This window comes from Zingiber officinale, chromosome 1B, assembly GCF_018446385.1.
Source record: "Zingiber officinale cultivar Zhangliang chromosome 1B, Zo_v1.1, whole genome shotgun sequence".
Classification (NCBI taxonomy): Eukaryota; Viridiplantae; Streptophyta; class Magnoliopsida; order Zingiberales; family Zingiberaceae; genus Zingiber; species Zingiber officinale.
This window is the reverse complement of record NC_055986.1, coordinates 100,698,088-100,769,713: the sequence shown is the minus strand read 5'-3', so window position 1 is coordinate 100,769,713 and position 71,626 is coordinate 100,698,088. Positions and strand designations below refer to the sequence as shown.

At 35.3% G+C, this 71,626-nt stretch overlaps 7 protein-coding genes across 10 annotated transcripts; 2 read left to right on the top strand and 5 right to left on the bottom strand.

Moving 5' to 3' along the window:
• Nucleotides 1–15,853: 15,853 nt before the first annotated feature.
• LOC121970380 (AP-2 complex subunit mu-like) lies at nt 15,854–34,666 on the bottom strand. The gene is made up of 13 exons (XM_042521076.1): nt 34,315–34,666; nt 33,785–33,962; nt 31,858–31,948; nt 29,769–29,863; nt 24,575–24,664; nt 24,454–24,502; nt 24,235–24,373; nt 22,053–22,169; nt 19,232–19,322; nt 19,022–19,164; nt 17,050–17,164; nt 16,320–16,364; nt 15,854–16,234 (listed from the first exon to the last, which is right to left on the bottom strand). The coding sequence occupies exons 1-13, from the start codon at nt 34,395–34,397 to the stop codon at nt 16,154–16,156; spliced, it is 1,317 nt and encodes a 438-aa protein (XP_042377010.1). The 5' UTR covers nt 34,398–34,666; the 3' UTR covers nt 15,854–16,153.
• A 2,656-nt stretch (nt 34,667–37,322) lies between these two features.
• On the bottom strand, nt 37,323–40,190 carry LOC121970372 (AP-2 complex subunit mu-like). The gene is made up of 3 exons (XM_042521066.1): nt 39,837–40,190; nt 39,307–39,484; nt 37,323–37,474 (listed from the first exon to the last, which is right to left on the bottom strand). Exons 1-3 carry the CDS (start codon nt 39,917–39,919, stop codon nt 37,355–37,357), a joined length of 381 nt encoding a protein of 126 aa, XP_042377000.1. The 5' UTR covers nt 39,920–40,190; the 3' UTR covers nt 37,323–37,354.
• A 633-nt stretch (nt 40,191–40,823) lies between these two features.
• LOC121970361 (poly(U)-specific endoribonuclease-like) lies at nt 40,824–44,697 on the bottom strand. 2 transcript variants are annotated; one of them, XM_042521045.1, is made up of 6 exons: nt 44,430–44,697; nt 44,285–44,356; nt 44,076–44,165; nt 42,324–42,941; nt 41,460–41,531; nt 40,824–41,241 (listed from the first exon to the last, which is right to left on the bottom strand). In XM_042521045.1, exons 1-6 carry the CDS (start codon nt 44,661–44,663, stop codon nt 41,005–41,007), a joined length of 1,323 nt encoding a protein of 440 aa, XP_042376979.1. In that variant the 5' UTR covers nt 44,664–44,697; the 3' UTR covers nt 40,824–41,004. The 2 variants fall into 2 exon arrangements, with proteins under 2 accessions (XP_042376979.1, XP_042376987.1); XM_042521053.1 differs by having other exon boundaries at nt 42,324–42,932.
• LOC122040481 (uclacyanin-3-like) lies at nt 44,695–46,232 on the top strand. Its single transcript, XM_042599810.1, has 2 exons — nt 44,695–44,731; nt 45,844–46,232. Exons 1-2 carry the CDS (start codon nt 44,695–44,697, stop codon nt 46,230–46,232), a joined length of 426 nt encoding a protein of 141 aa, XP_042455744.1.
• A 7,727-nt stretch (nt 46,233–53,959) lies between these two features.
• Nucleotides 53,960–55,858, top strand: LOC121970343 (RING-H2 finger protein ATL5-like). The gene has a single exon (XM_042520999.1). The coding sequence runs from the start codon at nt 54,083–54,085 to the stop codon at nt 55,145–55,147; it is 1,065 nt and encodes a 354-aa protein (XP_042376933.1). The 5' UTR covers nt 53,960–54,082; the 3' UTR covers nt 55,148–55,858.
• Nucleotides 55,667–58,049, bottom strand: LOC121970352 (uncharacterized protein At2g39795, mitochondrial-like). Of its 3 annotated transcripts, none has more exons than XM_042521021.1 (4): nt 57,845–58,049; nt 56,636–56,913; nt 56,137–56,495; nt 55,667–56,061 (listed from the first exon to the last, which is right to left on the bottom strand). In XM_042521021.1, the coding sequence occupies exons 2-4, from the start codon at nt 56,900–56,902 to the stop codon at nt 55,902–55,904; spliced, it is 786 nt and encodes a 261-aa protein (XP_042376955.1). In that variant the 5' UTR covers nt 56,903–56,913; nt 57,845–58,049; the 3' UTR covers nt 55,667–55,901. The 3 variants fall into 3 exon arrangements, with proteins under 3 accessions (XP_042376955.1, XP_042376945.1, XP_042376965.1); XM_042521011.1 differs by having other exon boundaries at nt 57,890–58,049; XM_042521031.1 differs by lacking the exon at nt 57,845–58,049 and having other exon boundaries at nt 56,636–56,933.
• A 7,021-nt stretch (nt 58,050–65,070) lies between these two features.
• Nucleotides 65,071–70,149, bottom strand: LOC121970339 (nuclear intron maturase 2, mitochondrial-like). Its single transcript, XM_042520987.1, has one exon. It carries the CDS (start codon nt 70,074–70,076, stop codon nt 67,857–67,859), a length of 2,220 nt encoding a protein of 739 aa, XP_042376921.1. The 5' UTR covers nt 70,077–70,149; the 3' UTR covers nt 65,071–67,856.
• Between the last annotated feature and the right edge of the window lie 1,477 nt (nt 70,150–71,626).

The following is a 71,626-nucleotide window of genomic DNA, read 5'->3' as shown; positions in this document are numbered from 1 at the left end:
AAATTTAATCTTTAAATATCAACCGAATAAAATTTTTAATTACAAATTAACAACCAATAATTAATATAATTTCTTTCAATCATTAATTAACATAAAATAGCAAATTACAAATATAATAGATTATATTATAATCATTTATTATTTCAATCATTAATTTTAACTGATTTTCTATTTTTTTTTATTATATTAATATAATTTTGTTTTGTAATTTATTGACATAAGTTTAATATGGTGTGTAATTTTTTTACCTATAAAAATTAGATTTGGTATGTAATATTTAATTTGTTTACTAACCAAAATTTGATTTGGCTAGTAATATTTTTTTTTTTACTAGCCAAATATATTTGACCAATAATGTGTAATTTTTACCGGTAATAGTTAAATTTATATGGTAATATTTAATTTTTTTGTCGAAAAAATTACAGTAAAAATTTAGTTGATAATTATTATAATATAATTAAAGTTTTAATCAACGCATGATCAATCGTAATTATTTAATTGTTAATCAATAATTAAAATTAATTTATAATCTGTTTGTTTTATTGTAATCCAGTCGTACTTAATGTTTTTTAAATTTTCTTTATATAATTTTCTTTCTTTTTTTTATTCTCCTTATGTTTCTTTTCCCAAACCTCGTCAACGCATAACCCATCTCACGCGACCTTTCCTCTCCTCTATTCCCGTTGAAAAACCCTTCTTCTTCCTCTACTCACACCGAGAAGTTCTAAATCTCCGTTAATCCTTCGTTCGAACAAGGTATAGTCATTCCTTGCAATTATCACTCGCTCCGTTCTTTGGTTTTTGAATGTCCCTTTTAATTTGATGAATATCCTTTTGTCTTTGCACCTTCTGTGCACTTATTTGAATGAACAACAAAAAGTTCCTTGGTTGGAATCCTAAGGTTTAGGGTTCTGGAAGGCTTAGCGTAATAATCTATATTTTTTTTAATATGCAACTCCTCTCTAAACAACTGTGAGTTGAAACCGCTACAAGAAGCAACGATATCGAGAAACCCCAAGAATCTAGAGTTTCTTCTTCCTCTTTACATCGAAGAAAATTGTAAGCGCAGGGATCATTTCGTTTATATTATATATTAGTATATTACTTTGTTGTATCTGATTTCATGTGAGTTTTTTTTTTCATAGACGAAATAAATGTAATAGAAACAATAGTGAAATTATAAGATGATGTATTCAGCCTTAATGGACCTTAATTGATACTAGATAAAGCTCAAATTGAATACTTATCTAGTTAAAATTTAAAATAAGAATGTCAATTAAGGTAAGCAAGAATAAATTTAATGCTTATGAACTCAAATAACACTTGCCAATTTATACTTATACGAAATGAAAGTAATCTATGAACAACTTATTATGGCTTCTTTAAATTAGGACTAGCAAGTAAATTTTTTATTTATCTATTTATTGTATATCTTGACCAAGAATAACAACCGTAGTTGAATCTTGAATTAATGTATTTTGATGATTTGAAGAGTAAAGATTATGAGATTTATTGTTTTACTAGTTACCATGAATTGATCTTTTGTACCTAGATACATGCACCAAATTTTGTATTTTTGTTTTTATCTCATGTTTTTCAGTTATTAGTGATTGTAGGTGAAATTGTATTATCTTATCTGAAAAAAAATGAAAATAAATGCTCCCATTTCTAACAAATATTTGATTTTAGAGATAGTTTTATAGGAAGAAAATTTTGTTACCTTGCATGTTTTAGTTTAAGAAACGAAGACACTAACATGAGATCTATGGTAGTTGTTCTTGTAATCGAACATGAAATTCATAATGTAGATAAATATAGTTTTTTGAGTTATAGTTTAGATTATTTAGTTGTTGCTGAAATTATTTGTTATTTTTTTAATTCTTTTAATTTAAAAATATTTGAAGAGGATTGCATAATGCCGAAAGCATGGATGGAATGCCACTGTGATAGTCTTGAGTACTGAGTGGGAGTACTACATTTTTTACGTTTCGCATTTGCTGATACAACTCATGGAGGCATAAAACCATGTCCTTGTTACAAATGTATAAACTCATTGAATCATGATCGCGAAACAATACATGAAGATTTGATTATAAATGGTATACTACGAGATTATCATATTTGGGATTATCATGGAGAAAAACCACCTGTTACGACATCTCACGAAAGCATGGACAGTGGGCTTCAGACTTCGTTGGAACATGTTCCTAGGATGACTAACCATATACCCATGGCACAAGAAACATTAGTTGAAGCATTTGGGATGCATGAAGGTTTATTTACAAGTAATGAAAATTACTCTGGTGCATCGACAAGTCATATGCCAATGACGTCAAATGTAGAAGATTTTTATCGATTAATAGATGAAGGGAAACAACCTCTATATGTCGGATGCTCTGAGTTTTCTAAATTGACATTTCTTGTTGAGTTATTTCAGTTAAAAGTGAGTGGGAAATGGAGTGATAAATCCTTCACAACATTATTGGATTTTCTTCGACGAGTGCTACCACCTGAAGCACAAGTGCCTAATTCTTTTTATGAGGCAAAGAAAATGATTTCTAAATTAGGATTTCATTATGAAAAAATACATGCATTTCCAAATGATTGCATGATTTATTGGGGGGAAAATGAGAAGGAACAGACTTAGCTTGTAAAGTGTGTAACCTTTCAAGATGGAAAAACTTACAGAAACAACCCAAGAGATCACGTACTGGTGGAAAAAAGCATCTTTTAGTGAAAACTCTAGCCAAGGTGTTTTGGTATTTTCCATTAAAACCAAGATTGTAGCAACTATTCATGTCATCTAAGATGTCTGAAGTATGCAATGTCATTTTAAGGGGCGAGTTGAGGATGGGAATCTAAGACATCCAATCGATTCACCAGCATGGAAGGCATTTGATGAACGACATCATGTTGGTATTTAACCCCTGTGTCTAAGTGTGCAGGAACTTAGGAGCATAGAAAGTCGGGTGAAAGACGTAGCTAGCAAGAAGAACGACACGAGAGAGAGAGAGACAGAGAGAGAGTCGATGAGTTTGATGCGTCCAAGGGACGAGGTACTGTGAAAGAGTATGCGGACGGACGAGAAGGAGACATGCAACATTTCTGAAGGACGAGAACCTAGAGCGGAAGATTGCTCAAAGGTTGGAAGTTGGATTCGGGTGAGTCTCATTTCGAATGGTCGAGATCACACAAGCGAGCGGAAGACCCAGACCAATGCGAGCAGAAACAGAGCAGAAGATCAGGATCGAAAATTAACAAAAAGTTGATTTTTCGGTCCGGGGCACCCCGACCAAGTCCGGGGTGCCTGGACCTGTCCAGGGTGGCCAGACCAAAAAATTTAGCTAAACGTGACATGGCGCGTGGTGTTGCGATGGGGATAAAGTTTTATCCCTCTAGAGGCACTTGGAACCCTTCCAGGCGCCCCGACCAGGACTATAAATACAGCCCTGGTCCCAGAAGGTCAGAACAACACTTATGATTGACTTCATTTCAATTTGGTTCTGTAATTGAGTGTTTTAATTGCTGTAAAGAGGCTTCTCCGCCTGAAGGAGAGTTTAGTGCGCTTTTATCTTCCTTGAATTAAGAATCTCTCCAGTTATAACCAAGTAAATCCGTTGTGCCTCTTATTTCTAGTTTCTTATTTATTTTATGATAGTGTTGATTCTTATTAAGATATAAAGTTCGAGAAAGATTCATTTTTTTGCAAGGCTATTCACCTCCTCTAGCTAACCGTCAAGGGACGGACAAGTGGTATCAGAGCGGATTCGCTTCAGGAGGACTAACCGACGAATGAAGCATACGAGATGGCCGGACCGAGCATCAACCCACCAAAGTTCAAGGGGAAATTTGTGAGCTGGAAGAAAAAGATGGAGGTATTTTTTAAAATGGATTTTGAATTATTAACAATTATAAAATACGGTTTTGTAGCTCCGAAAGATAAAGAAAAATATCAATGGACGAAGAAGGAGCAAGTCGACTTCATCGCAAACAACAAAGTAGAGTTTCATTTGCTGAGCATTTTACTGCCACAAGAAGTCAACCAGATCAGAGCCCCACTACAAGAAAAAAGCTAATAGACAATGCTTTTAAAGCGTTGTCTTTGGGCCTGAAAAAGCGTTGTTAAAGACACTGTTGTTAAAAGTCTGCTCAACGACAACGCTTTTAAAGAATTGTCATTTGTAGCAAAGACAACGCTTTAAAAGCATTGTGTATTTTTTGCAAAAACATCATTATTGCAACGCTTTAAAAGCGTTGTTGTTTTTGGCAAAGACAACACTTGTGCAACGCTTTAAAAGCGTTGTCTTTTTAAAAAAAAAATTAAAAAAATCTATTTACAAAATCATTTTTTATATTTACAAAACTATTAATTTTTTTTTACCATGTCCAGATTCGAATTTGACATATAAAATAACATTAATAATATTAAAGTTTTCGAAATTATTTTACTAGTCTATAAGAAGTTGCTTAATTTGTCAAAAATAAGTTGTTAAAATAAAATAAGTATCTACTAGTAATTAAATAGAAAACCTATATATTTTTGGAAAAAAACATACTTAAATAAACATATTTTCCGGCCATTTAAATAAGTATTTATTGAAATCATTTATTTAAATTATTTTAGCACATTTAAATTCTTCATGCATGTAGTTTACGTGGACTTTTATTTTAAAAAAATTTTGCAGGGTGTTACAATTCTACCCCCTTAAAATTAATTTTGTTCTCGAAATTCACCTAGTCTTGATAATTGAAAATCTTAGACTCACTTATTCACTTCATACTTAATCAAATTGACTAAAATTTTGCACTCTATCACGCTTTCGCTGGGTACATGTCTCCTAGTTTCTTAAGCAGATTTCTTCATCATATTTCAGATTAAAATTCCCATCAAGATTCTATGTCAGAAGACATCTTCCATTAGTCCACTAGTGTTGATTGTCGATTTTTGGAGATTGTCACTTTCCCTGGTATGGGTTCATCTAAGGTAATTCACTATGATGGTATTCTCAATGGCAATTTCTTCACTGCTAGATTGTTGGTATCAATTACAGTGCATCAACATTTTCTCAGATGACAAGTCTCTCAAAATATATTAAGTCTGTGTTATTATTGTTTCATATAGGTAATTCTACTACCGCACAAAGCGATTACTAGATAAACACAAATTCTAAATTTCAGAGACTCTAAGCATGGTTGGTATTATCTCTGTGCAAACCAACATCTCATCCTATTCATGTCACTCTAGCAGAAAGGTCACTTTGATGAGTATATTGGTCGGAAAACTCCTACATAGATAATTTTTCAATTTACTATCTGTGATTACTATCTGTAATTATTTAAACACCGACCCTAGCAACATTAAGGATCCTAGTCTTACGTCTAGGGCTACTCCTAGGAAGTGCTACTTTTCTGGCAACATCACTAGTTCTGAATCTAACTTCTTTTAATTTTGACCACAACATTGCATGTTGAAGGAACTCCACAAGTGCAGTACTTCACATCCTCTTAATAGATATATCTCATATCCTTATCCCTCATCTATTTTTTTTCTTCATTTCTTCTTTAGCTTCATATTCTATCCCTAAGATAGTTTTTAGACACTCTATTTAGTCCAACATAAATATAGGCTATGACTGATAAGATGACATCTTTTTAATCTAATGGTACTTGAGCGCCAGCTCCTCTTTGGCAAATACATAGTTGGTTGTGAGTGGGTATTCAATTTCAAACCTCAAATACATTGTCTATGACGACTAAGATTACTTCTGTTTGTCATTTTTTTACATTGACAACTATATCCTAGTGGTCATTACATTAACTAAACATTAAAAATGTTTTCTCTCACACTAATCTATATGAGGATTATATATCCAACAAATATCTTAGTTTGTTACTCAGGAAAGATAGCTGTCGTGTGTAATCTAAATAAATCACTCCTTAGGGCATAATAAACTCAGCTTTGTTCTACAGTTTGAGATGTTTAAAAGTATATAAAAAAATCATAATATTTCATTAGACCTATCACGCTAGGGCACATGTCATTTTTATTGTTGATTTAGATGATATCATCATTGCCAATGATGATTCTCTAAGAATCACAGAACCAAAAGCATACCTTCATCGTCAACTTCAAAGATCTTGGCAACCTGTCATACTTTCATAACAAAAAGATTGCTCAATTTGGCGGAAAGATCTATGTATCTCAATGTCTTAATGGAAGTATATACTTGACTTGCTCAAGGAGGCAGGTATGTGAAGAGTAAAGCTAATTGATATTCCCATAGATTTAATGTTATATACTGGGATAAAAAGAGTTATTATCAAGTTCCAAAAAATATAAGAGAACAATTAGATGCTAAACAACCTCACCTTCATTAGGCTTAAAATTTTATTTATTGTATGTCTAATTGGTGAATTTTTGAAGCTTCATATCATGATCATAGAGAAGCATCCTCAAGAATTCTATGACATTTCAGAAATGCTTTAAGAAGGGTCTTTTAGACTATGATGATGGTCATTTACAAACTATAAGTATATCAATGTAGATCGGGCAAACTCTTCATAGTTTACATCAATATTATGCTCTTCTTGGGGATAACTTAATATTTTGAAGAGCAAGAATAAAATTGTTTTGGCTAGGATAAGTATAAAAGCATAGTATGAAGCTATTACTCTTGTTACATCTAAGATTATCTTGTTCAATAATAAATTCAATATGTAAAGCTCTTACTATTTCTTTGCTTTTACTAATTGTCCGCCAACCTTTGGAATTTCATCTTCATTTATCCCCTATACCTAATTCCAGTTTTTAAAAAAAAACTAAGGATCAATGGCATGTAGTCCTATTGTAGTAACCACATTAATGGAATAATAAACTCTAGGCTTGAGGGAATCGGTCAAAACATTGCACCTGACTAATGTAATATGACTAGTTACTTTTTCTTTCTTTCTCCTACTTATTGATCCAAGAAAACCGATCCTTAATGGCTTAAAATAAACATTTAAGAACTATTATAAATTTAATTATTTACTAACTAACATTGTACTTTAAGGAAAATTTAATGAACTTAGTGACTATTTATAAAAAAAAAAACTATTTTTAAGTTATGACATGGTTTAACTAAAATTACAATTTAAGGGAATTTTTATCGATCTCTTTTTTAGTAGTTCTAATGATTTGATAATTCAGTAATAATCAATTTTTATTTTATTTTTTCTTATATATGCCTATTTAAAAAAATCACTTTGCTAAAAAAATCATGGTCAACATTAATGAGAGTTTAAATCATTCAATATAACTTAACTTAACTTTCAAAAACCTCAAAAATAACAACAAAATATTTAACCTTTTAACTTAATATTTATAAAAGTAAATTTACAGACTTGAGGCTTGACTCCTTAAGCTTCTCGGAATCGACAGTAAGTACAACCCTTATAAGATCTTTGCTTTGATACCACTGGAATGACCCTAACTTCCACTTTACTTAAATTATTTTAAGAAAAATTATAGCTAATAAATATTATATATATAATATAATATTTAAAAGCTAATTTATTATCATTTTTAAAAATAAATCTCAACTACAATAAAAATCTAAATTTTCTATTCATCAAACATCAATCTAACACATATTATCCAAAATTATTTAAAACAAACCATTAAATAAAAAATCCAAAATTTAACTTAAAAGTATTTAATTCTCTCATGAAACCTTTCATAAAATCACAAATCATAGTTTTATGCAGAAATGCAAGGTTTTTAGGAGTGTACTGCCTAGTTTGGTCCAATATCAAGAGTCAGATCATCCTGCCTCGATCTTATCCTCACTTGCAACCATTCAAATATAGGGAGTCTAATGACTCAACACATTCAAATCATGATAACTAATACATAAATATGCATGCACATACATAAAAACATACTTTTAAGAAAAATACATTTAACTTTAAAATCATTTGCATTTACATTCACATAAATCTTTAAAATACTTTAAGTATCATATAACTTCTTCCTCATCATTAATCATAAACATTTTAGGTGAAGTTTGTTCATTGAAAGTGACTCCTTTATCCTCTTTTCGATTAGTCAATAAAAAAAACAATGGTTCCAGGCGGCGGAGTTCAGTGGCCACTTATTCGTCACATTCCTCTGGCCTAAATATGGAAATCTGATACTGGGCTCCCTTTAGGGCCTTTTTTCGTAAATGGACTCCCTCTAGGGTATTTTCCCTCATGGTATTTCTATCAATCATTTGTAAGTTCACCGCTCGTATTTTCGATGAATTCTTCACACATCCTCTTTGTCACAGTCAAATCACATTCCTCAACAACAATTTCCTTTTTGTTCCTTTTCTTTTAAAAATAAATGTCATTTTTCTCATTTTCATGAAATAAGCATGCATCCGAAAATTTCATACATTTAACATAAAGCCTCAAAACTTATAAAACTTCTCATATAATTTTTCAAGTATTTATTATGGTTACCTGGGACACTGCTAGGATTTCTAGTTTTCCCTCAAACATAACTTTCCATTTTACCCTTTATCATACCCATAAAATCCTAAACTTTACCCTTTCAACTTTTTACCATAAACTTCGACTCGAGCCCTTCCTAAATCATTTCATATACAATTTTTTTTACTTATAAAAATTCCTCAGACATGTTGCTGAGCCTCTTAACTCATTCAACACGACTTAAAACTTCCTTCCCAACTCGAACCATGACCAGACCCTTACAATCATCCTAGGACCCTCCTGGACCACAACAAACTAGCAACCAACCTGCACATAGCCCATGCGCAGACTAGCACTTTTCCCCTCAAATCGCACCCTAGGTGGAGAACAAGCCCATAACTAAGCCTCCATGGTTCCCTCGACTCTAGACTGGTTAGCACCTCTCCTAGGACTCCTCTGGACCCTAACATAAACTACAGCCACCGCTGCACCTAACCATGCACGACTGCTCCCCTTACTTCCCTTAACCTGTGACCTCATGGCTCAAAAACCCTAGCCATGAGTTCAGCCACTTCCTCTCTGTCCAAACCCTTCTAGCATACATGAAACACTTCTAGGACAACTAGACATCAACCCATTACTTCTTAATGGCAGCCCTTGTCCCTAGCAATCCACTACAAATATCAAACTTTGATAAAAACATCAAAACTTTGTAAATATACATCAAACGTTATAAAACTTTAACATAATCATTTTGCATGCATAATTACATAAACATACATAATATGGATTGAATGGTGCAAAAGAAAGGTTTAAAAAAATGTGCATTTGTGTTTAAAACGCTCGAATTTCTAATATCGACGAGAAGAGCCGGATTGCACGACTAGGGGGATGACTTAGCTTCACTTTTCCTCCTCTGGAAATCACATTTTTCATACTTTTATTTGCTACTATATTCCATGGCTGCAGCCCCTCTAGGAACCCTAGGTTTGGTGCTGAGATTTTTGAAAATCATCCTAAGGAGACTAGGGTTTTGGGTATTTAAACATAGGGTTAATTAAGCCCACTAACCTTAGTTAATTAGGCCCAGTTAAAATTAAATACAACCTGCATAAAATGTTAATCATATTAAAGTTTTCAAAATTATTTGACTAGTTTTAAGAAGTCACTTAATTTATTGAAAATTGGTTCTTAAAATAAAATAAGCATTGACTCGCAATTAAATAGAAAACTTATAAATTTTAAGAAAATTTCATACTTAAATAAACATATTTTTGAGTCATTTAAATAAATATTTATTTAAATTTTCATGCATATGGTTTACGTGGATTTTTTTAAATTTTGGAGGTGTTACACTTCCTCTTTCACATAGAAACAAAGTTTAGTAGACTTCTAATCACTCCCAATTTAAATCTCAGCTATGACATATTGTAGAACATTTTTCTCCCGTGAGATAAAAAATATGGAATGTTTGCTACTGTGTGAGATGGCGCTTGCGCTTCTAGATTTATCTGATGGGTTAGCCAAGGGTAGCATAGATAGGGCTGTAAATAAATCAAATGTTTGTGAATAAGTTTGGTGGTTGACTTAGTAAGAGTTTGTTTATATTCGTTCAATACACATAAGATTAATTAAATGACTAAGCTTGAATAACTTGTTGAACTAAACAAATAAGCTTGGACATATATGTGTTTAACTAGTTAATGTTCGTGAATAGCGTTCGTGAACAATATTTGTGAATAATATTTGTAAACCATGTTCATCAATAAAACTCTTATCAACATGCTAAATAAACAAAGAAAGTTTCAAAATGAACAAACAAGTTTATATTATTAAGCTCAATAACAACTAAGCAAACTTAAAATGTAAAAGTTTTAAACAATTAAATAAGTTTGAATTGAAAACTTGATAATATCTAAACGAATTGAACTCAAATCAAGTTTGAACTAAATTCAAACTCATAAAAAAGAAATCAAGCAAATTTAAATAATCATTTCAAAAATTTAGTTTATTTTAGATTCGGTTTAGTTATCTTATCAAATAAACTTAAACATCATAAAACTTAATTTGACTTGACTTATTTACTTCCCTAAGTGTAGCATACTAAACATAACTAAGCTAAGAAACCATGTCACTTTTACATTTCAATAGAAAATCATATTAGGTTATCTAAAATATTGAAATGTAAACATTAGCTAAGAAACAAAGTTAGTAGAAAATAAATAACTAATGTTTATTCAGAGTCCTCTTACTAGAACCATACTAAATAGTTAACTATTCACTTTTTAACTGCAACATTGATATTGTTTTGTTTTATCATATCCAATAGTGAATGTTACAAAATACTTCTGTCGTATGATTAAATCCTGATCATTTCAAGGAAACAATTACAACTTCATAATTATCAAATTGGTCTATATATCGAAAAAGGAAAAAAAAATCAATCATGTCACTACATGCACAATGGTTATGTTTGGGTTGACCATGAATATAAAATATATTGTTGATGCTTGATAGAGAATACAGGGCAAGCTTATGATGTTAATGCATATAAAATTATGATGAGAAATACATCAAATAAAGGAAAATCTAATAATATACATTTTTAGACAGTTAGCATATGTACCAGCCATTTTAATCCGGTCAAAGATTCATAATTACATACATGAATTGCTTCCTAACCAGTGATCAAACTGGTTCTCTGCAATGCACCAAGAAACGATGGAGATAATTCAATCATCTTGTACATTTTTTTACAAGTTATACAGTTTAGAACAATAATTTCACAGGTTAGTTAATAGTATATATGAGAAACAATTTGATGGTTCAAACCAATATTTGTTGTTACAAGAGTTGCTAAAGAGAAAGAATTCAGAGCTTCTTCAGACATACCTTCAATTGTTCTCTTGTTTACTCGTCAAAACTTTGATACATGTATACAAATGGTGTGTGTCACAGATCTATTACCAAAAAAAAGGTTAAGAAACTACCTTTACCCCATAATCTGCATAAATAAAAATCTGATTCGGGTATAATAACCTGAGATGGTAGTTTCTCAGCACCAATGGCGGAGCTAGAAATTTTATAGCTCCCAGATTGAAAAAGCTCTCACATGTTCTTCCCGAGCTATCTTCCTCTCTTTCTTTCACATTCTTTCTTCAACCGTTGCAAATCTGAGCTGCAACTTCTCCTCCTCAAGATCATCGAGCCCTCGGGAGAAAGCTCGGGTAGGCTAACATGTGGTTCTATGCTCATCACCAAAAGATGATTTTGCTCACCCCAAACATTCCTCATCGCCGGCTCTACAGTAAAATGAAGGGAGATAAATCACATACGGAACCATAATTAGCATTTAACAAGAATGATGAAGTGATATACTTGTTTAAAAGGAAAATTAGTCAAATACCTAGATGAGAACATAATAGACAAATACATCACATTCGAAAAATGGTACAAGATAAAAACAATTATTTACCTTCTCACTCAAAACTACACCTTCTCTTTATTAAATATCAAGATAGACCCAGGTCTGTGCATTTGAAATTTTATTTTTCAAATGCCTTTTTTTTCCTTGATAAAAACTCAACCCGTCACCTCTTACCTCCATTTTTTTTCAAATCGAGATGTCACAAAGAATTGAGAGGCTGAGACTGGGAGATAGGTTAGGAAGGCTGGCATCGAGGAACAGCTGGGAGAGGCTGAGATTGTCCAAAAACTACAGGAAGTTGTTGTAATTTTGTAAGCTCCTATGGTTGATTCTCTTGTGGCCGATGCTTTGAAAAAATGAGTTGGTCATGCATGCGGCCAGGCCATTGGAGGCTGCTGCAGGAGGCGATCTTATCAGGGTGTGGATGATAAAGAAGATATTAGGATTATGTGAGATTTGATGTTCATGTCCTCATTTTTATCTGGGCTATAGTTTAGAATAATCCATATATAGATCTGTTTCTAGTAGTAGTCATCAAAATAGTTATCAATGATACCCAATAAAGTCTTTTGTAGGACTGAGTAAGTGGTTCAAAATTGAACCAATTAAATCAAAATTGAAATTTTTTCGAACTAACCGACCAAACTTTTCAATAAAAATCAAATAAATCAAGCTGATAAAATATCGATTAATTTAATTTTCGATCGAATTAACTGAATTAATTTGAAGAGTTCGACACCCATCATTCTGGTAGTGTTGATTTCTAAATAAAAGTTTATTTTGATCCTGATCTTCAAAAATCAACAAAAATAATTATGGTGCTGATTTTTTGTACTGATTTTTAAAAGTCAGTACCACAATTATGTTAAATTTTGGTTTAATCGAATTAAAAATTTTAAAACCAAACTAAATTAATTGAAATATTTAATTTTTTATTTGAAAAAAAAAAAAAATTTCAAAATAACTGAATGAAATTTTTAATTTCGATCGGTTAATTTGATTTAACTGAATTTTTTCTTACTCAAGTAGTTATGTCAAGTAAACTAGAACTAATAAATATTTATGCTATATTATAGTTAAGGAACAAATCATTTCTTGCAATGCAAAAGCACATTAGTCAAAACCACATAGTTTCTTAATCCATGTGTAAACCAAAGCCTTCGACAAATCTTTGAAAAATAGCTCAGCATACCAAAATGCATTTTCCACTAGCACCCGTAGAAAAAATAATCCCGTAAAGAAATTCATTTTCTGCAATTCAGTGGAGAAAAAATTGATAAGGTTACAAGTGACAAGGGATTACTTAAAACATTAGATAACGTTAAAACTTATGTGGATAATAACTTTCTCAATTTGTTCTTTCCATTTTCAGCTTCTTGAGATAGCCCTTTTTTACTTGTATTCTCCTCTTTAAAATCAACTCCTATGCCATATATCCTTTTAACACGAGAATGGAGGTACAACTGAGTTATCTGTGCAAGCAATTACTTATTCAGGTTTTTTCAAAGAATCTATCAAATGAGAAAAAGCACCAGGCTGAGAATGTAATGAAGTATCAGGTATACCTAATCTTATAATATCATATCTAGTTAATGAAATAATCAAGCTTATGAAACACTGTGCTATGCAAAAAATAAATGAAGTTCCAAATTAACAATATAAAAAAAAACAATAGACAAAAATTAACAAACTATGTATGTATTTGATGTGGCGGTGAAAGTCAGTATTACATAGTTAAGTTAAAAGTCCGCTTGAGTTGAAAGTCAATTCAAACTGAGTTCGAGTCATGTTAAATTAAGCTTGAGTCAAGTCAAATTGAGCTTGAGTCAGGTCTGATTGAGCTCGAGCAAGTTAAATTGAGCTCGGTTCAAGTCAGCCCCCTCTAGAAGCCCTCAAGTCAAGTCTATCCGAGTCGCATTTGAGTTGGATCCACTTCAATTTGAAACTCTGATTCAACACTGTGGTTATTGAAACGTCGATCATTAAGGAGCATGTTCCTCGGTAGAAAGGAAAGAGGTGTGTCCTTTAGAAACTTAAGAGTTATCTTTTCACTTTTTATTTAAAGGTAACCGGTTGTATCATTAAGGCCGATAATTTTCATTATTTTCTATTCCTTACTAATCGTTTTCACCTTTCTTTTTCTCCATATTTTCTTTGAAATCTGACTTAATCGTCAGAGGTGTCTTGTCAAGACTTGTCTTGGCTCTCTTTCTAACATATTCCTTGAGGCGTTCTAGACCTTTGTGCCAAAGATATGTGTAGTACTCAGCATTTCGAAGGCTAACCTAGTGAGAAGCCAACCCAATAACAACCGACCTGATTGAAGTTCGATCCGATTGAAGCTTGACTAAGTTGAAGTCCGACCTAAAGGAATATGATTGGATTGAAGTCGGACCTATTTGAAACCTGAATTGAAGGAAGCTGACCTGGCTTGTATTTAGCTAGTTGAAAGTACTCAAGGTTATTTTGCTGAATTATCTCGTCGCTTAATATCATATCGGATCAACATTTATATCATAAGAGTATATATTTGTAAGAGTACAAGAATCTTACTCTACTTACCTTATGATGTTTACCTTGTGAGTACCAAATATATATTTTTTTTGTCTTTTTTTTTAGAGCTTAGGGTTTAGGATTTAGGCTTTAGGCTTTAAGATTTAGGGGTTATGTTATATTATATAAGCTAAAGAATTTTTTAAAAAAAATTGAAAGAATTACATAGTGCTCACAAGATGAGTACCATAAGATATAAGTAGAGTATCATGATTTTGAATGAGTATATATTTTATATATAATATTTTATCACCATAAAAGATAGGATGTTGAAGCACTAAGCAAATCCAACAACAAAAATGACAATAAAAGTCGTCTTCCTATAACATCCTAATGTTCTATCTATCAATGTTATAATATTATATGACCACAAAATAATAACGATGGTCATCAAATCATTACTATCTAGTCCAAATACTGATTTAGTGATCGGCTATAAGCTAATCTCATAATTTATCTCCCTTCACATAATCTATGAACAAATTATGAGTGACATCTACTATGAGCATAATCACTTTTAACTACCAGAGTATCCACAAACACTGACATATAGTGCAAATCCAACTATAAAAATAGCAATAAAAGCTATCTTTATGCAACGTCCTGTTCTTCCCTATCTAAAAAATAACATTGTTTGTTAACAAAATAAATAAATGATAACTAATCACTTAATTTATAAAAATAAATTTAATAAAATCTATATTGACTTCACTAAGAGAGTTTTCTTTTAAATTGAATTCAATCTTCAATATCTCCTTGCATTCTTGCCGAATAAGTATTATGTATTCTATGTGTCTGGAATAAAGAATAAGTAGCGTAACTAAAATTTTCAGAGAAGTTGCAAGATATTGATCTCAGTTATTCGCAGCTGTGATCTCTGGATCGTTTGTTCAGATCCGATCCTCTCCGCTAGCACTACAAGAAAATTCTAAATTAATAACTGATTTAATGATCAAAATAAAATTTAATCTTTAAATATCAACCAAATAAAATTTTTAATTACAAATTAACAACCAATAATTAATATAATTTATTTCAATCATTAATTAACATAAAATAACAATCAATCATTAAATTATTAAGATATTATAACTTTTTTTATCACAACTTAATGATGGCATTAATTTCAATTGTTATATTAGCAACTGATTAAATCTATGGTTATAAATTAATGAAACATTTTAAAATCGGTTAAAATAACAACCGACTGTAGATTGTTAAATTAGGAACTTTAAAATCAATCACTAATTAACGATCGAAAATTTATTCAACCAAATTCCCAGAGAAAAATAAGGGTTACACAGAGAGATCCAACTTGCTCACTTATTTAGTTAAACAAGAAAAATAAAATCATTGAATTTTTACAGTGTAACTTCGTAACCATTAGTCAACAATGCCATAATGAATCGCTTACCTCAGTTGAACAATATAAGAAACAGAAACCAATACTATTATCCAACTGAAACATTTGACAATCAAGTAAAAGTACAAACGAAAATACTAAAATCATACAAAAAAATAAGTTTTTTCTTTTAAAATTTTGTATGGAAATAAAATACAGTGGCCATCCAAAGGATTTCACAGCATTTTCACATATCTGGGAGCTCATGCTTGAAGATGGATCCATCCATCTGAATTGTTGCTCATGAACTATCCAGCTCCAACTCACTTGGCCCCTTCCAAAGGTGATGTTTTAGTTGTTTCTATGCAGTTCATAAACTAACATCTAATTTCATATGATCCAGCTTTGGTGATGTAACGAACCCATTCAACTGTGTTATAACCACTTTTCTCCCATACCTGCAAAAACATAAATGCTAATAATTAGAAAAATAAATAATTTGAGTGTTACAATTTATGGGATTGATATATTTCCAAGATGTACCTTCAGAAACCGGACCCGCAGACCTGATGCAGTGAACATTGGTACCTAAGAATAAAGGATAAACACACATGAATACATATGATATGATACACATTTATATGAAAGTATGAAACAAAAGACAAATGATAGTGTGAGAAGCTGGACAAAATAAATATATAGAGCCTCTCTATAGACCTGTAGAGACTTCATCCATAGTCATTCATTTTAATGTTGGGAATTTCAACCTTCCATATATAATACCTTGATTTGATGGAATCCACATCATGAATGGTAATCATACAAGGAAGGGCTTGAGAGCAAAACATTGAAGCACGAATGGTTATAGACGAAAATTCTATAGTATATTTTTTGTCCGTAGAAGCCTAAGAGGACCAAATAAATGCATATTTTAATGCTCATCTAGTCATACATTTGTAATGGTGAGTGTCTAGAACCAAAAAAAGAAAAATTACTCCTGACCAAACCATAAATGCAAAGTGAAAAGAATGGCTTATCAGTTAATTGTGGTTTTGATTACAAAAATAGTTGAAAATTTTGGTTTTGTTTGTGGGACAGCAATAGACCAACTAAATCAAACTAATTAGGTTATGTATACATATATTTTGAGTTGCAAATTTATATGTATAATGTCTCTATTCCCTGTTTTAGGTATGGAATGGACAAAGATGGCAGTTATTGCAGCTGGAAAAAAAAACAGAAATGATAAAAAAAAAAAATGAGGCAGAAGAACCTGGAATTCCATTTGAATAGGTGGCCGTGTCCATGATTTCTTTTCAACCATTGTTGAAATTAACTCAACCTCCGCACTCATGGTTGACTCAGTTTGTCCAGGAAATTTCTTGATCCTGCAAGTTCAACATTATACTAAATGGTTAGTAATGCAGAATCTCAACTGATTATACTTAAGCAATGACAAGGAGATGCATAATTAAGTACACAGGCTGATGGAATTGGTTGAATAACACGGTCAGGTCTTAACCAAAGTAAGTGTTTATTGTCTCACAACCTCTAGCTACTCAGGAGTTAGGAGCAGCTAATTTTGTTAGAAAGACCACAATTATAAGTGATAATTAGATTTCACCACAAACAATTATGACATATTACTAAGGTCTTAACGATTCTTGAGTTAAAGTTAAACAAAACCTAAAATTTGAACTTTGATTAAATTTGTTTAGGCTTGGGTCAAAATACTGCTAAGAAGGGGAGCCTTGGTGAATTAGTAAAGTTGTTTTATGACCTAAAGGCCATGAGTTCGAATCCTGAAAACAGCCTCTTGCAAAAAGTAAGGTAATACAATAGATCCTTCCTCGGGACCCCGCATGGCAGGAGCTTCGTGCTCGGGCTGCCCTTTTTTTTGGATCAAAATACTGTTAGCAGAGGAAGCAAAGCCGTTGGGCTCAGATGGCCCAAAGTTAATTTAGGATCATGTATATCTAAAGGTTAGATCTTTCCTTCTCCATGTGATTAAATTTTTTTTGTTGCTTCGTCTGCAGCTGATTCAGATTGCGTTGAGATGTCTGACTAGTGGTGGTTAGCAGAAGCAACTGACAATGAATTTCAGTGGATTCAATTCAAGATTGGAATATTTTGATTAAGGTCAGATCCATATCTTTCTTAATCTAAAGATTATTGAATTGGGTGGGCAATCATGTGTTAAGAAAGTTTTCCAATCTGTGAGGTCAGCTATGATTAGTGTGCATTGTGTTCAGGCTCTAATCAGATTTTCTGTTTAAGATCTATTGTTTGTGTGTTGCAATTCTGTCCCCTCCCTTTTGTGAAATATAAATTCTCAAGGATTTTGATCCTGGTTGAGTTTCATTGTTATCTGTTATCTTGTTTAACTCATGGATTGTGTTTTCTGTGATGGAGAATTAGTCATTAGATGATTATCTATGGATCAAATTTGTGGGTATATTTTCTTTCTGGATTATTAGTGTATGGTTATTCAATTTGGTCATCGATGATTTGTTTTGGGATTGATGTAAATTTGTTTGGCGACTGTTGCAATCCCAGTGTTGTTTGGCATAAGTTGTGTTAGAGTTTTTGAGTGTTGTTGATGTTATTATGACCTTGTCCAGTAACTGCAGTTGGAAATGTTTATTGATTGTATTTCTAGGAGTAGTATTTAACCCATATGTTTGAACAGTTCTTTCAGGCATTCAACTATATAATATGACTAAATAATTGCACGTTTTAAATACAAAGCAATAGCAGTTTAAACGGTTTCCATACCTGAAAGACCTATATGATAGTGGTTTAAAGAATGGTACAAGTTAGTCATTTTGAATCTGCTTTCAGACAAAAGAGCTACGGCCAGGTATTGGTCATTTGGTCCTTAGTGGATTGCAGGCAATCCTTTTTGTATTAATCTTGGTAAAGAATAAATTCTCATTCTTTTTCTGCACAGATAAAATAACTGTCATAATGTCCGAATTCTTAGTAGCCTATCCAATTCTTATTTGCTTGTCTAATGAAGACTTGGTTAGTAACGATAAAATAAAATAAAATTCATTTAGATATAGGTGAGGAAATAATACAGGATCGAGCCCAATGGTGCAAGAAGATCCATATAGCCGACCCCACTTAGTGGGATAAAGGATGTCATTTGCATGTGGTACATCCACTTTATAGCAAAGAACAAAATATCTTGTAAACAAAGTGATCAAGATAAAACTAAATTTAAGGAGTATATGAAAACTTACTTCCACACTAAACAATCTATAGAAGCATTGTACTTGGCTCGACCAGATGTCACTTGGAAACTTGTTTTTGCAGTTTGCTTAGGAACAGGAACTTTCACCACAACACCAAGAGCAAACATTTTGGCACCAAATACACTTTTAACCTGGATTATGGTAAAGAACATATTAAAAACTGAAGTTCATATGTGTAAACCTTCAATGGAAACTAACCTTGACATTTACTTCCATTCTTGTTCTACCCAATTCCTTGATTGTTGGTAGTACCCGAAATGGAAGATTTACACCCTCGGTTATACGATACCTAAAGGTTATTGAGAACATTCTTTATCAGTTGACCTCTACGATTCCATGCTACATTACCAAAATGCACTAGCAAATATACTCTGCAACAATATCATCTAAATAGTGAACATACAAATTCTCCTTTGAATTTTTTTTTTTTGGATGAGATTCTACAAAATTAAATGGATATCTACCTGAAATGATAAATATAAAAAATGTAACATTAGCTGATTACTATCATTTGTATCATGGGTGTCTTAGAGATTGCTCCAAACATTACACGACAATCACAATAAAATTGAAAGAATAAAAGAATAGAAAATTGCAAATACATTTGTCACTCTTCATCTGTATGAATTTTGTGGGTCATATAGTATAATAATATCCTGTAGACTGTTATATATAGTATAATGATATCCTGCAGACCGTTCGTTGCGAAACGGTCCGCGACAATTTGTTCGAAGCGCCTAGAACTAATCCAGGCGCCTCAATTCATTTTTTATTTTTTTTTAATTTTTTAATTTTTGGTCCAAGTGCCTTGATTTTTATTTTAATTTTTAAAAATAAAAAAATTCCTTAAATCTTAAACCCAAAACATATCTACAATATTATAACCCAATAGAGAAGTCAAAACCCTAGAAGAAAATCTTATTAGCTTAAACTCATTATAATCCAACCCCTAAATTCTAAAATCTTAAACCCTAAATACATATAATATACCCCGTGAGTATCTAATATTTTTAATCTTGAACACTATAACCCAAGAGGAAAGCCTGAACCCTAAGGGTGCGTTTGGTTCAAGTTATCGTATATAACCTTGGTTATGTGATTACTTGGTAATCACATAACCAAGGTTATGAGTGAATAAAACATAATCTTAATCTTGTTTGGTTTAACTAGGTAATGATATAATCTAACTTGACATTTACTATATTACCCCTTGTTTAATTATATGATTAATTTTGTAGAATAAATTAAATTAAATTATTAATAATAATTATTATTATTATTATATTAATGAATAAGTTGATAATATATATAATAAATAAATAAAATTGATTTATAAATTTTAAATTTTAAAATAAATTTATATATTTTTAAAATATAATTAGATATGTAATTAACTTATTATATATATTTAAAATTTATATATATTTAGATATGTGATTAAAATTTTTAATTATTTTAATAGATTTTATTTTCCCTAGGGTTCCTCCCCAATTTTTTTTTCGCTGACAACTTCTCCCCAAGCCGCCGGTGCGCCTCCGCCCGCCCCCCCTTCCTGCGCTTCACCCTCCACAGTTCCTCCAGCGCCGCCCTCCACTTCTCCTTCCCCGTCTTCCTGCACTTCACCCTCCACAGCTCCTCCAGCGCCTCCATCCACCTCTCCTTCCCCTTCTCCGCCTACATCGCGACGACACGGTGTCGCACGACCCTATGGGAGAGAAGGCATAGGCTGACCCTATGGGAGAGATGGTACTGGTTGAGGCTGTCCCCCGACAGCCACCCCCTGCGCCCTCCGTCGCGCGTCGCCCGGTTCACCACCGACACCAGCACCGAGCTCAGGTAGTATCCCAGCGCCAGCGACGCCCACGACAGTGACGTCGCCAGCGACCGCATCGTCGCCAGTGCCTCGCTAAAGAACTCCAGCTGCCCAGCCAGCGTGAACAAGTCTGCCGAGCCCAGGAACCGGTATTGGAACGCCACCCAGAAGAATGTGATCGGCAGCGGGCCCTCAGACCCCTCCCCCACCTGCCTCGCCACCCGCTTCCGCTTCGCCTCCACCGCCGCCGCCACCGCCATCGCTACTACTGAGAGCACCAGCCCGAACCCGATCCTCTACAGGTGCGTGATGCCTGTCTCGTTCCCCGTCGCGCGGCGCGCGAGGGGCACGATCGCGTGGTCGCATAGCGGCGCGATGGCCATGATGAAGACAAACGGGGAAGACCGGCAGTGACGTCGGCGGGACCGTGAGCCTACCTACGCGCGTGTCCATCGTCTCTGCCTGCTGCACCGAGAAGGTCGAGAGCTGCGCGAGGCAGCAGCTGAGCATGATGGTCAATGTGAAGATAGGAAGAAGCTTCATCACCACCTTGACGTCCTCCACTTCCTGCCATGAGCAGGAGAGCGAGCGGTGGAGCGGCAGAGAACCTGCTCTTGCTTATCTCTTGCTCTTCGAAGGGTATTTTTGGGATAAAAAAAAAATATTGATAACCCTGGAATCGCAAAAAACCTAAGATTCCAAGGTTTTCTGATTCCTGGTTCTATTCCCTAATTGCTGATGTGGCGGGAATGTTGCATTATCAGGTATCATCAATTACTTAAACCAAACAAGGTTATCGTTGATAACCAACTAAGGTTATCAGCGATAACCCCGAACCAAACACGCCCTAAAGGGAAAATCTTATTAACTCAAATCTATTATAACTCAACTCCTAAATCCTAAAATTTTGAACCTTAAATACATATAATATACCCAAAAATAAAACAAAAGAAAATACTGAATGAGTCCAGGACCCTGGATTTCTGGACCATGTCACCCACAGGAAAGTTATATATAACACCCCATTTCATTCCTTTTTTATTAGCTCTATTCAATTTTTGTTGCTAAGTATAAGCATTGCAGCTCATTGACGATCATTTGCAGATGAGTGAATATTAAACCCTCAAAATACAAGACCAAAATATCATCTAGGAAACACAAAAGGCAAACATATCTTAATAGAAAAAACAAAAGCAGAAAGATTACTTCATCAATTCAAATTCACCATCAGGAGGTACAAAACTGACAGTCTTTTCTGAGTTGAACCTCGTCAAATTTACACATTGATGAAAAGTGACATCATCTAGTTCAATGGTCTTTCCACTGAAAAAAAAAAGAAGAAATGAAATCTTGTCAAATTTCACAAATAACACATCTAAGTAGCAGTAAATTAGGATAGTAAACTAATGCAGAAAACATGTAAAGGTGATTCGATGCAAAAGCTGTGTGTCATAAGCAAACACTACAATGAGCTTTCAATAAATATGTATTCCAAGGCACATTAATATTACTCGATAAGCTGATTGCATCATCATGATTAATAAGAATGGAACACGTACCTGGTTACTACTCATAAATCATTCTACATGACATATAAAAATAATTATTGGAAATTCAATCATGCAAAAAAAACTCTAAAACAACTTGTTTGCACACCTAAGCATCCATCAAAATGGACATCTGCTCTAAACAAAGAAACTACACAGGAAATTCAAGGGAAAATCTGCAACTGCTAACAAGCCACACTATTAGTCGATCTAATATTTCCAGTTACTTCTTAAGAAAATAAATAATCTTGCAAAGAAACTAACATAACAACATGAAAAGGATATAAACTCGTAAATATGACTTTACATCAGCATAAAACATGGAAAGTAAAGTTCTATATGTGAGAATAGAAAATGCTGACTAGAAAAGTTTTTACATTGAGAATTAGTAAATAAAGAGACATAAAAGAGCACCGCTAAATTATGTGTTTTGTTCAATCCTGACAACATTTAAAAAAAAAATTAAAAAGGTGTCTGGAAATTCAATGGACCATCATGCTGAAGGCACTGAGAAACTCAGGACAGTAAGCTGCCTTAGTGGAGTGTGTGACTAACAAGTTTGAGGACACTGATCAAAGATTTTTTGACAAAATGGAAGGCCAGTTATTTCCCAAATTTTGAGTTTACCTTCTTTTCCTACTTTTCTCATATAAAACTAGAAGTATCTTGAAAAGAAGCTATAGGGCAAAAAGACATAGCCCAGTGTGCAGGGCCCCTTTATTTATTTATTTATTTATTTTCCATTTGATGTAGAAGAGACTGTTGAAAATGTTTTTGGCCAAACACAAGCACAGTTGTTTCTTTAATTCATCCCTCCTTTCAAACTGTTTCCTTATGCATATAAACTGTCTTGAACACAAGTAGAATGAGAGAAAACAGCGAGAGGACAAAGCTGCCTTTCATTTCACAGAGCTACCATTTAATTAGGCAAATGAGCCAAAAACTCAACTTTGTAGCTCCTTGACAAACAGAAAATATGGGGGTTGCCTTGTGTATTATTCCCTATCCCCTTTCCTGTTTACCAAAGTTATTCCTGAGGCCAATACAGCCAGGGGTTTAGGAGTGTAATCCCAAAATGTTTTCAGATCTCAGAGAAGTTTGGGACCTTTGGAATGAAAAGGAGATGTTAGGTAAGCTTATCAATACAACACTTTTGCTAGGTATTTTTCGGATGCAGGCAGGGAGTTGGATTCCAAAATCTACTTTCATGAGGTGTCTTCAAATTACTATGAAATTAATGTAAACTATACAAACATGTAAATACATAATTAAATATGAGTATTTAAAACGGTGGTGATCCTGTATAATTCCAAAAAGATATGAAAACTACGCCCTACTTTTGGGAAGTGCAAACAGATTTAATGAATAAATCTAAAGGAAAATTTAAATTTCTATAGGTATTAATATTAAAATTTATTAGTTCAATAAAATATTTTCATTTCATAATTTTTATTATATTCATAATATCTTATATTTTGTATTTTTAAAATAATATGAACTTTTATATTTTTATTATTATAGTACAGGATTAATATATTAATTTCGTCATATTTTATCATGTTTAGTATTATGTAATTTTACACAATTCAGTAACTTTACAATGAAATTAAATTACATTTTCAATATTAAAAAAGTAATATTACTTCTATGCAATTAATACATATTAAAACAAGATATTAACAATTGAGTAATACCTTAATGGTAAAATATGTTAAGATGTAAATACCTTTTTTTTACATTATTGAACACCATATGAAAAGTTGCACAGTTGGATTTGCAAAGCAATTTTTTAAAAAAAAATTAAAAGGTTCTCAAGGAATTCATTATTTTGACAGATTTACCTTTTAATAGGCCTGGATTTGAGCTGTGATTCCTTTTCGAGACCAATCTTATCATTTAATCCTAATTTTAGGTCAGGCATCCCAGAAAGAAAGCACTTCATCAGAATCTTTCCAGACACATCACAACGTAGAACACTGCCTGTAAAGTATAAACCGTAACCAAGAGATTATTGAGAGAATTTTACTTCTTTAGGCTAATATATAAATATAAATACAAACCTTTGGAGGACATAAGAAGATTAACACTTTCAACGATGTCCAGGAAGACCTGACGCATATTAGTGTTAATCTAGAATTTCTAATACTAAGATGTGATTGTTAAAAGAACTGATAATGTCACCTCATTTTTCTTGTACAAAAGACCCTCACGTCTCCAACCAACAGCACCTGTAACTTGTAGAGTTGCATTGGGGACAGGCTTATCAGAGTGCTGATTTTACACACAGAAAAAAAACACAAAAAGGATGGTCAAGAAATACAAAAGATTCTGGTAATTCAAAAAAAGCAGTACAAATGTGAAACAAGATGGATGGGTATAAAATTCTGAGCTGGGCTGTACAACCAAAATGTCTCTTTTTGTTCCCCAACCGAAACAACGAACAAGACAAGGTAAACAAAATTTCCTATGTAGTCCATGACAGAACAGTGTGCCCATGCCATGTAGGCCATGGCAATAGTAATCACAGTTCCAGACGACATGGAAGGAGAAAAAGAATCAGCTCAAAATCACTCGCATGATGCTCAGAATAATTTTGTTGGTCATGGGGAGGAAAACAGGAGAGAAAGAATGGCTATCAATTGGGCTGAAATTGTGAATGAAATGCATACTAGCAACAGTGAAGAATTGAGGAAGCGGATGGCAGAGGAAGTGCTCAACAAAACTCCAGAGAACAAAGGAGAGACGCAAGGTTGTCGAAGGGGGTTTTGCCTCATAAGGACCTCTCCAATGACGCAATTTAGTGACGGTGACCCAAAATTAGCTGGAGTCACAATTGATGCCACGGAGAAGTCAAGTTCGTGTTTTTCCCCATGTGTTCCACTAATTTTAATTTAATGCATATTTCAATTTAACCCCTTGAGTTTTAAATAAATGTCATTTAACCCCTGATTAAAGGGATAAATTTCATCTGAACACTTATTTTTAGGCAAATTACGTTTACCTATCAATTTTAAGGTAAATTTCATTTAACCATTAATTTTAGAGGAAATTCCATTTAATCATTAATTTTAAGGTACATTCAATTTTAACCCCTGATTGTGGAAAATTCGACTATGGATTTTAAGGTTTTATCAAAATTACGATTCAACTAGTTGAGTGTAAATTAACACAATTAATTGATTAACTAATTTTGTTGAAGTGGAACTTGCAATTTCGCAAATTCTTAAATCGCAAAATTGTGACTTGGGAATAGATATAGAATATATGTTTAGATTATATAACATATGTTATATGTTTATGTTATATAATATACAAGAGATATATGCTATGATATATTATATAACATATACCATAGGTATATATAAATATATTCTTTCATATTGAATAATTTTATATAAATATTCTATTAGTGCGCTTACTTAGCATGGATGACATGGTAGTTATATTAGTGTATTTACTTGGTGCGAATAATTTTTTTTAATACTCATAACCTGATGCCTAGGTTGACAAATGATACTTAAAACTGCAGTCTTATAATCCAACTTAAATTTTTTTAATAGTGCTTAAATTGTGGTATAATTGGACATGGAGGTCACACATCTCAAGAAAAATCTGTGAAGGCTCAAATGTTTCAAAGTGTCCAAAAATCCTTGGAGAAATCCATCAGGCAATGGAGGAAATTATAAAAGAGTAGTCCGGTGCACAAAGCTCCCACCAATGTGAGGTCCCGAGGAAGGGTAAGACCGCATTGAGTTTATTGTATGCAGCCTTTTCCTGCATTGCAAGAGGTGGTTTTCGCAACTCAATTCCGTGACTACAAGGTCCCACGGCAATAACTTTACCGTTGCGCCAAGCTCCCCTTCAAGACAATGGAGGGGCTTATGCAAAAAAGGAAAAAAAAATCAAATACAAACAACAATAACAATATGAAGATTTTAATAGAACTTCTGAATAACTCATTGACAATGAATTCGAAAGTCATGGCAAAAATGTCAGAATTTCTAGCCATTTTTGTGCTCTGTGTGCTGAACATAAGCATGTGCAGCAAATGCAATATAGCTGTTGTACAACTAATGTTAATGGAAGTGGCTCAAACGGTGCTAGTGGGGATAGTTCAACAGTTACACCAGCATTGAGTGTGAGTGTTGCCTCATCACAAAGTGGCATTGGTCATTTCTTTCATTTCATGGGAGTAAAGCGTGTAATTGATATGATTGATATTAATCATGGCCTTTCCAGACTAGGTTAGCAAGCAAACTAGAATCCATGAAGCCTACAGAAAAAGAGAAGAATTTTAAAGCATTGTCAAATTGTCGATCTATACCTAGACACAAGAGGACGAGATCAAGACATAGATCTTATTGTGCAAGAAGCAATAAAACCTATATGGGGATACGTTGATATGCAATGGTTGGATACAATTTAAATGCATTATTAACTTTGGACTATATTGAAATAAAGAGGTAATATTTCACAAATCTATTGATACAACTGTAGACCATGTTGATGCATCTTTTATATATATATATATATATATATATATATATATATATATCAGCCTGCACACCCTTACTCTACACATTACTGGGTGCCCCTCATAGGTCCGGGTGCCCTGATTCTCAAAAAGTGCTTCCGGGTGCCCAGACCTATGAGGGTCGCCCAGGAGTATATAGGGTATGGGTGGGAATGTCCAAGGTAAGGGTGTACAGGGTATATATATATTGTGTTAAGAGATAGGCTATAGAACATATAGTGCAACAAAAGTGTCAAAATAAGGAATCCAAAGCCATTGGAGTAAGACCATTCAACATTGTTTAAGACACCATGGACAACATTCTGTATTGACTTAATAATAGCGCACATAATGACGAAGGTAGTAAAAGAGGTAATTTTTAATAATATTTCTTCATAATCATCATTAGGTTTATTTAATAATGAAGAAATTTATTGATGGGGTGATTCTATAACTAAGAGAAAAAACAATAAGGTCTGTAACTCACCTCCTCTTGTTAAAGTCATCATCCTAGAAAAAAGTCAAATTGAATATTATGCTCACTTTGTGCATTGGGAAGCCTATTAGTAATCTAGGATTATTGAGTATAGAAAGAAGAAAAAAATTATTATATCAGCTATATTTTATAACTATTTACAAATACTCTAATGACAATAGAGCCCTCAAACATTGTTTTGTGCAAAGTCAACATGGACAAAAAACCGCAAATGAGTAACAATTATCACTCAATTCACAAAGCAATAGAGAAAAATCAAGACACATCTACATTTGCTAATCAAATATCAACACTATATTGATATAATCACTATAAGACAATCAAACGAGGAAAAAAATGCATTTGACATGTATGCATTTTTTAATAACAATCATTGATAAAAATATATGCTTGATTATTTGATGTTATTATTTTATCTATCATATCAGTAGTTGGACACAAATAATGATCTCTTAATGACCTTTATAAGTGTAACATCAAGGCTGCAGCTCAATAGAGAATTAACTTTTGAACATATTTGAGAGACATATATAACTCTGTGGATGATTTTTTGCAGTATAATGTATATATAAATTGAATGTCGATAGATCAAAAATAATTTATTATTAGTCATTATCAACACATAGAATTCTATTTTAATTTTATTCACTCATTAATTTTATAGTTAAGTTATGGTTACAATATGAAGGATTGACCCTCGGTCTAATTATAATATAGATTCTCTCACAGACAAGGTCCTCGAGTGATTGTGAAAGAAATCGGTTATCTTTCTCCCTCATTCATATAAAAGTGTGAAATTGCTTCTCTATAGTCACTTGTAAAAGTTTGTCTACATCAACTATAGTTTGCGTCTTCAATTAAGGGTTATAACAAAAGAGAGAGAGAAAAAAAAGAAGAATCCAATGATGTAGAACTATTTAATATTGGATTTGTCTAGAATGAAAATGATTTAATGATAGACTGGTAAAGTACTTTTAAGCTCAAGAATCCATTACTTAATGAAGTAGGAGATTTCATTCCTTACCCAAAAAATTGAGAAGTTAAAGGAGTTGCTAGTAAGGAAGATGGAGATGATGAAGCTTTTGAGCTATAATTTCTATTGTTTATATCTCAACCCAGACCGTCTCAAACATTTCAACCCAACATACAACCAAAGGCCATAAACAAAGGAAAAGGCAAGGGTCTTGCAAATTTTTTAGTAAAGAGAAAATTTTCAAATCTATTTGCTAACAGAGAAAGGGCCAATTGATGATTGGTCACAATACACTTGTTGCAATCATAAGCAAGAACATGATGAGAGTGATGAAACGTCATCACTTTCTAACGTTGTAATTCAATGAAAAGTTAAAATGATGATAGCGATGTTAGCAACGATGCAACAATTGATGGAGGTGATTACAATGGAGATGCACTGGGTGGTGGTGAAATTTATATTCCCTCAACTTCAACACCTGAGCCCTATATACATGAGTAAGGTTACACACATGCAATCTAAGATGATTATCATGGAGCTAGAGCTATCAAGAGTCGATATCAATGTTAATATAAAGGTTACAAACAAAAATGAAGCTTATGATTATCAAGATATGTGGAGAGTTTAGATGAGATTGATTCAAGATCGATGTTCATCATACTTTTAGCCTTCTTATTATAACTTTGATACATCATACAGTGAGCTGTCATGTTTGAGCTAAGAAGATATGTGTATCCTTAGCATGTGGTTGTGCCCGTTTTGATTCTAGTGTTACCAATACAAGTCCTAACTCCTAATGGTAAACCAAGACATATTGATGGACATATGGAGAAATCAATATTAGTACCGCATATCTTGTTGATAGGCATGTGGAAAAATCAATATTAGTACCACACATGATATTGATGGACATGTGCAGAAATTAATATTAGTACCACATATCCTATTGATGGCATATTGATCGGCATGTGGAGAAATAATATTCGTACCACTTATCCTAGGATAATTATATAATCTAGATCTTGAAAAACGTGAGGTTAATATTACAAGGATGTTGCATTATCTAATACCCTCATAAGACGCACAAATCTCTTTTTAGTATTAGCAAGATGGTCAATGTTCTTGCAATAATTTGTACCCTATTAGTCTCAAATATCAATAGAAATTACATTTTTTTAATTAGCATACTCTTATATTTATACGCAAATAAGTACAAAAGACTCAAAGGTGCATGATACAATATCATTTCAGTTAAAGACTGAAACTCCAGTACAACTTAAGACTTTAAACCTTGGCCAAGATGTATACCCCAAATATGATAATTAAAATGATAATAAGTATACACGTAGAAGTTGATGACCTTAGAAGAAAAATACAGCCTTTGATATCTTACCTTGGAGGAAAATGGTGAGCGAACACCTTCCTGCGTGATGTAAAGCTTCAAAATTTCAGGTGAAAGATTTTGGGGGTAACCAAAATCCATAATCTCTGAGAATCAAACAAGAAAAGATAAAGGTCCATATTTGGTTAGATATCCTAGCTGCAATAATATCATCCATCATGCATATGTAATTATGCTTCTCCATAATGAAGTTACGAAGGAACTACAGAGCAGTAGAGTTGACATGATTGAGGCACAAACAATAGTTTATGGAATTTAAATCAGCATAGCATTGGCTGGCCTGCTTGATGATGATAATATTTTAAACAATCAACAGTCATATTATTAAAACTATAATTAGAGACAGATATATTGGATAATTGATAATCATATTTATAATTGATGAGTAATAGTTATCAATCTACAAGTATTGGTAAATAAGAATTGATGGGTTATATGTCACAATATTTAATAAATATTCCTATAGTATAGGGCAAACATTAATACTATTAAATTATTAAAATTAAGTTGTTAACTTTTCCTTTGCCTCTCGATCATGGGGTACCTGCTGCCGCTGACATTTGTTCTAATTGCCTTAGTACTTGATCAATGTGCACATCTAAAGCGTGAATCCACCTCTACTTAACACATCTTATGTTCTTGTTGCTGTCACGCCTAGCAGATGTATGATGCTTTCTCCTTGAATCATGATTGCCATCTGATTTTCACCACCTTCTTCCAATTTAAAATGTTTTTGGCCCTCAATGATTTACTGACAATCAATGTAGGGCAGTCTGACTTTTCAAATAAAGTCAGGTCAGTCTTTTTCAATCTCGATCCAGCTCAATATAATCTGGATTGAGATTGATGAATTTTTTAATTTTAGCCCAGATATATCATGTCATAATTCATTCAAAAATTTGTATATGCTGTCGGTTTGAATGGATAAGAAGCCTGTTTAAAAAAGAAAATCCTGTCTTTTCCTTAAAAGTAAATCATGAACTCCTATCAGACATCAATTAAGATAAAAGTAACAAGACAAAGCCAACGATTATTATATGAGTTGGGTTTGAAAATAACTAACCACAGAATTGTTGACAACCTTGATACAAATAACAACTAGCTAGTTTATAACATGAGGAAAAAGGACAAAGTATTGATTTTAGTTATCAATTATTAGTAGATTTTACTCAAAATTAATATACTAGAAGTCTATGGGTAGAAGGACGCCAACCTGCTAATTGAAACAAACTCGATGCCTTTCCCCACTTTTTTTTCTGAAATTTTCATGAATGGAATAATTAGTTTTTTTCTCACTCTGAAACCTGATAGCATGTCCCTAACATGTTTGTAATCTTTCCTGCAAATTCCCAAGCTCCAATACACTTAAATATTTTGTGATTATAATAAAATGGATTTATTTGCCATCAGCATATGGAAGGGAATCTTATGATGTAGTAGCTAACCTGGAGAGATATATGAGATCGTGGCTATGATAAAATATGATAGCAGTATAATTTAGCCAAGCACTCTATGATAAACAAAGATCATAGTATCCACAGGAGTTGTAAAGACCATAATCAACACTTTAAGAAAAGGTGAACAACATTCACATGCCATCTTGTTAGTAACCATCATCAATAGACTTAATTTAGTCCAGAAAGTATACAGAAATGAAGACCACTAAACAATAATAACAGCCTTACCCAAAGAGGATATATTTCTTACTGAAATCCTTGTGGCAGTACAAAGATGAAAAATTAATTTTATTGTCCAGATTTAGTAGGAAACAAACTTATCCAACAGACAACAAAAATTTAAGCTCAGAAATTAAGTAGTGTCACATTCAAATTTAATGAATCCACACATGGATTCCTTTTGTACACAAAATAAGCCATGTTGATGCCATAAGAAAAGTAAATATCATCTAATAAAACATGGGAATGGTAGTATTATTAAAGAAGATGAAAAACATTTTTCTCCAAATAAGTTATGCTTAAAACAACTACAAAAAAGAATTAAGTGACAATGAAATAATTCACAGAAAGTAAAGATATCTGTCTACACAAGATTTATGCCACAGCAGATAAGTGGTGCATACCATCAAGAAGTTCATAAATCAGAACAAAGTTATTCCGGATGGCATCTTCATCAAATGCACCCCCAAAATATGATTTAAATAGCACAACAGCCTGTTTATTGGCACAGAAACACAAATGTTAGAAAACATGCCAAGAAAAGATTTAACATTTTATTGCACAGATTAAATTTTTTTTCCTAACAGGCCTAACACCAAAAGGGGAGCATTGGCGCAACGGTAAAGTTGTTGCTTTGTGACCAAAAGGTCACGGGGTTTGAATCCTAAAAACAACCTCTTGCAAAAAAGTAGGGTAAGGCTGCGTACAATGAATCCTTCCCCGGGACCACGCATAGCGGGAGCTTCGTGCACCGGGCTGCCCTTTTTTTTGTTAGGCCTAACACTAGCTATCAGTAGGAAGATAGTCTATTGGACAATGGCATTACTTGACATGTCATGCTTGGCCCAACATGAAGTTGAGCCCTATTGGGCTTTACCTGATCCATTTGTAGGCCAATCACAACCTATATACTCTTTTTATTATTTCCCATACAAAATTTTAACCCTTAATTTTTTTTAAAAAAATTGAAGATATCTTATTCTAACATTTTAGATTAATTTATTTTTTTAAAAGTATAATTATTTACAATCTTCTATTCTTAAATTTTTAGCCTGTCAAGTTGTCTTGAGCATTGTTACAGTTGGCGCAAAACCATCCTAGGTAGTGCTCATGTTGAGCCAACATGACTTGATTAAATTAGGACAAATCAGGCCTAGGTTTATAGCAAGTTTGGTGTGGAGCTATCCCGGACAGTCTTTGTGCCAGATGTACATGGCCCAACTAGATCCAAGCCAAGTCAAGCTTAAGCATAAATCTAGGTATTGCCACCTCTAGTTGTGCCTTGGTCGTACAACCACTTAGAGTCAAGTTCCATCTAGTGCTTTTACAAACTCCGCTTTCTCCTAGATTTCTCAAACTCATACTATGCTGCTCTGCAATTTCCTTCTTTGTGGTGTCTCAAGATTTATGTCATATTTATCATCACAAAGAGATCTTTGCTAAATTGTCTCAATTATTATGTTTCAAACTATTTTTATTGATCTTGTTTAAAGAGGTATTTAGGAAAATTAGCTAGTAACATTCTAGCTTGTTGTTGGAGAGGCTTATCTAATTTTATGTGTTAGAAAAATTCGCATAGTTGCCTTCGGGGTTAAGATTCCATGTTACAATAAGAAAGGCAAAAATTATGTTATCCTTGTCAATGCATTTGTTATCAATAATTGTTCCATGTTGGACAACAGTCCATGGCCAAAACAATGTTTCCACTCGAGACACTTGATTCAAATAATAACCATTGAAACCTAACCAGTAATGAAGGGATAACATTCCAAGGTTGTGAGATGCATGACTTAGAATTTCTTTAAATGGCAATAGTTTTACAAGCATACTTACATAGGACTGCCAGGATAATTACTTGAGGTCACAGGCTAAAGTTCACCTTCTAGTTTCTGTTTGTTTATTTAAGGAATCAGAGTTAATGATCAAGAGAGGTTCAGAAGTAGCTTTTGGTATTATTAAACATTTTGATGGATTGGATTCACCAAATAATGATGTACAAAATTTCAGTAATTCCTAAAAATGATAATCATCCAACCTTAAAGTCAAATAACAGAAAATTGCATATATTAAATCTAATTGTTACAGTGAGTTATAATTTTCAGCTTGTGGACATATGAAACATATAGATCTCTCAGATATAGGCAGAAAGAATGACAAAGTTAATAAAAGTTCTCAGAAGTGTGTTAAACTGTTAATAGCTGTCTCTTTTCATGTTATTGTCACTCTTCATAATAAATTCCAACTCATTAACTAGCCAATGAGTAAAGACATAAAGATGCTGACAGGACTAGTAGAAGAATAATAGCAATACTAAGGAGGTAAGGAACATACCTCAGCGACGAACTTGAAAGCACATGCAACATTGGCATTGCTGCTAACGACAATCACAATGTACACATTGCTAATTCTCATGTAGAGAAAGGAACAGCCTCCAATTTGCCGAACAGGACATGTGCCAAGTTCTTTTGTTTGCATGATATGGATCCGAAAAGCATCCACCATATTTCCACTGAGAAGAGTTCCACACATCAAAAGGCCGCATTTTAAAGTAAAAGCAAGTAAGAAAGCACAGAGCAGATAACTAGAAATGGAAAATCAAAAAACAAAAGGATGATCTAAGCACAAATTTTGATAATTATATAAGCTATCAGGACTTAAAGATGAGAATCTGTGCTTCGAGAAGCCTATTATTGAAAAAGGGTATGACTCGTAAAGTCCATATCCCAAATTTGTAACTTATTTATGAGATGGCCAAGAAGACATATTCAGATTTTATCCCGCAAATAACACTGCCACAAAGAGCTAAAAAATGAAGCAAGCAACTCGAGATCGACACCTAACGAAGAAAGACGCTAACTCACCCAACATCATCGCGGTAGAGACGATTAATGAGGACATCTCCGCGCAGATTCAAGAAGTAAATAGCAGATGCCGCGACAGGCATATTGTCGGCGGCAGAGATTCCAGGCCCAAAAGGACCGGAGCCGTCCTAGGTCCACTAGAGCAGCCTGCCGGCGAACCAAGGAAGGAGAAGGTGGGGAAGAGCTCAATCCGGCAAAGATTTAGGTCTCGCCCCCGATCTCGGTGAGGAGAAATCTCAGATCTGAGACATAACAGCGAATCGAGAATGGAAGAGGAAGGGAAATCAGGCCGTCGAACTCGAACAGGAGGCTTTGGTTGTCTCTCTTGAATATTTTTGTTTACTTTTTCGCATTCGGAGCCGCAGAGTCAATTCAACGCCGAGCCCCTGACGTGCTGTAAAGCACGTGACGGATGGGTCGGAAATTTCCCAATATTTTTATCGGTTAATTATTATCTTTCTAGAAAAGAAATTGACCTTGGCAGCATTATATATATTCTTCCCGGCGTAAAAAGAAATTTTTTTATAAAACGATGCTATGCTAAAATATGTATGGGAAAGATTAGAGGTGTAAAATCTTGATTAAATCTAAATAATCCATCGAAATAGTCAAATAGGTCAATTCTTTTTAAAAAAAAAATTTTGATTTATTCAATTTAGTTTTGATTTAAAACTTTAGACCGCATAATAGTCACGACTCGACTATTAAATAACAGTCGGTGATCGACTAAATTTTTAACATTGCTCAATCTTAGAAAAGATAATATAAAAAAACAGTGGCATTGAATTAATTGGTCTAAAAAGATAATAAAATGTTATAACATGATCATGTACACGTAGTACATTTTATATTTTAAAAAATAAATCTAAATGGAAAATATAAAGTAGAATAAGATTAAAAAAAAACTCATTCTTAAATAATTAAGACAAACGCAATTGGTGATAATGATTATGATGATGATTCTAGCTCATTTTTTTATATGAATAACCAAAAATGAAAGAAACACGCTTCAAATTAAATTGTTCTCAAATTCATAGGAGTCCAGAAACAATATACAATTTATTGCAAGAACCATGAAATAATTAATAAAACTTTGTTCTTTTCACATAATTAGAATATTAAAACTCAATAATAAGCTCTAATGTAATCATTTGACACCATAGAAAATCCCATAATTAATTTTCAGCAATGGGAAATGCAGATCCAATCTTGTCCCTTCCCAGTCGGTAGCACTTTATATTGACAAAATAAGGGCCTAGCTGAACATGGTTGTCTTCTTCACCAGCAAAGAAGCAGAGAGTATAAAGAGCAATCTCAAATTCTGGGCTCACTCCAACAAGAACAGTGGAGACAGATTTCAGAATGCCGTTCCACTCGAACTGAATTGATAGCACTTGGGTCTCGGAATCTGGCTGCAGATCATATGATTTAATAAGTGATGATCTCCAAGGAATCAATTTGAACCAATTCTCAGAAATCAATTCTTTGCTTTGCCATAAATGCATCAAAATCTTATATGTGGTTCTATTCTTGGTGCTGCCGCTGACATTTGTTCTAATTGCCTTAGTACTTGATCAATGTGCACATCTAAAGCGTGAATCCACCTCTACTTAACACATCTTATGTTCTTGTTGCTGTCACGCCTAGCAGATGTATGATGCTTTCTCCTTGAATCATGATTGCCATCTGATTTTCACCACCTTCTTCCAATTTAAAATGTTTTTGGCCCTCAATGATTTACTGACAATCAATGTAGGGCAGTCTGACTTTTCAAATAAAGTCAGGTCAGTCTTTTTCAATCTCGATCCAGCTCAATATAATCTGGATTGAGATTGATGAATTTTTTAATTTTAGCCCAGATATATCATGTCATAATTCATTCAAAAATTTGTATATGCTGTCGGTTTGAATGGATAAGAAGCCTGTTTAAAAAAGAAAATCCTGTCTTTTCCTTAAAAGTAAATCATGAACTCCTATCAGACATCAATTAAGATAAAAGTAACAAGACAAAGCCAACGATTATTATATGAGTTGGGTTTGAAAATAACTAACCACAGAATTGTTGACAACCTTGATACAAATAACAACTAGCTAGTTTATAACATGAGGAAAAAGGACAAAGTATTGATTTTAGTTATCAATTATTAGTAGATTTTACTCAAAATTAATATACTAGAAGTCTATGGGTAGAAGGACGCCAACCTGCTAATTGAAACAAACTCGATGCCTTTCCCCACTTTTTTTTCTGAAATTTTCATGAATGGAATAATTAGTTTTTTTCTCACTCTGAAACCTGATAGCATGTCCCTAACATGTTTGTAATCTTTCCTGCAAATTCCCAAGCTCCAATACACTTGAATATTTTGTGATTATAATAAAATGGATTTATTTGCCATCAGCATATGGAAGGGAATCTTATGATGTAGTAGCTAACCTGGAGAGATATATGAGATCGTGGCTATGATAAAATATGATAGCAGTATAATTTAGCCAAGCACTCTATGATAAACAAAGATCATAGTATCCACAGGAGTTGTAAAGACCATAATCAACACTTTAAGAAAAGGTGAACAACATTCACATGCCATCTTGTTAGTAACCATCATCAATAGACTTAATTTAGTCCAGAAAGTATACAGAAATGAAGACCACTAAACAATAATAACAGCCTTACCCAAAGAGGATATATTTCTTACTGAAATCCTTGTGGCAGTACAAAGATGAAAAATTAATTTTATTGTCCAGATTTAGTAGGAAACAAACTTATCCAACAGACAACAAAAATTTAAGCTCAGAAATTAAGTAGTGTCACATTCAAATTTAATGAATCCACACATGGATTCCTTTTGTACACAAAATAAGCCATGTTGATGCCATAAGAAAAGTAAATATCATCTAATAAAACATGGGAATGGTAGTATTATTAAAGAAGATGAAAAACATTTTTCTCCAAATAAGTTATGCTTAAAACAACTACAAAAAAGAATTAAGTGACAATGAAATAATTCACAGAAAGTAAAGATATCTGTCTACACAAGATTTATGCCACAGCAGATAAGTGGTGCATACCATCAAGAAGTTCATAAATCAGAACAAAGTTATTCCGGATGGCATCTTCATCAAATGCACCCCCAAAATATGATTTAAATAGCACAACAGCCTGTTTATTGGCACAGAAACACAAATGTTAGAAAACATGCCAAGAAAAGATTTAATTTATTGCACAGATTAATTTTTTTCCTAATAACTATTTATCAAAAGGGGAGCATTGGCGCAACGGTAAAGTTGTTGTTTGTGACCAAAAGGTCACGGGGTTTGAATCCTAAAAACAACCTCTTGCAAAAAAGTAGGGTAAGGCTGCGTACAATGAATCCTTCCCCGGGACCACGCATAGCGGGAGCTTCGTGCACCGGGCTGCCCTTTTTTTTGTTAGGCCTAACACTAGCTATCAGTAGGAAGATAGTCTATTGGACAATGGCATTACTTGACATGTCATGCTTGGCCCAACATGAAGTTGAGCCCTATTGGGCTTTACCTGATCCATTTGTAGGCCAATCACAACCTATATACTCTTTTTATTATTTCCCATACAAAATTTTAACCCTTAATTTTTTTTAAAAAAATTGAAGATATCTTATTCTAACATTTTAGATTAATTTATTTTTTTTTAAAAAAGTATAATTATTTACAATCTTCTATTCTTAAATTTTTAGCCTGTCAAGTTGTCTTGAGCATTGTTACAGTTGGCGCAAAACCATCCTAGGTAGTGCTCATGTTGAGCCAACATGACTTGATTAAATTAGGACAAATCAGGCCTAGGTTTATAGCAAGTTTGGTGTGGAGCTATCCCGGACAGTCTTTGTGCCAGATGTACATGGCCCAACTAGATCCAAGCCAAGTCAAGCTTAAGCATAAATCTAGGTATTGCCACCTCTAGTTGTGCCTTGGTCGTACAACCACTTAGAGTCAAGTTCCATCTAGTGCTTTTACAAACTCCGCTTTCTCCTAGATTTCTCAAACTCATACTATGCTGCTCTGCAATTTCCTTCTTTGTGGCATCTCAAGATTTATGTCATATTTATCATCACAAAGAGATCTTTGTTAAATTGTCCCAATTATTATGTTTCAAACTATTTTTATTGATCTTGTTTAAAGAGGTATTTAGGAAAATTAGCTAGTAACATTCTAGCTTGTTGTTGGAGAGGCTTATCTAATTTTATGTGTTAGAAAAATTCGCATAGTTGCCTTCGGGGTTAAGATTCCATGTTACAATAAGAAAGGCAAAAATCATGTTATCCTTGTCAATGCATTTGTTATCAATAATTGTTCCATGTTGGACAACAGTCCATGGCCAAAACGATGTTTCCACTCGAGACACTTGATTCAAATAATAACCATTGAAACCTAACCAGTAATGAAGGGATAACATTCCAAGGTTGTGAGATGCATGACTTAGAATTTCTTAAATGGCAATAGTTTTACAAGGATACTTACATAGGACTGCCAGGATAATTACTTGAGGTCACAGGCTAAAGTTCACCTTCTAGTTTCTGTTTGTTTATTTAAGGAATCAGAGTTAATGATCAAGAGAGGTTCAGAAGTAGCTTTTGGTATTATTAAACATTTTGATGGATTGGATTCACCAAATAATGATGTACAAAATTTCAGTAATTCCTAAAAATGATAATCATCCAATCTTAAAGTCAAATAACAGAAAATTGCATATATTAAATCTAATTGTTACAGTGAGTTATAATTTTCAGCTTGTGGACATATGAAACATATAGATCTCTCAGATATAGGCAGAAAGAATGACAAAGTTAATAAAAGTTCTCAGAAGTGTGTTAAACTGTTAATAGCTGTCTCTTTTCATGTTATTGTCACTCTTCATAATAAATTCCAACTCATTAACTAGCCAATGAGTAAAGACATAAAGATGCTGACAGGACTAGTAGAAGAATAATAGCAATACTAAGGAGGTAAGGAACATACCTCAGCGACGAACTTGAAAGCACATGCAACATTGGCATTGCTGCTAACGACAATCACAATGTACACATTGCTAATTCTCATGTAGAGAAAGGAACATCCTCCAATTTGCCGAACAGGACATGTGCCAAGTTCTTTTGTTTGCATGATATGGATCCGAAAAGCATCCACCATATTTCCACTGAGAAGAGTTCCACACATCAAAAGGCCGCATTTTAAAGTAAAAGCAAGTAAGAAAGCACAGAGCAGATAACCAGAAATGGAAAATCAAAAAACAAAAGGATGATCTAAGCACAAATTTTGATAATTATATAAGGTATCAGGACTTAAAGATGAGAATCTGTGCTTAGAGAAGCCTATTATTGAAAAAGGGTATGACTCGTAAAGTCCATATCCCAAATTTGTAACTTATTTATGAGATGGCCAAGAAGACATATTCAGATTCTATCCCGCAAATAACACTGCCACAAAGAGCTAAAAAATGAAGAAAGCAACTCGAGATCGACACCTAACGAAGAAAGACGCTTACGCACCCAACATCATCGCGGTAGAGACGATTAATGAGGACATCTCCGCGCAGATTCAAGAAGTAAATAGCAGATGCCGCGACAGGCATATTGTCGGCGGCAGAGATTCCAGGCCCAAAAGGACCGGAGCCGTCCTAGGTCCACTAGAGCAGCCTGCCGGCGAACCAAGGAAGGAGAAGGTGGGGAAGAGCTCAGTCCGGCAAAGATTTAGGTCTCGCCCCCGATCTCGGTGAGGAGAAATCTCAGATCTGAGACATAACAGCGAATCGAGAATGGAAGAGGAAGGGAAATCAGGCCGTCGAACTCGAACAGGAGGCTTTGGTTGTCTCTCTTGAATATTTTTGTTTACTTTTTCGCATTCGGAGCCGCAGAGTCAATTCAACGCCGAGCCCCGGACGTGCAAGGCACGTGACTGATGGGTAAATTTTCCAATATTTTTATCAGTTAATTATTATCTTTCTAGAAAAGAAATTGACCTTGGCAGCATTATATATATTCTTCCCGGCGTAAAAAGAAATTTTTTTATAAAACGATGCTATGCTAAAATATGTATGGGAAAGATTAGAGGTGTAAAATCTTGATTAAATCTAAATAATCCATCGAAATAGTCAAATAGGTCAATTCTTTTTTAAAAAAAAATCTTAATTATTTTGATTTATTCAATTTAGTTTTGATTTAAAACTTTAGACCGCATAATAGTCACGACTCGACTATTAAATAATAGTCGATTAAAATTTTAACAGTGCTCAGTCTTGGAAAAGATAATATAAAAAAATAGAGACATTGAATTAATGAGTCTAAAACGATACTAAAATGTTATAACATGAAACATGTACACGTAGTAAATTTTATATTTTAAAAAATAAATCTAAATGGAAAATATAAAGTAGAAGAAGATAAAAAAACTCAATCTTAAATAATTACTACAAACTCAATTGGTGATAATAATTATGATGATGATTCTAGCTCATTTTTTATATGAATAACCAAAAATGAAAGAAACACGCTTCAAATTAAATTGTTCTCAAATTCATAGGAGTCCAGGAACAATATACAATTTATTGCAAGAACCATGAAATAATTAATAAAACTTTGTTCTTTTCACATAATTAGAATATTAAAACTCAATAATAAGCTCTAATGTAATCATTTGACACCATAGAAAATCCCATAATTAATTTTCAGCAATGGGAAATGCAGATCCAATCTTGTCCCTTCCCAGTCGGTAGCACTTTATATTGACAAAATAAGGGCCTAGCTGAACATGGTTGTCTTCTTCACCAGCAAAGAAGCAGAGAGTATAAAGAGCAATCTCAAATTCTGGGCTCACTCCAACAAGAACAGTGGAGACAGATTTCAGAATGCCGTTCCACTCGAACTGAATTGATAGCACTTGGGTCTCGGAATCTGGCTGCAGATCATATGATTTAATAAGTGATGATCTCCAAGGAATCAATTTGAACCAATTCTCAGAAATCAATTCTTTGCTTTGCCATAAATGCATCAAAATCTTATATGTGGTTCTATTCTTGGTATGCAGCTTATGAACTTTGCGGTTTTGACTCACGAATTTAAGATGGCATTTGCTTTATGAAGAATTTACAAAAGAACAAGTACTAGTGCACTCACACATTCACCGCGTCTTCTTGGTAGAATATAACCATGGTAATTGACTGTTCCTTTAGCCTCTTCCAAATAAAACTGCACAACAAAATGATTTCAGAAGATCAAGTTGCAAAAAATTGCACACTGCAAATGATGTTTATGTTCTTGTACATCGGGTTTGAATTGTAAGAACAACTTGGCTGTATGAGTTTGTGTTGGTGCATTATCATTGTCATTAGTCAATGAACTTTTCAGAATAAATACATTGAGATCTTCTATTTGAAATCACAACACAAGAAACTTGAAGATCTCATCACTCATATCTACCTAGTAACATACAGATGTTTGTTGATGCATATGAATTATGATTCCATCTAAGTATTTAGAAAAGACCTGAGGAGGAAACTGAGGAGACAAAATAACCTAATAATCACACTAAGAAATACAAAACTAAAATTGATTGGCTAACCACTTATCTCAAAACCTCAAATATTATAAAAAAATCAACTTTTTATGTATATATTGTACCATTACACTTGTCCATACAAGACCAATGGACGTCGAGCATCCCAACTTCAACATGTCTCCTCATGCCTACTATGGTCCAAAGGTTTGAATCTTTTTTGAGATAGGATTTCTTTGTATCATATAAAATTGATGGCCTGGTTTACTTATCCTAAAAGATCAAACTGTTAGAAAAAAATTAATTTTATGTTTATATATTGTATCACTGCACTTGTGCATATGGGACTCATGGAAATGGAGCATCCCAGCTTCAACAAAAACAACACGAGGTGGAGAACATTTGTTAGTTGAAAGAGATTAAACTCGCTGAATCAAGTTATTAACAGGACATTTGCTAAAGTTGAGACAGAGAAAAAAACCTGCCTGAGTCCAGTTGTGAAACCCAGAGACCTCTTTCTCTTCCTTCCTTTTGATCTCTCCAACAAATACATGTTCGAAGGCTGATGAAGAACCGGAAACTCCACCTCGACCATACAAATCGAACCATAAGCTGGTCATCATTCTCTTGAACTGCTCAAAATTTTCAGTTATAATTTCCTTGGAAACTAGATAGTGATAAAGATACTTGATTGGTGCAGTCCTGCTAATTTCCTCAATAAATGCAACTTGCTCATGCTTCTCTTCTGAGGTGACCACTTCTCTGCACCGTTCATCTGGATTGTAGTTATCAAGAAGAGAACAAAACCTAGAATAAGTGGGTTGTCTTAGGACCGAATCACTCAACCAAGTGAAGAGGCTGCCTTGTGCCATGTCTTCTTCTTGATAGACTTTTTTCCCTCTGCCACACTCGATCTCGTAGTCTTTGCCAGGAACCAATCGATTTAAATCAAGTTCCCACAATCTACTGCATGCTTTTGAGAGGTCATGAAGCTCCTCTCTTGTTGGTTCCACATTTGCAGCATGCTGGGTATGAGCCATATACTCTTGCTCATCAGGATGTTTTTTGTATGTACTCCAGGTTTCTGCTGGTACCTGCCAACTCTGATGAATGCAATAGGAAACTAATTGTGTCGGAGGACAAAATTGAGAAATTTTTTGACAGCTTGTATCAAATTTTAGAGAAAAATAAGAAATTAAGCGTAATTGTTTGCTCTGCATTGGAATGGTGAACAGATTGTTCAAATATGTGTTGTCGCACAAAGCAAATTGAAAGACAAATGTTTGATAAGAATTCTCACTGTTTGAGATATGGCCAGTCAACTACCAAAAGGATATTGTGACCTGGAAAAAACTTACAGATTAGCATATTGCTAAGGACCAAAGTCCTTTAAAAGCCATATCAGGGCTCTCGGCCACCTGTTTCATTATTTCTTTTGTTAACACAAGGCCCCCCTGTTTTATAAAACCCCATTTAAGATCCTACAAACATAAAACGTTTTTGATTTGCCCTCAGACCTATAACTCATCAAAAACTTAGCTCTTACAAAACTGTGTTTGGTAAAAAAACATTGTTAAAGTTTTAGGAATGAAATTAGAATATTTTCTTTTTCAAGGGACCTTAATAAAGGTCCTGACTAGGAATTTCCAAAGGATGGGGATCTTTAATGGTTCTTGTGCAATTGCTAAAGACCCATAATGGCTAATGCTTTACCTCTAAGTTTTTAGGTTTAATTAAATTTTGCAAAAAGCTAATGATCATGGGAAACAATGTTTAAGCAGCTTATGAATCTGGTTCTCTGAAATAATCAACCTTTGTGTAATAATTAGTCTATTTGTGCTTGTTTTTTGAAAGCATATGAGTGATGGATCTTCAATCCACAATTCAAACTTAATTCGACTTGACTATCAAAGCATATATTGAAGCCTTAATCCACTAAACTCAAAGTGAGAATTTCAATTTTCTTAGCAGAATTCAACTCCTGCTGCAATATCCCTTGAGTTCCATTGTTGTCAAATTATAGCCCCTTTGAAAGTTTCATTAGTATCAAAATACCTTTTCGAAGTTGTATTATTATCAAAATCTCTCTTGTATTTAACAATTTTGTTCCTAATCTCTTTGCAAACCCTATACTAATTATTCCAGAGCACCTAATGAGCTAGAAAAAAGAAGGAACAAAGAAAAGCAAGCACAAAACTTGGATCCAACAACCACTTTAATCAAAAAATAGTCGATACCTTTTGAGGTCTCTTCCGTGAATCCTCCTGCGGATGCTTCCTCCTACCGCTTACGGTCTCCCAGTCTCCATCATTTCCTTCGCCGCTCGCCTCCAATCCACAAGAACAAAATCACTTTCGTCAATCACCATCCAACAAAATCACTCATCAAAATCCCAACTTTATCCACTAAAAGGACAATCAACGAAACAAAGTAAGAAACCCCACACCTTTCTGGCGCCCGATTGGTTTCGGCGGCAGCCGGAGTCGCCCTCACCCTCTGCATCCCCGGAGGAGACCACCTGACCAAGATCCCACATTAATCTCAATAACCAGGACGCAAAAGGCAAGATCCGGAGCGAGGATCGGGAAGACCTGGGCCCAAGTGGATCTGGAGCGCTCCTCGCCCTGACGCCGCGAGTCTTCGCCGTCGTCGCCGCCAATGGCGTCCAGGGCCACGTTCAGCAAGCCTTTGACGAGGCCTTCCATCGCTGCTGCCTTTCTTCGGTTGTGGATTTGGATCGGGAAAAGAGAGGCGGAGAGAGTGGATTGAGTGGGGCGGAGATCGATTGGTGATAAAAGAGGAAGGCAAGAAGTCGTCGCCGACATTTAATTGATCGATTGGTGAGGGCGTGAACTGATGGCGACGTTAAATAAAGAGAGTGAGGAAATGGCGGGTAAAATATTCTTGTTGAATCTCGATCCGCTTTAATTAATTAGTAATTCGTATCTATTTAGCAAATTATTTTTAACAAAGTATATTTTAGAGTTGGAAAAAATATTATTTTTTTATCTCAAAGCCTCTTTTTATTTTTTTATTAAATGACCACTCATTCCATTAGCCCCTATAAAATCATACAAATATCCTATACCAATCAATTAGGTATATAAATACGATAAATCTGAATATAGCAACTACAGTTTTATTATTATTAACGGAGTTATAATACCTACAATTTTATATCTATTACAATATGAATATTTTATTATAACATGAATACTAAATGAATAAATAAGTTCGTGTATAATAATTATAATTTCATAATTGTTATAATATAAACTATAACAATTACAAGTTGATCTGATCAATTTGAGGATTTAAATTTAAACTCGATTGTTGGACGCTCTTTAATAAATAAAAAAATGCTCATGATTTAAAAAAAAAACTCCTTTGATTTTTATAAATTTGAAATTTTATTTTTGATCCAAATATTTTTCATTGTTTACTTGTACATAAAGATATGAAGTCTTACGTGCCTTGGCAAGCAATTGTGTTAGTGAGAAAAAAAAAACATGCAGTAAACTGTAAAATCCTTGCAGACGAAGAAGTGTGCCCATATAGATAATATGCGTCCACTCAAGATGTCGGCAGCTTATAAGGTTTTTTTTTTTTTTGTAAATTTTCAGGGCCGCAACAAATAACTAATAACGGCCTGTTTATTTTGTGTAGAATTTTTCTCCGTGTATTTTTTAAACTATAGTATTTTTTAGTATCTAAATATTTTTCTATATTTGGTTCGGTAGATCAGTTATCAATAATCTAGTTAAGCTAATCGATTTAAATATATGAATCTATTTGCATAATATAGAGAAATAGGGAATCAAACAAGTACAAGTCAAGTACTATAAGGGAGAAAGAGTTGGAGCTGCTCTAGAGGGGGAGAGATCTTCTAGACCGCGTTTCCCTGGTCCGTCCCTGGATCACACTGGTGATATAAAATCTTCCTCACGTGTAAAACACGTGCACGCACCAACTCGGAAAAGCCCTAACCTCTCTCTCACCCTCCAGCGTCACTCAACGCGAAAAGCGCCGCTCTCGACCTCCAGCGTCGAAGCCCTAGTCCCGTCGCCTCCCTCCAACGTCGAAGCCCTAGCTCCGTCGCCTCCCTCCCTCCCTCCAGCGCCGAAGCCCTAGCCCCGTTGCCTCCCTCCCGCGACCTCGAGCGCCGACCTCCATCGCGACGACCTCCAGCGGCCTCTAGCATCGCGGCGACCTCCAGCGACCTTCGCGACCTCCAGCCCCCGCGACGACCTCCAGCGGCCCCCCCTAGCAACCTCCGCAACATCCAGTGCCTCGCCGACCTCCCTCCCGCTACCTCCACCTCCAGTGCATCCCTACAAAGTGTTCCTAGTTTCCCCAACGTACACGTCAATACTTTATCTCTATATAGCTCTTAATCAGATTGCCCTATTTATCAGTTTATTTTTCTAACTGTTTTGAGAGATATGTTTGCTTCTGACACAATAATGGATTTTAACCAAGTTCAAATAGTAATTTGTTGAATTTTTTACGGTTACAAAACCCTGATGAGATACAGGAGATGTTAATTGAGTATGGACTTCTTGTAAAAGGTTCATCAAAACAAACTAATACTGATATGCAAATGATTTTTAACAAAATTGAGTCCGAATTTGATGTTTGCTTCTGACACAATATGATTTTTTTTTTATGCAGTTTGTGCTCACCATTAAGATAAGGTTTTAGCTTGGACTCTAACCATGGAGGGTGAATCTACGAGTTGTCATCATTTGAACTTTGAAGAAAATGAAGCTAGTCAGGAAGGAGACTTTGATGTTATTGATGAAGGTAATAAGATTCATATTGGGAATTATGGAGTTTCAATATATGGAATTTTACTTTTTATACATTTTTCTTTGTTTATTTGATTTTATAGGCTTAAACACTTAAACAGATTTGGATATACCACAATTGGGGTTAGAATTTGATACAGAAGATGATTCATATCAAATTTATTTGGCATATGCTAAAAAAGTTGGACTTGGCGTAAGGAGAGGAAAAACCCACAATGATAAATCGGGTAAATTATTTGATAGAGTTTTTTATTGTTGTGCCCAAGGCAAAAGAGGACAAGACAAACGAGATATTTATGTCAAAGTAAGTTGTGATGAAACTAGGTTTGATTGTGAGGCTAAAATGAAGATTAGTAATTGAAAAAAAGCAAGTTTACTGTGGTGCAATTTATTAAAGAGCATAATCATTATCTCTCAAGTCCAAACAAAACTCACCTCTATAAAAGTCATAGAGATATATCTTTTCCTGCAGCGAAACAAATTAAGATTGCAAGTGATGTGGGAATCCCCCCATAAGAATCTCATGATCTTATGGTGAGACAAGTAGGTGGGAGGGAGAATTTAGGATTTATTCCTGAGGATTACAAAAACTACTTGCGATCCAAAAGAACAATAAATATGAGAGTTGGGGATACAGGGGGTGTATTGGAGTATGTGCAGCAAATGCAGTTTGATGATCCTAATTTTTTTTTATGCTATTCAAGTTGATGAAGATGATTTGATTACTAATATTTTTTGATCTGATGCTAAGATAAGAGCTGATTATGCTATTTTTGGAGATGTTGTTTGCTTTGACATAGCCTACAGAAAAACAATGAAGGTCGGCCAATTGCGTTGTTTGTGGGTGTAAATCATCATAAACAATCGATACTTTTTGGTGCTGCTTTATTATATGATGAAACTAGTTTGACTTTTGAGTGGTTGTTTAATACATTAACTAAAGCTATGAGTGAGAAAAAATCAACTACTATTCTTACAGATCAAGATGCAGCAATGGCAAGGCATTAGCTTCTAGATGGCCTGAAACATATCATCGTTTGTGCATTTGACACATTTATCAAAATGCCGCCATACATTTGAGTGGAGTTTTTTCTCAGTTTAGAGACTTTGCTAAAGATTTTGCCTCTTGTGTATATGATTTTGATGAAGAGGAAAATTTTATTTCAGCATGGAACATGATGCTGGCCAAGTATGCACTTGAAGACAATGATTGGTTGAGGCGCATGTACAACATAAAGGAAAAACAGGTTTTGGCATATGGACGACAAATGTTTTGTGCAGATATGACTACAACCCAAAGAAGTGAGAGTATGAATAGTATTGTGAAAAAATATCTCACTTATAAACACAAGTTTTTAGACTTCTTCAATCACTTTAAAAGACTCCTTGATGATCGTCGATATGAGGAATTAAAAGCTGATTTCAGATCAAGTACAACTGTTTCATATTTAATGTTTCCAATTGAGATTTTAAAGCATGAAAGTGAAATTTATACTCCTGAGGTATACAAGTGTTTTCAACAAGAGTGGTGCTTATCTCATGATTCTAGTCTTAAAATTTGTGAGGAGGTTGATATATTTACAAAATATAAAATTACTTCTCACAAAAAGAGAAACCATCATATAGTTACACTTGATAAGAAGTCTGAAAAAATTGAGTGTAGTTGTAGAAAATATGAATTTGCTGGAATTTTGTGTTCTCATATTCTGAAAATATTTACGTGAAATAATATCATGAAGATCCCAAGTCAGTATGTACTGAAAAGGTGGACAAGAAAAACAAAAATTGGATATTTTGGAGTTAATGATTCAATGGCCAACAATGCTAGTTTGGATCCAAAAGTATTTCAAAACATGCGATACAAAGATTTGTGTGGGTTGAATGTTCAGTTGGTTACCAAGGCAGCAGAAAGAGATGACACTTACAAGGTTGTTAAAGATGTTATGTTGAGTTTGTGTAAGATGGTGGATGATAAGTTACAAGTTAATGAATCTAATATCCAACAATCAAAAGTGAGCCAAGAATCTTGGGAATTTGATTATGGTGAAGGGAACTCTATTGGAGTGAAAGGAATTAAAACCAAGAAGAAAACAGTCTCAGGTAAAAGGTTGAAAGGTGGGTTAGAGAAGACTTCAAGGAAAAGAAAAGCATCGAGTAAAACAAATCAAGCTTCAACGATTGTAATGGTTTCTACTCCATAACTTTCAAATTTTTATTTATTTGGTATTATTTGTTGTTAACTGTATTTTATTTTTTTGTTTTAGCCTATAAATTCCGTGCCAACAATTGGTAGCTCCGTTGATAGTGTTAGTATGACTGAGACTCAATTCTCACCATTATTGGCATCACAACTTTCTCAGGTATTTATTTTTAATACAAGTTCACAATCTGTCACATTATTACTTGATAAAGCTGATTACCGATGCTGTAGTTAGCTGATTACTTTCACTGATGCTGTAGTTAGCTGATTACTGATGCTATAGTTAGTAGATTACTGCATTTGCCATTGCTGCACTGATTGCAACTGAAATGCTTTCATTGATGCTTTAGTTAGCTGCATTTACCATTGCTGCACTGATTGCAACTTGAATTACTTTCACTGATGCTGTAGTTAGCTTATTACTGATGCTATAGTTAGCTGATTACTGCATTTGCCATTGCTGCACTGATTCCAACTTGAATTACTTTCACCGATGTTGTAGTTAGATGATTACTGATGCTATAGTTAGTTGATTAGACCATTTAGTAATTAAGCTTGGTTTTTTAAATAGTTTACAGTTGAGTATACACTTGAGTATGTTGGTTAGCTGATTATTTCATCTGTTAGTGACAGATTAGTATAATTGATTTGGAGATTGGTGTGGAGATTCAAGAAACTTCATTGTCTGGATGAACATTAATTATATATGTTAAACCCATGACAGAGTGAGTGATGTGGTGGTGAATAACAAAGTGACTACACATTATCTGATTTATTAAATTCTTACGTACCATTATTCCTTAATTTTCCAATTATAGTCTAGAAGAAGTCATTTGCATCTTTTTCTAGTACCTTGATTCAAGATTAATGAGAGCGAGTGAATATGCTTAAGGATTGTGTTTGAGTGACGGGCTGCTTGATTAATAACTTTCCTTCTGAATACTAGTTAAACAATGTCTTGCTATTAGTGTTTGACTTGTTTCAATTTCCTTTCAGAACCTCCAATATTGTTCTTTAACATGATACCCATATTGTATGATTCAATTATGTTCCATGAGAGATATGCATGATAATACACTTGATACTATTATGTCATAGGTGCATCAACCATCTCATCTTGGTAATTTTTCGACAAATTACCTGGAATAATGCTACAAAAGGTATAGTGACTTTTTGCTTCGATTTTTTTTTTAATAGTTTACGGTTGAGTATATACTTGATAATGCTTTACTATTATGTTATAGGTGCAGCAATCATCTCATCTTGGTTATTTTCTGACAAATTATCTGGAATAATGCTACAAAAGGTAGTTATTTTTACTGCAATGCAGTTAGTACAAAGGTATGATGATTAAAGTATATATGCAATGTTGGAATTTTAAGTGTTGTTTTGCATTTGTAGGTTTTTGTAAATTTTGGAAGCTAGAGATTTTTGATGGGCTAAATTTCTCTTATATTGTGAAAACTAATAGATGAAGATTCAACTGATGTAAACATTTTAGTGAGCTAAACTTTGGTGTGCAATTGTTGTTTTTTGGAGGATTTGTTTGTAAAGATTCTACTTATGTAAACATGTTAGAATGTGGAGATCTTGTGATGATATTATTTTATGGTGATAAGTGGATGAGATATGGTGTATAGCTAGCATTACGGTCGGTGTTACTATATGTTGATGTCTTTTATGGAATTGGGAGTTTGTGTTGAAAGAAGGTGGAGCATGTGTTTTTCATATAGTTGTTTATGATGATGTTGTGTGCTTTGTGATGTTTGATAGTTTTCTAATTCATAGAGTTATGTAATGGTTGATGGAGTGCTGATGTATGTAAAGGTTTGTGCTAATTAAAATGTGACTAAATGCTTCTCAAGAAAAGTTACAAGTGTCTAATTGTTGGTTTAATTTGAATAGCCCTATCTCAGATAAAAATCAGATGCTTTTGCTCTCTAGCAGATTTGCTACTGGAAGCCTCAATGGCACTCTAATTCCAGATCTCAAATCACTATCGGTAAAAAGCAACTGAACAATGGTATATATATGCATTTTGTTATTAAGTATATTAGAAAATTGCTCGATATGTTTCTAGTTTCTAACTGGATCGATGAGTTGAAAACAGGAAGTTTTAAAACTAATATAATGTTAGAGTCAACAAGTTATCTCAAAGATTATTTGGGATCGAAGAGTTTATAGACTTGAGGATTATCTTCTCCTCCAGAGTTTGATTATAGTGCAAAGAAAGAATTTTATGTAGCGTATGGACAAACATTTTATATAAGGCTTCCCCAGATGCCATTGAAACAAACAACGCCAAAAGATCTAGAAAACCCACATTTTAGGCTCTAATAACATTCTCTAATTGAAGAAGTTGGAGGTAAATGTCAAAATCAAAGATTTCAGGCTTAGAATCGACAAAAGAAAACAAGTTACATTAGGAAACAAATTACACCATTTAGAGTTACATCACAATGTCAAGTTACATCACAAAATAAGTTATATCAACCACATACTCATCATCACAATCCAAATACATACAACTACAACCATAGCAACTCTAAATTTCATATTCAATGAATATATTTCATCACTCAACTGCATAATTACATTATTGTTGTTCCCATCATCCAGAACATCATTATATTCACCTGCACCATCGTAACTAGTACTTGCACCCCCGTAACTAGTATCTTTCTTCAATTCATTGATCTCTAACTTTAATTTTTTGTTATTCATCTTCAACTCATTAATAATGGCCTTACTTCTCTCTGACAGTTCTGGGTCATGCCATAAGAAGAAGCCACACCCCCTTTGTTGAATTTAAATCAACTTAATCAAAACTCAATAATTAAAAAACTCACAATACCGTGTTGATATAACGAAAACTTATTCTATATTTTGGACATGAAAAAAATCACCTTCCTGGATTAGATTCCGTCCATGATGTTTGGAGAGTAGCTCGTAACCCACAATGACATAATATATGTGGAGTGTCACATTGCTCATCGTTCATACGTCTTCGAGTGAAAGATGATGCTGATGAAGAGTCAGTTGCCATGATTTTCTTTCCTTGTACCTGAACAACACTAACATGCAAAAAAAAACATAAATTATATAATTAAATTAAGATATTTAATTTGATAATCAAAACTGCCTATAAATCAGATAATCAAAATAAGATATTTAAAAAATAGCAACTCAAGGGCATCTAACACGAATTGTAATACCTTTAACTAAATTAACTATAGTTTAAAGGATTTCTTCTGAGAAGGATCAATAGCACAAATAAGAACTTATGAACATACTTACAAAAATTCAGATCTGGAAATTAAATCCTAATAGAGGCCAATAGAACACATTCCTATATAAAATAGAACACTTACTACCTGTTGCCCATATCAACATATCATGAGTCTAATTCATTAAAGCATGCATTGCTTTTACAAACTAAGAAACGTAAACATCCTGCTCCACAGATAATATAAACATCACAGAATCCAACAAAATCCCCAAAGCCAACACTCTTTAACTAAATCAACTATAGTTCAAAGGATTTGGTAACAGCAACTCAAACTCAAAATAAATGACAAGTTTAAACATCACAAACAAGAATAAATGACAAGTTTTTCAACAACAACTAAAAAATTCAACAAATTACTATTTGAATTTGGTTGAAATCCATTACTGTGTCAGAAGCAAACATCTCTCTCAAAATAGCTAGGAAAATAAACTGCAAGGGAAAAGCAGGAATCCAAATTGAACAATTGCTAAAAGATACACATGCGACTGCTTGTGAAACACTACTAGCGTAGAACATGCAAGGTACAGAATTAAAAAGTGAAAAAAACCATGATGTAAGTTGGTGATTGTTCAAGTCTAAATAGGAGCACTTTGTAAGAATTAACTGATAAATGGGGCAATCTGATTAAGTGCTATATAGAGATAAAGTATTGACGTGTACGTTGGGGAAACTAGGAACACTTTGTAGGGATGCACTGGAGGTGGAGGCAGCGAGAGGGAGGTCGGCAATGCACTGGATGTTGCTGAGGTCGCTGGAGGGGGCCGCTGGAGGTCGTTGCGGGGGCTGGAGGTCGCGAAGGTCGCTGGAGGCCGCAGGAGGGAGGTCGTCGCGATGCTGGAGGCCGCTGGAGGTCGGCGCTCGAGGTCGCGGGAGGGAGGCAACGAGGCTAGGGTTTCGACGCTGGAGGGAGGTGACGAGGCTAGGGCTTCGGCGCTGGAGGGAGGGAGGCTACGGGGCTAGGGCTTCGACGTTGGAGGGAGGCGACGGGGCTAGGGCTTCGGCGCTGGAGGTCGAGAGCGGCGCTTTTCGTGTTGAGCGACGCTGGAGGGCGAGAGAGAGGTTAGGGCTTTTCCGAGTTGGTGCGTGCAGGTGTTTTACACGTGAGGGAGATTTTATATCACCAGTGTGGTCCAGGGGCAGATCAAGGAAACGCGGTCTAGAAGATCTCTCCCCCTCCATAGACACGGTATAATGATAAAAAGTAAAATGTATACTCATACAACGAGGGTTCAAAATTCATATAGAATACTATATATGTCTATTGTGTGCAAATTACTCGGGATGTTGAATTGCCCGTCATAATCCATTTATACTTTATAAATTTATTTTGATGGCTGAAAAACTTGTGTAAGACTGAATTACTCAGGAGAGAATTCCAATTGGCCTATCAAGTGGAGCAAGAATTTATTGGTTTGAGCAGGCCAAGCGAGTATTTTGGAGTAATTGATTTGGGCAAGTATATTAGACAAGTTGATTAAAATGTACGATATAAATAAGCTAAATATTCGAGACAATAATATCACTCTAAGTTCCTTTCGTATCGATTTAAATATCCTTCTGCTCGATGAAAATTTGCTAGAAACAAAACTTTACTCTAAAACGAAGTAACAATGAACCTAAACCACTTTATAAATAAGCATAAAGTTCCAATATTGTAACGAATTTAGCATGTTTAAGGGAAATGCAGTTTGATTTTAAATAAATCTAACACGTCATCAAATTTTAAATTAATATTTTTTAAGGACATTAATGTTACTTATTAAGTAGACAATATACTAAAGTTTCTATAAAACAAAGAATGTATTTAAATTCGTCAAAAAAAAAAATACTATTTAAGGAATCAAAATTTCTCTTTTTTTAAGGGAAAGCAATAGGTGTTTTAGTACGTAAACGGCAAAGTGGTGGCGGAAGTCACCGAAGCAGAAGCATCTTCTATATCCGTATTTAATGCCCAAAGCCTCCACCTGCGCCTCCGCATCCGCCATGGACGGTCTCCCTCCGCCGCCTCCGCCACCGTTTGTTATCGTCGATCCCCTGCCGCTAGCGGTTGATCCGAACAACTTCCCACCGCCCGCCTCCTCCTCCTCTTCGATATCTTTGGGCTCGACGCTTCTCATCATCACAGCCATCCTCGGCTTCAGTTTCGTCGTTTGCCTCTTCATCCGCCTCGGCCTCCGCCTCCGACGCTCTTCCGCTCTGGTCGCCCCCGCTCCTGTCCTCTCTCGCACCGATCCATCCGATTCCGCCCCCGAGGAGCTAACCAACAAGAACAACAACAACTCGGCGCCGATCGTCTCCCACCTCTCTCTCCTGGAGCTCAGCTCCTCCCTCGCCGCGCACTCCAAATCCTCTCCTGACTGTGCTGTCTGTCTCCACTCCTTCCTCCCTGACGAGCATATCCGCCGCCTTCCCACCTGCAGCCACGCCTTTCACGCGGAATGCGTCGACACATGGATCCGGAACTCCCCGTCCTGCCCTCTCTGCCGCGCCCCTGTCGCATCTCCGCCGCTTCCGCCACCTTCGACAGCTGCGCGTCACGTCAAAATGACGACCACAGGAAGCCAAGGGGGAAGCTCAGTGCGAGGCGAATCGAGGAACTTATCTCTCCCCCCTCTTCTGGCTTCGCCACCCCGCCGCCGCTTCTACTCGACCGGATCGTCTATCGCTAACCTGATGGAAGAGAATGTGGAGGCGGCAATGGAGCGAATCTGGGAGCAATCGGACTACGAAGCTTCGACCTCCGCCTACAGGGGGCCATCTCCGCAGAGAAATGAGATCTGGGCGGCCATGGACAGCGGAGGGAGGAGGGGGAGTCTGATGGATTCCATGGACCTCTCGTCCCGGTCGCCATCCTTCCGGTCTGCAGAGTCGTCATTCCGGCACTCCATCCCGTCGACCGACCAAGACCAAGAGGAAGCCTCCGGCGGCGAAGGGGGGCCAGATTTCTCCCGGAATTGGGAGGCGGAGGAGGACCTCCTCTCAACCGTGTACCAGTGGATCATAGGGGTATAACAGTCAATTCCATACCATCTTCGCTTAGAAGATTCCTTGAACCGTTTCTCCCGTCTGCCTGTAAAGAAGATGCCCACTTCTCCAAGTAAATTACGACAATGCCCTGCCCGAACTATCTTTCTTAGTAAACAGGTTGGACGACTGCGATCTGAGCAACTGATACCCTTTACAGCTACAATCTGAGCTACATATCTAGGCACCTTTGTTTTTCTTCTTAATATCGTTCAACGTGATCTATTCCAACTAATTCACTCAGCTCACTAGATCTGTTTCCAACCATACAATTCATCTATTGGAACTTGGAACACTAAAGATACAAATGTAATTTCTTATATCACCCACTTCTAACCAACCTAGGATATTCTGTTAAGATGACTAGTATCAATATCAACAAATTTAGTGACCAAAAAATGCTAAATTTCCTGAAAGAATATGTATATAAAGCAAATGTAAGTGCTACCTTGTTCATTTTTTTTTCAATTTTCATTTCAACTTGTAAGCTACTGAATCTATGACAAATAAAAGAAAGGAGCATGATTCTATTAAGAAATCATGAGAAAACCTCAGCATTGTATTTCTCTCATAAAACAAGTTCACTGAGCTAAATTGATTATGTCAAGTAGCATCTTACCCCGGAATAAACCACTCGGAGAAAACTCATACATCCAATAGGCGGTAAGACTTAATAAAGCATCATGAGTTTGGGAGAGACTATGCTAAACAAAAATTTCTTGAAGAAATTTGACAATAAAATCTACTTTTGGATAAACTGCTTCAAATTGTTCAACCACAGCAGGTACTCACGGCCGTCTTTATTGATCATGTATTCATGCAGAAAGTTGGTTGTCAAGGGAGAAATTCCTCTTATCTCTAGATACTTGTGGAAAGCTTTCTGCAGATTCTCATCCAGATCACTGCACGATAAAACAATGTTTCATCATTATGACTTAACCATCCAAAATTACAGAATGAGGGAAAGAGATACAAACTTGAAATCAGGTCCTTCGTATGCAAGCATCTCATCATCAGATTCTTTGTTTTCTCTTACAGACATGCTATCAATGGTAACTTCGTCAGGATAGGCAGCACACGAGAACTCCAAACTTGGCCCCTTTCCTTTTGATACAATTACGGTGAGAGGGATGCTAGATTGACTAGGCCTCTCCTCTTGATCATCATCTTCTTCGTCATTGTCAGGTTGATTATCTGGTTCCTCGCCGGTGACAAGGCTAGGCATGGAAACTATGACCTCGACACTCTCTCCATGATAGTTTCTTTTCAGAGTAACAGTGTTCATTCCCTTGTCATCTTGGATCTCAAAAGGAAAGCCAACAGGTATCTCCTCCACCTGTTGAACAGATGCACATACCAAGAACAACATGAATTAATTACCTAAGAAAGTCTCTTTTTTTAAAAAAAAAAAATGAATAAAATAGTAATAAGACTGGATTGTGTTTCTAAACAATACAATTTTCTGAATTGGCTCACCCGATCATGATCTTCAGACTCCTTAGCGCACTTTATCTCCGAATCAATAACACGGAGGAGGTTCACATCGGAGGTTGGCTTCATTGCATTAGAAGAGAAAAATGCAGCGCGAGGATGAGGCAAAGCAATTCTCTCTGAGATGGCATTCCTCAGAGACAGTGGATGACCAACAGTCAAGAGGCGAGTGTGCGGACTGCTAGAAAGAGAGCGGACAGTGAAACGAGCAGCAGCATAAGTGGCACGGCGGAAGGCTGCAGAGAAGGCCATTGTCGCAGCAGCTAAAAGAACCAGATCATAGAATCAACTATAAGCCTTATAGTCCAGTAAATCTGATCAATCTAACTGTAACGAAAATTTCCTACCGTGAGAAAATTCTATGGCCAAAAGTCTTAATAGCAATCTTAGAATTCTACCACAATCTAAAAAATCTAATAATAGAATAATTATAAATAAGTAAAAATAAACTTCAAATGTCTTTTAAAGGTTCATTCTCCTTTGTACACATAATTTTTCCCTCATAAGTTTATGAAGACAATTATGAACATATTCTTAATTTTTTTCCTTTCCAATTTATTTTGAAAAAAAATAAAGAAAAAGAAAGAAACAAAATGAAAATCTACATAAAAATCAAGAGTTAAATATCACGAACTGGTAGGCTGCAAAGATAAGATTAATGATTTATCAAAAGTAATATTTACTATAAAAAACAGTTAAGAAACAAAATATTTGCTAAAATCCTAGTTTACTCAATAAAATCAAATAGAAAACTGCACTTTGTTCATATTGTAATGAACTAAAACAACTAGCTTGGAATAATATACAAGTGAATAGCAGATATCTCCCTTTCTAACTTGTAGGGGAAAGCAACTATCTCACGAAGATCATATTTCTGTTGACAACTCCATAGCAAACGAATCATCAAAATAAGATAACGATAGTTGTTTTGTTTTCAAAATAAAAATAAACACGGAGACATATTTACTAGAAAGTCTATAATCTCGTGAAGATATTACCAGATATTGCACTACTAAGAATCGAGGAACCTACGAAGAAGACATCAAATGATAATGCAAAATAATCAATCAAAAGTCTTGTTTCCATTAGTAAAATCACACAAGAATGTCCGAAAATGATCAAAATATAAGGTTAAAAAACCGTTTGATTCATTGCAAATCGGAGTTATTCAATAGGAAACAGGAGATATCTTACGAGAACAATGATCGTAGTACGATAACGGAGGAGGAAGGGAGATACCAGAAAGGAGCTTTCTTCTCAGTGGAGCGGAGCAAGGTCGCGATTAGGGATGATGGGGGCTGCAAGAAGTCCTAAAATACCGAGCGAGTCCGGATGGTGGCTACGCGCCGCAGCAGGAAGACCCGGATGTGAACAAGTAATGAAATTCGGGATGCCCTAACTCGGGAATCAACCTTTTTCTTTTAATAAATCAACAAACAAAAATAAATAAAAAAACTTAAAAGATTTTTAAAATATCCAAGGAAAAAATATAAATTATATAATAAATCGTGTTTTTTTTTTAATGTCATCAAAATTTTGGAAAAAAAAAAAAGAACTGTTTTTATTTATCATCGCAGCGGGAAAACCTAGCTTCGGGAAGGGAGGGAGGCTTGGCACGATGAAGGAGATCGTGGCTAGAGAGGGATGAAAACCTTCCAACGGAAAAAAAAAAAAAAAAAAAAAGGTTTAAAGTAATCCGAATTATTATATTTCTGCTATATGTTGGTGCATGGTGCACCAAAATCGAACTTAAATTTTGTCGAGAGGACTCGACATTTGGTAGGGAAGCTCGATAGGTTTGGAGGACTGAAGATCAAATGAAAGTCCTGGTGGACCAATCCGAGGCTAAGCGGAAAGTCCAAATAGGTCTAGAGGACTAATGTTTGACAGATAGGTTGAGATAAGTAACTGGAGAAGCAATAGTGAGGTCGTGTTCCGGAAAAAAACAAACTCTAGGAGGTTGTTGATCCAACTGAAGAAACTAAAAAGATTTTCAAGTTGAAATTAAGACAGTTCTACTGTTTAATACTACTATGCATCATATATATTACTGTGCTAACCTTTGTTTTATAGAAATATTATGTTTAACTCTGTGTTACAGGTTCGGATTGATCGGTCGATCAAACGTAGGGAACGGTCGACCGAGCCAGGCTGACTCAGACCAGAAGTCAGACCAGAGTATAACAAAGCAAAGTCCGGGCAAAGCTTGATCGGTCGACCGAACCAGTAGATCGGTCGACCGAACCATGATGACATGGCAGAGAGTACACTTGAGCCAAAGCAAAGAAATAAGACACGCTGATCGATCGATCGAATGTGGCAATTGGTCGACCGAATGATTAGTACATTAATGAAGCATTAAGTGCGAATTTTGACGAATAAGGGAATTCACTGTTCAGTCGACCGAACAAGGTGATCGGTCGACGGAACCATTAAATGTCATTAATGCCCGAAGATCGGATCTCAGCGAAGAACGAAGGGAGCGGGTTCGGTCGACCGAACTCGAGGATCGGTCGACCGAATAGTGACGATTCTTATAAAAGTGAAGCTTGAGGTCCGAGGTTGAAAACAAGTCTTCTGCCCACATCAGTGCAAAAAGTTCTATTCGTGGTACTATTCTGCAACACATCTTCAACCAAGCTACTGCCCGGAATAGACATCGACAATCTTCATTTGCATGCTTATTCGGTATATTTTATTTTAGCTGACATTATATTTAATTTCATATAAGATAGTAGGCTGTTACTATCTTATACTCTCATTTGTACGAATTACTTCTTTCCGAAGGTTTCAAAAAGAAGTGTTTTAGTGGATTGTCCAACGGTGCAATCAAGGATCGTGAGCCTTGGAGTAGGAGTCAACCTAAGCTCCGAACCAAGTAACTGAAACGTATTATCTTCTTTCCGCTGCACTACTCATGTTTTTAAACGTTCCAAAAGAAAAAGTTTTTAATGAGCGATATTCATCCCCCCCATATCGCTTTCTATCGATTCTTCAATTAGTATCAAAGTATGGTAACTCTGAAATTACTTAACCGTGTTTCGAGCAATTTTTTTTTTAAAAAAAACTTTTTCTTTTTCTTTAAAAGTGTTTTATGTAATTCTTAAGTAATATTTTTTTTATTCGTTATCTCGCACTGCTAATTCCAAGACGAAAGTCTTGGAAATTTGTGTTCTATCTTTTTCGGGCAAGAATGTCGACATCCTATTAAGAAGAGAGAAACATCTATGAACCTCCACCATACAATCAAGTTTATTTCAATTCCTGGAGGCGAATGATGGAATGCTTTGTAGGAAGTAACAATTTTGACAATTGGATTGCACTGAGACAACCTTCTCGAAACTTAGAAGCAAACACAAACGTAATAGATATATTAATTAATGGTTTGCCTAATAAAATTTTGTGTCAATTAGAAGATTATAAGAATGCATTCGAGTTGTGGATCAAATTTATTGAGCTTCATGCGACTCCGTCAAGGCTAGAAGATTAAGTAAAAAGTGAGTTCGAATCTGAATTCAGAGAGCTATTCTCAGAGACAAATTTAGAAGATTAAGACCAAATCAACTTCATGGTACTAATCGTTGAGGAAGAGGTAGACAGATCCGAACCCAAGTCCGACCAAACACTCAAGCCCGAATCCAAGATGGCAACAATCAAGGGGCAGAATCCTACCGAGAATTCAAAAGGTAATATTGTAAATACAAAATTTAAAGATCACATAACATGTTTAAGTGTAGTGAAAAGGGTACTACTGTATGATCGGAAAGAATGCTAGAGGGAGGGGGGGGTGAATAGCGATCGTCAAAAATTTGATTTAAAACAGATACATAGTGGAAGAATAAGAAGCAATGTTAACATAACCAAGTTTTTACTTGGTTCGGAGCCTTCGACGACTCCTATTCCAAGGCCCGCACTTGTCGAGTGCTTTCGTTAGACAATCTACTAATGTTCGAAATGATTACAAATTGCAAGTATAAGAACTACATATAAAAATTATCGACAATAAAAAAACTAATTAAAGCTAAAGTCTGGTTGTCAGTGGAGCGTAGCAGCATTGTGAGAGCCTTTTCAGAGCACCGAGCAGAAGAGAAGGTTGTTGCAGTTGTTGTTCTGAAGCTTCAAGTTGAAGGCCTTTAAATAGGTCCATTTCGGGTGCCTGGAACCCCTCCGAGTGTCTGGACCACGTGGCTCGCCCAATCAACATACTCCACGTAAGCTTATGGATTAATTTTTAGGTCTGGATGTCTGGACCGAATCTGGGCGCCCAGACCGCTTGAGTTTTGATGTTGTCAAAGGTTCAAGTTAAGTTTTATTATGATCTAAAAAGTGAACTGAGTGTATAAGCTGTTTACTCAACCGGGAAAGCCCTAGTCGTGACTAAGCAGGAAAAACTTAGCCGATCGTAGAAGCTAGGCGAAAAGACTAAATGGGTCGAGAGGACTTGACACTTGGTAGGGAAGCTCGATAGGTTTGGAGGACTGAAGATCGAAGGAAAGTCCTGGTGGACCGATCCGAGGCTAAGAGGAAAGTCCAAATATGTCTAGAGGACCAATGTTTGGCAGGTAGGTTGAGGTAAGCAACTAGAGGAGCGACAGTGAGATCGTGTTCTGGAGAAAAACAAACTCTAGGTTGCTGATCCAACTGAAGAAACCGAGAAGGTTTTAAAGTTGAGATCAAGACAGTTCTACTATTTAATACTACTCATGCATCATATATATTACTGTGCTAACTTTTGTTTTGCAGGAATATTCTATTTAACTATGCGTTGTAGGTTCGAACTGATCGATCGATCGAACGTAGGGAACGATCAACCGAACCAGGCTAACTCAGACCAGAAATCATATCAAAGTAGAACAAAGCAAAGTCTGATCAAAGCTTGATCGGTCAATCGAACCATGATGACATGGCAGGGAGCCGACTTGAGCCAAAGCAAAGAAGGAAGCCACGCTGATCGGTCGACTGAATGTGGCGATCGGTCGACCAAACGATCGCTACATTAATGAAGCATCAAGTGCGAATCTCGGCAAACAGAGAAATTTGTTGTTTGGTCGACCGAACAAGGTGATCGGTCGATCGAACCATTAAATGCCATCAATATTCGAAGATCGGATCTCAACGAAAAAGGAAAGGAGCGGGTTCAATCGACCGAACCCGAGGATCGGTCGAATGAACAGTGACGATTCTTATAAAAGTGAAGTTCGAGGTCCGAGGCTGGTAACAAGTCTTCTATCCACATCGATGCTAGGGATGACAATGGGTCGGGTTCGAGTCGGATTCTATATCCTCCATCCCCATACTCATCGGGTATAGGATCTCCGATGGGTATACCCATATCCATTAAATGATCGGATATTTTCTATAGTTATAATTTTTCTTCTTTCTATCCAACTATTATCATTTAACAAAAATATATTAAAATTAACAATCTATTAATATATATATATAAAATTAAAAAAATAGATTAAACATCTATATAGTCTTCTCCTAATATCAACAAATTTTTGTAAGTTGATTTTGAAAAAAGAAAATTTTCTTTAATATATGTATATATATTATTTAATTGGGTATTCGGATCGGATATCGAGTATTGATAGTCCCTCCATACCCTCCTCCATTCAGGTCGGATGTTGGATCCTCCATCGGGTTCGGGTGAAATTGCTGTCCCTAATCAGTGCAACGAGTTCTATTCGTATTACTGTTTTGCAACACATCTTCAAGCAAGCTACTGCTCCGAATAGATGCCAACAATCTTCATCTACATACTTGTTCGGTATATTTTCTTTTAGCTTGCATTGTATTTAATTTCATATAAGATAGTAGGCTGTTACTATCTTATAGTCTCATTTGTATGAATTACTTCTTTCCGAAGATTTCGAAAAGAAGAGTTTTAGTGGATTGTCCAACGGTACAATCAAGGATTACGAGGCTTGGAGTAGGAGTCGACCTAAGTTCCGAACCAAATAATCGAAACGTATTTTTTTCTTTCCACTGCACTACTCATGTTTTTAAATATTCTAATTTTTTTTTAATAAGTGATATTCACCTCCCCTCTATCGCTTGGTATTATTTGTTATGCCATTTTCTCGTTTAATAAAAGAATAAACTTAAAAACGGAGGTGTAAGTGTCACATTTTAAAACGTTAGAGATGTTTTTAAGAAAGGTGAACGTCAAAGGGTAAAATTAAATTTCTCAATGTAAAAAATTTAGTTTTTACAAAACAAAATTTAAATAGAATCAAACTTGACGCCATTCACTTACAACCCTCGATTAACCATCACAGTTAGATATCCTAAAACAAACAAATAAATAAAAATTCTTAAAAGTAAAATGAGAATAAATATGTATTTACTGATTTATGGAAATAATTCCAATATAGCAAAATGAATATATTAAAGATACATAAAATAAATATTTAAGAAAGTTGAGAAGAAATAATAATTATTATCTTTGCAAAATGCAAACCAGTTTTTTTTTTTCCCTCCAAAGATTCAAATCAATTTCGAGGCCTTCAATCCGGGGACAGATCCTCTGGTCCATAAAGACTGAATCAATTTATGGTCTAATCCTTACATTGATGGAGAGTAATGACCCCCACCTATTAATAGGTGGGGACCATTACCTCCCACCAATCCCTTTGTCTCGATTCAAGAGTAAAACAGGACAAAGAGACCAGAGGATCCACTCCCCTTCAACTCCCAATATAAAATTTCCCTCATGTTTGTAACCTTTTTCAAAACTTCGTAATTTCCTTGTAAAGTTTGGAGATTGGTGCAGAGGTTAAATAGTCACTCATGCACTGTTTACTGGGATGGATAGATGGGTGGGGGAAAGGAAAGTTTTTCATCGGAAATTTTTTTTAGTGTTTACTTCACCATGGATTATTCATCTTGTTTACCTCTCCTCAAACAGTGGATGGACGGTTGACGAAAACGTCTGTGATTCATTTTGAGGTATTTTTTCATCCCCTCAAAATCGGATCCTTTGCTGCAACTCCAATTCCGACCGCCATCCCAGCATTGCACGCCTCTTCCATATCCATCGCGGCGCTACCCCGACGAGATCTACTTCATGATGGAGAAGCAACAATCAATGAAGCAACTCCAGTGGAAGTCTCTCTTTGACAATTTTGAATCCGGTTCTGCCTCCCAAAGCTCCAAGCGACTTCATATCCCCCTCATCAATCTCACTACTCCCTCCTTCCCTACTCACCTCAAGCCCCAATCTCGTGCTTGCGAGCAGACGGACAGCGAAGGGCTCACTCGCTAGGAGACAGGCGGTGAGGGGCTCACTTGTGAGCCGTAGGGCTGCGGGGGGCTTGCCCGTGAACCGAAACGCCTTTCCTTCCTCAACCACCCTAGCACAATGTCCGTCGTAGCTATTTCTAAGCCAACATCCGCCATAGCTGCTTGTCCTAAAAAAGGGGCAAACATAAAAAATCGTATTTTTATCTGTTCGATGTGAGTTGTAACCAAGAAATCAGGGAGGAGGATCGAAATTGAAGCTACCTAATTGTAGATTAATCTGTTCGATATCATCCATCTCTCGTTTTATTGGCAAGCTTTAGAGAGTATAAAAGAAATAGAGACAGACAAGAGGCAAAATCCAATGGAGACAACTACAGATAGTTGGCTCTGTTCCTCATGGAAGTTGATGACAGCGGAGGTGGAAACAACGTTTAGATTTTATCGGAGCGGCTATGCTCCATGGTCATCATCGCTGCCAGAGCGCCGACAGCCTCTCTAGCTCTTTTCGCTTCATTCGGCGCCGCTGTTGCACGTAATCCATCTCAAATTGTAGACAGCGAAACAGAGAATGCCGACAGCTGCAACTCCATCTCCCTGCCATCAGTAGTCCATCCACTGAACTCCAACCTAAAACTCATCAAAATCCCACCTTTAACATAGGAAATCCTCCAAATACTAATCAAGATCACAGGTTTCTTGCAAAGGAATCACCTATCGATGAGCACGAAGTCATATACAGTTGAACCAATACAGAAAATGCTTCATTGCTAGACAAGTTCTTATGCCGCCAAATTTTAGAAATCCAGAAGAAACAAGAAACTACGTTTAGACATTTCGATACCGTACGAACCATGCTGCTCCTGCACTTCGTTAATTCAAAGTTATGCCACTACCTCTGCTAGTTTAGCAGCTGAAAAGAGATAAAGAGGTAAGACAGTCGAGTAAGAATTAGAGATGAATATTGACATTTGAACTCTGGTCTCAAATCGTTTTTAGGCCTCAAAAAGAATTCTCAAGGGAAAACAGAGTAAAAGAAAGTGTTCTATTTTATTTGTGCTCTTTATTCGATTGATTTATGACAATCTCCGAAGCAGTGTGTAATAAAAAAGAAAGTGTATGCTCTTAAACCACCAACTTCAGCAAATATATTGGAGTTGCTCTTTTGTTATCGCTAGACAAAAAGTAAGAGAACTTCCACTAAGCTAAAGCATCAACAGGACGAGCAACCATGTGCTTCTTTTTCATCATCTAAAACACAGAGCTATAACAAGCATAATAACATTAGGCAAAATAGCATCAAGTGCCTGCAAATTATTGTGGTCACATGAATCATATACTTGCCTTTCTCACCTTTTGGCTTTTCTTGCCTTAATCATGTGGCAAAAAGCAATTCGCTCGTCCCAGCGCCCCCGCCAACCCGTCCCTAGACCAACACAGAGGAGGTAAATCACGGGTGGCTACTAGCCATTAGTGCAAATGGCCAAGACATGAGGGAGGTTATGCTCGGTCACGCCGAGTTTCGACCCCAAGACCTCATGTGACAACACCCCATGTCTTAACCATCGCACCGCCCCGAGGAGACTTTTCTTGCCTTAATCAACCACATACAACAAATGAGAAGAGACTATAAAAACTTATCAATTATTTCTTTTCTAACTAAATATTTCTCAAAGGTATCATCAAATTGGCTTGTAAAGTAGGAAAGGGCAAAGAAAATGGGTAAACAAATATAAACATATGACCGATAGACTATGTGGTTAAGCACATAAAAGAGAGAGGCAAGCTTTAGGTAGTCACATTTGACTTCTAAACGCTCCATGTATCTGGTCCACTCAAGATGACTTTTGCCTAGATAATTAATCAGCAAAGTAGATCATTGATCAACTCAGATTTGTCGAAAATTATTCATATACATCATGTAAAAATTGATATTCAGGCTTGATACGTAACCCTGCATATAAAAGCATACACTAAGGTATCATTAACACCAGAGCATAGAAATACATAAAACACCTTTATTTGGACATGTAAAAGGTTTAACCTAAAAAATAGACATTGTTTTAAGAAAATGATCTTTACCTAATTTGCATAGTTAAAACCAATAGAAAATCACTAAGTCATGAGTATGAAAGCCAACGAAACTATTCTAATTAGAATATTAAATACTAAAAAATCAGTTACCTAAATGCCTCTTACCTTATAGAATGACAGAACCAATAATATTCAGTATGTAAGTGGTGCATTGAATCAATCCTTTATTTATCTTATTTGTTAATGATATTGTGCTAATGGAAAAAAGTGCAATAGATTAAATTCGAAACTAATTTCTTAGAAAAAATTTAGCAACTAAAGATTTATGTTAAGCATAATTAAACCTGGACATACAAAATGTAGTTTCAATAATAAAAAAAAGGGTCAGAGAATAGTGAAAATGGACAGAGATAAATGTAATAGCCTTCAATATCTAAGATTTGTTGTGCTCACAAGGTGAGAACTGTAAGATATAGATATAGATATAGATATAGATATAAAATTAGCAAAGCTAGAACACTTAGATGGATGTGTAATATTACTAAGACAAAAAAAAAGATTGACACGAGGGAAATTATGTGCAGCTCTAATAAATTAAATGAGAAAAAAGAATTAAGACAATATCAACGTTTACAATTTTTTTTCTTTACTTAGAAAAGTTAGATTGAATTAAGTTGAATGAGTGACAGGTATAGGAAGAGGATAAAAAAGATTTTAGAGTGAATATTAATTGTAGAGTTCAAAGAGAAGGATAAGATTCATAAAGCTGACAATGAATATTTTGGACTAACACGACTTAATGTGATGATGAGTGGGGAAGTGAATGGAGCAGCACAATGCCGGAAAAAAAAAGGGTGTTTCATATGGGAACTCTTCAACGTTTGCTCTTGAGAAATTCCCTCGAATTCCATGCATTACATAAGGCATTCTTCACCACAACTTTCACCAATAGATATTAGATAGACATCTTCCACAACATTATTTTGAACAAAGTTTATTCACTAATGTACACTCCATCTTACTACTTATTGTAATCGTGTGCCTAACATGATTAAACATAGTTCAACTTTCCTGATTTAAATTTCACGTGATGCTTAGTAGAAATTCCAAACTTCCAGTAGCCGTTATTGGAGCAATGGCACCAAGCAAATTTTGCTTTCAATAAACTAACTACAAAAATCATGAATCCTTTGTTTCCACGGCAATATCAATGTGGCTCTAATGATTAAGTTAACCTCTATCATTTCATCCATACAAGTCAGGATTTTTTTGAAAAGTTAAAAACAAAAACCATAGATATAAATATCTATGTTGCTAGAAAGAATTGGAGATTTGAGTATATTTCCGTATAGTGGGTAAATGCCATCTATATATAACATCAAAGTCAACTAACTAAACTATCATACAAAGCAATGATACTTGTTTATGTTCTTGCCAATCAATGATGAATAAATTAATCGAACTTACATAATTTGGAGTCCAAATGTGAAATGACAGCACAGAACATCACTAATTGAACCACACACCTTTTGGCCAAACTTTTTTTTTTCTGAGCATGCATTTAATAGAAAGACCCATTTGGGTGTATAAAGTCAAACTCAAACTAGGATGTTGGAAGCAAGGTTAAGATCCCATATGCAACTATCTTCTAATTTTCACATGGTTTTTCCCAAGCAACTGGCATAAGGTATCTGCTTTTTTTTTATCAACCTTCTAAAATGTATTCGTAAAGGACCCCAAATATACAGCATAATCTGATTATACAGAGAACTGGTTCCAAATTACTTCCACTTGATATGTGTTACTCACTTCAAAATGTGAAGCAGCTTTCATGGTGGCCTGTTATTTGTCCGTTTTTATGTGATGCGAGATTCACATTTTGCTCTCTCAGCCAATAACCAAGTTACCTTCATCTATGATTTCTTACTTATCAAATTTGTGCTGCCTGAAGAGATTCTTGTCTCTCTTCCTCAAAAACCGTCTGATCCTTCATTTCAGTACAAGTAGATCCCAGCAATTCTTCTTTAGCTCTCTGGGTATCACTCTCCCCCAAGGGAGGCAACATAATAGCATTCCTTTTATAGTTCCAGACCAGCAGAGAAACAAAATCTTGAGGCGTAGAAAGCCCCTCCTCCCTAAGGCAAGATCGTTGATCCTCTAGAGTCTTGGGATCCAGAAGCCTAATGTATTCCAGCAAAACCTTCTCATGCTCTGGCCTCCACCCAGCAGGAAATGGGGTATAATCTGCGTCGGGAACCAAAGACATCCGAGTGTACTGAAGACCATCAATTGAATCCAGGAGACCCATTCTCAACAGGTTCAGATACTCAGGGGACTGACCCTTCTTATCCTTCAAAGGGCGGGCTAGATTCCTTGATGCAATCTTGTAGACCTTCGCTCTAGACCGCAGTTTGTACTTAGCAGCATAGAGCTTGGCTAATGAACCCCTTATGATATAGGAACAAAAGTTCACAACCTTCTTGCGGTTATCTGCATAACGATACCACTCCGCCATAGTTTGCAAGAATTTATTCATCTGTGCATTTGTGTGTGCTTGTGTTGCATGAAACATTTTGAAACAAGGTTGCGGATCAGGATCCCTGTCTCCTTTTAAGAAGTTCAGCTTCCTGAACTGTCTGACGCATTGTCTCAAACTTGCTGTGACTGACAGAAGTGTTCCTACACCTTTTTCACTGATGATCTTCCCCCCAGTTGCTGTGTACCTAAGTGTAGGATATACTACTCGCCTGCAGAGTACATGATCCATAAACATAATACCCTTGGTGATGTGCTCAATCGGGAGATTCTCGTTATCAAGCTTGAGCTGGTATCTCTGATCACAAAACTCAATTAGCTGTTTCCTTAGCACTGCAGCATCTGCTCGAGGACCCCTAACTCCAACCAAAAAATGACCAGCATAGCGAATATAGTCCATTTTTCTGGTCTTGTCAGGCCCGCTAGTGGGAACAAACTCTGGCCATGATGTGTTCCCGTGCTCAGCATCATCCCCAGTCCATATAACATCAGACTTTGAGGGTTGGTAGAACTCCTTAATCTTCTCCTCCATCCATCTGTCAAGCTCATCTAGATACACATTGGCAAGTAATGAGCTTAAGACTCCACAATGCCCCCAATTTGGATTCTTTTCAGCCTCCACCGGAGCAAAACCAAAGAAACTTTCTAGCCAGTACGGATCAGGCTTGGGCTCGTCCTCGGCCAATACCCTCTTTTTCTGATGCTTCCTACTTTTTTTCTTCTTCTTAGCAATCTCCTCATCGGTGGGGCGACCAATTATCACTGGGGCTGTTAGGGCTGATTTAATCAAATCCACGACTTTTTTATCCCTAACATCCCGGATCAACGCATTGATGATCAATCCAGGCTTCACTCCATCAAGAATGGTGCTGACGTCACCTTTGATGTACCATAGATAACCGGCAAAGCTTCTTCTGATCGTCCGGATAGCAGTGTGAGCATCCCGTCCAGGGCGAAAGGCAAAAGATTTCTGGGAGAATCGAGCTTCATAGATAGGCTCAAGGATCATGAGAAGGACTTCCTGGACAACACGGTCCTGGAAAGGCGTAGGCTGCGTAGAGGTGAGGAGTATACGGAGCTTGCGCTTGGATAAGGTGGTTGGATCAGTGGTGTCCCGGGGCGAACGGAGAAGGAGATCAAGGCGGGCACCCCAGCGGAAGCGGCCGTCGAGGACGGCATTGCGGAGGGCGAGAAGAGAATGGAGGGCGGAGCTAGAGACCGAAGATTTGGGAAGGTACGAACCGGTATCGTCAGCATAGGCCTTTTGGTAGGCGAGAACCCAGAGCTCAAAGCGGCGTAGGATAGGGGTGAGGCTGGTAGCAGTGGCGGAGGGGTCGCGGAAGCTGTCGACCCAGAGGGCGGAGCAGATGGAGATGGGATCATCACGTAGGAGGGAGGAAGGGTCGTCGGAGACCGTGGAGAGAGATTCCCACTGATTGCGGCTGCGATGGCTAGGTAGAAGGGAGGGATTCACCGGCGGGGGCGGGGGCGGGGAAGCGGGATAGGCAGGAATCCGTCTAAAGGAGTCCGGATGGCGAGGAAACCTGGAAAATGAGTCGGCGGCAGAGGAAAGGAAACGGCGGTGGAGACGGAGGAGAGAGAGGCAACAGTTCATGGAAGGAGACGAAAGGTCAAAGGCCGGAACCCTAGGAAATGGACTCGGTTCGGAGACTCTTTTGTTGCAGGGTTTTAACATTTATCTCTCATTTAAAATACTTTGTTTAGGGAAAATTAAAATGATAATTAATTTTTACTTACTTAATTTAATAAGTTTTAATTCGATAAGTTTTAATATTTGTATAGCTATTTTTTTAAGACATTTTTTTATTTGAATCAAATCGAGGATAAAAAAATTAAACCGTAGAAATAACATTATTACCTTACTAGTCAATGTGGCAATGAAATTATAATTGTAAATAGGGATGATAATGGGTCGGTTCAAATTGAATTTCATTATTAGATTATATTGTTATTATTAGGGTTTTGTTTTCTATTTATTAGCTATTGAAAATAGATTAATCTTTTTCTTAATTATTTAATTTAACTATATAAATATCATATTGAGTAACTTTTTTTTATTAAGTTTGATATTCATAATAAAATAAGTCATATTTTTCCCTTTTAATTCTACATGATATCAGCCGTAATGACCTGCATCAAAATGCTTCAACAACCATCCTTACTATATCAGAATGCTTCATGAGAATCCAATTCATATATGCTTGAGCAACTTTAATAGTTTCTTACTTTACAGTCTTTTACCATGTTAGTTTTTTCTCATATATGTTTGTCATCGTCTGATATTTTAGGTATATCTTTATCTTTGTGAGTTTTACACTCTAGTGCCTCCTATCATATGTCACCTAATTTATTATTTTTTATTTCTTTTTCTCCTAGTTCATCTATATCTATTGTGACTGTTGATAGTACTCCTATGTCATTAGTGAGTGTTGGTTCAATTGTTACGTTTTATTTATCTCTTATTAATGTTTATTATATTCCAAGTCTTATTTTAAATTTTATTTCTATTAGTCAATTATATGATCTGGATACTTGATCTCTTTTTTTTTCATCTAATTGTTATATTTAGGACTCACGATCTCAGAGGCTGATTGAGACAGGTCGTAAGCAAGGAGAACTCTATGTTTTAGATCAACTCAAAGGTTAGATGTTGTAGCTTTGAGTATGGATTTATCATCTTTTCGTTTGAGTTGTTCATCTTTTGATTTTTATTTATAGCATTCTTATTTAGGTCATGTTTCAACACCTTGTTTGTAGTTTTTAACTTTTACTAGATTATTAGAACCTTTAAAAAGTTTTGATATTTTTTATTGTAGTGGTTGTAAACTGGCCAAATTTTTTATCTTATCATTTTATAAAAGTCTTTCTTTTTCTTCTGCTCTATTTAATCTTATACATTCTGATATGTGGGGACCCTCTCCTATTCCTACTAAAGGGGATCAAGGTATTGTGTTTCATTTATTGATGATTCCACTCATTACTCTTGGGTCTATCTTATGAAACACAGGTCTTAAACTTTAGAGCTCTTGTAAAAACTCAACATCTGGTGTCATAAAGTGAATACCGACATTGAGAAAGCTTCACCCATAGCCCCTATTGGTAGCTCAACTAAATATGGTACTTTTATTCCCAAGATATCCGCTT

Coding starts and splice junctions, on each gene's coding strand:
- LOC121970380 (XM_042521076.1), bottom strand. CDS start 34,397: ATGCCTGTCGCGGCATCTGCTATTTACTTCTTGAATCTGCGCGGAGAT. Junction 29,864..31,857: donor GATTTATGAACTTCTTGATG/GTATGCACCACT, acceptor TTTGATTCTCAG/AGATTATGGATTTTGGTTAC. Junction 24,665..29,768: donor GCTCACCATTTTCCTCCAAG/GTAAGATATCAA, acceptor GTGTAAAATCAG/CACTCTGATAAGCCTGTCCC.
- LOC121970372 (XM_042521066.1), bottom strand. CDS start 39,919: ATGCCTGTCGCGGCATCTGCTATTTACTTCTTGAATCTGCGCGGAGAT. Junction 39,485..39,836: donor CTCTACCGCGATGATGTTGG/GTGCGTAAGCGT, acceptor AACTCTTCTCAG/TGGAAATATGGTGGATGCTT. Junction 37,475..39,306: donor CTTTCAAGTTCGTCGCTGAG/GTATGTTCCTTA, acceptor GCCAATAAACAG/GCTGTTGTGCTATTTAAATC.
- LOC121970361 (XM_042521045.1), bottom strand. CDS start 44,663: ATGTCGGCGACGACTTCTTGCCTTCCTCTTTTATCACCAATCGATCTC. Junction 44,357..44,429: donor CCAGATCCACTTGGGCCCAG/GTCTTCCCGATC, acceptor GATCTTGGTCAG/GTGGTCTCCTCCGGGGATGC. Junction 42,942..44,075: donor CACGGAAGAGACCTCAAAAG/GTATCGACTATT, acceptor TGCATTCATCAG/AGTTGGCAGGTACCAGCAGA.
- LOC122040481 (XM_042599810.1), top strand. CDS start 44,695: ATGGCGACGTTAAATAAAGAGAGTGAGGAAATGGCGG. Junction 44,732..45,843: donor AGAGAGTGAGGAAATGGCGG/GTAAAATATTCT, acceptor CTCACCCTCCAG/CGTCACTCAACGCGAAAAGC.
- LOC121970343 (XM_042520999.1), top strand. CDS start 54,083: ATGCCCAAAGCCTCCACCTGCGCCTCCGCATCCGCCATGGACGGTCTC.
- LOC121970352 (XM_042521021.1), bottom strand. CDS start 56,902: ATGGCCTTCTCTGCAGCCTTCCGCCGTGCCACTTATGCTGCTGCTCGT. Junction 56,496..56,635: donor AGTCTGAAGATCATGATCGG/GTGAGCCAATTC, acceptor TCTGTTCAACAG/GTGGAGGAGATACCTGTTGG. Junction 56,062..56,136: donor TACGAAGGACCTGATTTCAA/GTTTGTATCTCT, acceptor TTTATCGTGCAG/TGATCTGGATGAGAATCTGC.
- LOC121970339 (XM_042520987.1), bottom strand. CDS start 70,076: ATGAACTGTTGCCTCTCTCTCCTCCGTCTCCACCGCCGTTTCCTTTCC.